The 72,089-nt window shown below is 34.4% G+C and overlaps 2 protein-coding genes and 1 pseudogene across 2 annotated transcripts; all 3 read right to left on the reverse strand.

Moving 5' to 3' along the window:
- Window positions 1-12,075: 12,075 nt before the first annotated feature.
- LOC149244280 (methylesterase 17-like) lies at window positions 12,076-14,038 on the reverse strand. The gene is made up of 4 exons (XM_089367958.1): window positions 13,625-14,038; window positions 13,378-13,518; window positions 12,901-13,026; window positions 12,076-12,673 (listed from the first exon to the last, which is right to left on the reverse strand). Exons 1-4 carry the CDS (start codon window positions 13,877-13,879, stop codon window positions 12,395-12,397), a joined length of 801 nt encoding a protein of 266 aa, XP_089224084.1. The 5' UTR covers window positions 13,880-14,038; the 3' UTR covers window positions 12,076-12,394.
- Window positions 14,039-26,595: 12,557 nt separating this feature from the next.
- Window positions 26,596-40,933, reverse strand: LOC149244281 (methylesterase 17-like; annotated as a pseudogene).
- An 18,870-nt stretch (window positions 40,934-59,803) lies between these two features.
- On the reverse strand, window positions 59,804-61,161 carry LOC149244282 (methylesterase 17-like). Its single transcript, XM_089367959.1, has 4 exons — window positions 61,031-61,161; window positions 60,784-60,924; window positions 60,313-60,438; window positions 59,804-60,160 (listed from the first exon to the last, which is right to left on the reverse strand). Exons 2-4 carry the CDS (start codon window positions 60,823-60,825, stop codon window positions 59,882-59,884), a joined length of 447 nt encoding a protein of 148 aa, XP_089224085.1. The 5' UTR covers window positions 60,826-60,924; window positions 61,031-61,161; the 3' UTR covers window positions 59,804-59,881.
- Between the last annotated feature and the right edge of the window lie 10,928 nt (window positions 61,162-72,089).

Below are 72,089 nucleotides of genomic sequence, written 5' to 3' on the forward strand. Positions count from 1 at the left end.
GAGGTCATCCTAGCACAGGGAGTACGGTAGATACAATGATGCATCCATTGATAGTACCACTATGGTCCCTATCCTCATTTCCCTGCCATTGATCAGATGAGGGGTACTTCCCATGAGTCCCAGATTGCATGTGTAGGATGCCTCGATAGGAGAACTAATCATTGTGTCCACAGGAGAACGAATCATCCTGTCCAGTGGATGCCATAGAGAACTAATCATCCTAGCCTACAGGAGAACTAATCATGTTGTTCCACAGTCGCCATGGAGAAGAAATCATCCTAGTCCATTGGAGAACTAATCATCCTGTTCCATAGTCACCACAGAGAATGAACCATCCTGGCCCACAGGAGAACTAATCATCTTTTTCCACAGTCGCCATGAGGTGTCACAGGGGAAGGTTTAACCTTCACCTTGTACATAGTGCACTGCCAAGGGATGGTGAGTTGCCTTGTTGTCACATGTCACTCCAAGAAGTACCCAGTGCCCCCCTGGAGCTCCCAGAGATTAATACATCATACTCGATCCTCACAAGAGGTTCTCTGAACGACACCAAGTCATTCTCGGAAATTCAGGAATTTGACTATTCCTAGGGGCTTTGTCAAAATGTCGGCGACCTGTTCATCTGTACCAATATGTTGGATCCTTACTGCTCCTCGCTGCACCATATCTCGAATATAGTGGTACTTGATATCAATATGCTTGGAGCGATCATGAAATGCAGGATTCTCTGATAAACAGATACCATTCTGGTTGTCACATAGAATCACAATGGTATCCAATGTAAATCCAAACAGCTCACTGAAGAGCTTTCACAACCAGACTACCTCACAAGAGGCCATGCTAGCAGCAATGTACTCTTCCTCGGCTGTGTTCAAATCCACCAACTTCTACTTCCTGCCCATAAAGGATATCGAGGTAGATCCCAAAGAGAAACAATGCCTGAAAGTGCTCTTTCGGTCCACCACGCTGCCTGCCCAATCAGCATCAGTATACCCAAGTAGTCTCACATCTCTGGCAATGTATCTCAACCCATGAGCGAGTGTGCCACGAAGATATCTCAACAGATTCTTGGCACCAATCCAATGTGAGTGGTGAGGCTCAACCATATGTTCAATCAATGTGTTGACTGCAAAGCATATATCCGGACGGGAGTTCACCAAGAACATTAATGCTCCGACGAGTTGATGATACTCAGTGGTATTTCAAAAAATAGGTCTGGAAGCACTACCACTTAACTTCTCGAAGTCAAGCTCCATCAGGTTAGTTAGGGGCTTGCAGTCCACCATGCTGAATCTCTCCAATATCTTCACCACATATTTTCCTTGAGATAGGAAAATCTCCCCTGGTTTTTTCCAGACTTCTAGTCCTAGGAAATAGTGCATAGGTCCTAGGTCTTTCAACTTGAACTCAGAAGCCAGCTCGCTCTTACATTCATGAATGAGAGGGTCTGCACCTATTAGACAGAGGTTGTCAACATATAGAGAGAGGCTTGTCATCTAAAACCTTAAAGTAAAGGTTAGGGTTGGCTTCACTCCTAGTGAATCCCAGCTTCATCAAGTAGCTATCAATCCTCTCATACCATGCTTGGGGTGAGAGGGCCTTCTTCAGCCTACACACATGAGATTCTTGATCATAAATCTCAAATCCTTCAAGTTGCTCCACATGGACCTCCTCTTTGATTGAACCATGTAAGAATGCAGTCTTGACATCTATCTGATGTAGGTTCCATCCTTGCAAAGAAGCAAGGGCTATGATCGAGCGAATGGTGGTATATCGGGCAACAGGTACAAATATCTCATCATAGTCTATACCCTCCTTCTGGGAGAAGCCACGAGCGACAAAACGAGCCTTATACTTTTCCGCACTTCCATCAACTGCATGCTTTATCTTGTAAAGCTATTTTGAAGTGACAACTACTTTGTCGTGGGGTCTGAGGACCACATCCCAGACATCATTTTTCATAATGGAATCATATTCCTTGGTTATAGCATCCTTCCATACTTGATGCTTGACGGCATCTGTGAATGAAGAAGGCTCATTTTGGATGATCGTGCTCATGATGGTCAGGTATCCCTGATACTTGTTCGGCTTCTTACTTTCACGGAAGGTTCCTCGGGGTGCAATGTGTCCTTTAGCATCATCAAGTGTCCCCCTAATCCATGAAGGCCTCTTCCTAGAGGACGAAGGCTCTTGTAGAGGAGGATCAATAGGATCCATAGGTTCTTCCACATCAGGCATCATCTCGTCTTCCTTTTCTTTCAATTCCCCGGTGTCAGCTTCTCTAGATCCCCTTAAAGTAGGAAGATTGTCTACCTTGCTAAGAGCCATATCTTCATCAAAGGTGAAATCATGACTAATATCGACTTCCCTTTGACCAGCTACATAGATTCTATAGCCCTTAGTATTTTCTATATAGCCCACAAAGATTCCTTTCTTTCTAGATGCACCCAATTTATTCCTTTTTTCTTTAGGCACATGAAAATATATAGGGCTTCCAAAAATTCTAAAATGAGATACGTCAAGTTTCTTACTGGTGAACATTTCTTCAGGAGTCTTGGAACCCAATGCTTGATGAGGGCATTAGTTTTTTACATATATGGTGGTATTTGCAGCTTCGGCCATAGAAACTTCGGAAGTCTTTGATCATGGAGCATAGCATGGACAACTTCCACAATTGTACGATTCTTCCTTTCCGCCACACCATTCTTCTACGGAGTATATGGTGTAGTAGTCTTCCTCTTAATGCCAGTCTCTTTGCAAAAGTCAATAAACTCATTGGATTCATATTTAGTCCCATTATCAATCCTTAAGATCTTGATCTTATTTTCTGTTTTATTCTCGATCAAGGCTTTGAAGTGCCGAAACCAGGAGAACACTTCATCCTTCTTTTTCAAGAAGTATATCCAAGTCTTTCAAGAATAATCATCTGTAAAAGTGAGGTAATATAAATATCCTCCCAAGAAGTTCACAGGCATCATACCAGATAGGTCTGAGTGAACCAACTGCAATATATCGGAGGTCTTGCTTTGGCTTGAGGGGAATGATCCCCTTTTGAGCTTTCCTTCGACACATCCTGGACATACACCTTCTTGCTCTAATCTGAACTCAAGCATCCTAGTCACCATTTTTCTTACATTGGGTAGAGCTTTATAATGAAGGTGAGCAAATCTTTGATGCCATAGTTTGGACTGAAGAGATGTGTCACAAGACATGACACTTAGCGGACTTCCTCTAACCTAATATAATGAATCAAATTTAAACCCAAGATTAAAAGCATCTTTAAAGTTCTTTTTCCATACACGTACCTTGCCATCGCTGAAGGCCACCTTGTAGCCTTTGTCTTCCATTGCCGAAATGGACACTAGGTTCTTTATGAGATCAAGTACATATAATACATCTTGTAAGTGGATGGTATTACCCTAATTCAATTGAAGAGTGACATTTCCTACGCCTTTCACGAGATATTTTGAATTATCTCTAAGAGCAATTTCCAGGTTGGTTTCCTTCTCTATCAAATTATAGAGAGCTTCTTTGTAACTAGTAAAGTGCCTTGAGGCACCACTATCAATAAGCCAATTTCCCAACGAGTCTGAGGGAGAAGTAATAGATAGATCTGCTCGTAGATAATATTCATCTTGCTTATTGTTAACAATGCTAGATTCATACCTGGAATTTCTTGCCTTCTTGAATGGTTGTCCTCTTCCTTGATCTCTGTTACTTGTTTTACCTCTGCCATTTGAACTGACACTCCTTTGATTGCTTTAAGAGGGATTTTGATCATCGTCCCGGTGTGAGTCCCTTTTATCAGGGCACTCCCTTGCATAGTTACCCGTTTTATTGCAATTGTAACATTGTCCTTTTCTTCCACCCTTTGGTCCAGCCTTTCCTTTGAATTTAACCCCGGAGTTGTTTCTTCTTTTATTGTGAGGAGAAAAGGCAGAGGGATGACCTTTAATTATGGGCATTTCTTGCTCTTCCATCTTTTTTTCTTTTTGAATGCATCAAATGCATTTGATGGAGGCTCAACAATCCCGCCTCTCACGTGGTCCAACACTTCCTACTCTTATAATGTTATATCGAGAGACATCTTCCATCCGTGATAGTCAGATTTCTCACAGAGTTTGTCTTCAGCAAGGAAGTGTATTGAGGACCCAATTATTTCTTTAAGATATCCTTTCCAACCTTCTCTTCGGTAATTGCTCTAGCTCTTGCTCTTGCTTGGGCTTTCTTTACCTCAGCTCTGATACCATGTTAAATTATGGTATGTTCTATGCTTAGAGTAGTGTACTTATTTTTCTTCTTATTAGCCACAGATTAGCAATCACATATACATTAAGTAAAGTGGAGATAGAACATTAAATGATCAACAAAAAACAAGCCAAGATAAGAGACACAAGATGTGGCAGTTAGCTAGGGACAAACCCCAATGCAGGGAAACCCTTTGATCAAATCTTTTGTTATCTTCAATAGTTCAGCAGAGAGAAATAATACAAAATCTGAATTCTGTATTTTATATTAGCAGGAGCAAACCCTAGATTAGCAAAGTTAAACTTGATCAAACTAGCTGAAATTGACCTCTAAAATTCTTGGTCAATTTCCGGTCAACTTTTCCTTGAACAGCCTGAACAAACATTCGTTGAACAACCCCAAAAGTACAGTCAATTTGTATATTTCTGAAGTCAACTACAGCGCTAAACTAGGGCAGTCAACACTGGTCAAACCAGAGGTCAGATCACCTTGATTTTTGTGCCAACACTTGTGGCCTGCCTAGGAGAGGCAACCACACCCAATCCGCACTTCTAGAAGGTCAATGCTAGTCAAAGAGATGACCTTCTACCCTAGCGTCCTTCTTTCTGTGTCTTCCTTGCCCTAGGACGTCTTCCTTTAAGCAACACATGTGTGTGAGAGAGAGAGAGGCTCCTTTTATGCGTAGGAGAGAGAGAGAGAGAAGATGAGTGAATTGAATTGTCAAAATGAGGAGAATGCTCATTGTATTTATATGCAAACATTGAGGTTGAATAGACGTGATTGTTGGGCTTCTGAGCCTACATAAGTTTGTTGGCCAACCTTGACAATTTGTCCATAATCAAAATAAATTAATATCTACATAAATACTTATCGGAACCAGATGATATTTAGATCAATCCTACACCTCGCGATGAGAGGAATCTAGGAAAAATATCAGAAGCCATAAATAATGTGATCCACATGGATTTTGGCCCTAGTTTCGAATTTTGGCCCTAGTTTCCAATTTTAGCACCATTCGAGGTAAATCTTCTTTTGATTGCATTTGGCTTTTTGTTGGTAGATTTAAGTGAATATAAGTAGCATATTCTTAAACTAACTCATTCTTGTAATCGAGTGTAGACTTCTCAACAAAATGTGCAGGACGATACCAGAAGAAGCGGTTGAGGAACCATGACTCTCTATTTCAGTACTCAAAGTCCACATGTGGATTGGCACTCAAACAATGCAATGGGCAAGGAATCACATGCTGCTAGATGGGGAGATTGAGCCAACCATGAGAAGAACACATCCGATCTCAAAATATTTGCTCTCCTTCCTTTAGATACAACATACACTAAGTTGGGGTTTGGTTACGAGGTTGTTCATCAATTCGAGCCAGCAGTTCAAACCAACTTGTTTTGAAGGAATAATATTGTTCAACTGTTATAAATTGCTATTTTTAAGTTTAAAGTCTAACTGCAATCAAATTCCTATTAAATGCACGGATGTAATTTGTCACGCAACATGTTGGACCTTTGAAATATTTACCGTGACTTAAGTTCTAATAGAAGTTTGTTATGACACTCTTGCTTTGAATTCCAGTTGAATGTGTTGAATGGGAAGCTGATGCTCATGTTTTAACTGTGATTGCAACCATTTCATTACTGTAAGTTTAAAATCCCCCAGGTGTGGCTGGGCCCACCCATCTAGGTTAGCTCTATATTTTTCATTGACAGTGTCACTGTGAAACTAGTGCAGTTAGTTTCCTTTTCCATTATCAGTCAGTTTAATTGTGTTGTTTTGTTTGATTGGTTAGTGCATACAGGTGTGTGAATGATTGCGAGGTGCTTGTTATTGACATAGTGGCAATTATATTTTGGCATGAACTTTGTGTGCCTTCCAAACCAGAGTTGTACCATTACCTTGACTTACTCTCATCTTAGACACATCATATGGTCGCTTGCTGAGTAGATGGAATTAGTACTTGTGGACAATGTTGGAATAAGTCTTTAAACTCTTTAACACAATCTTAATTGATTAAAGACAGGCTCGGTTTATTTGCCAAACCTACCTTTGTTTCTCTAGGAAGACCGACTCGAATCAATCCCTTGACTGAACTGTAGCACGAAGTAGGCAACCCAAAATAGCGAATGTTGCATTGATTGTTCAAGATGTTATAACATATTTGGTTGGAATGAATTGAATTAATGACCAAGGTAGGAAGTTGCATTATTTGCATAGATGATTGATTGGAATTCATTTCGTTTCATTTCATTCAACAAACTATCAGGTCAATGTGTTGTGGGTTGGTAACAAAACATTGCAGGAATGATTTGTGTGTGATTAGCTACTAAAGACCAATTCTTTAGTTTACCTCCCCTGTTCATGCAATTGCCAATTTCATTAGTCGACTGAAACGATTGCTCTGCCCTATTTTTGTGCAATAATTAGTCTCATTTGAATGATTGATCTTTTCTTGGTTCATAAGGTTCTAGTTATCCACTGTGTAGTTAAATCATTGCTTAAATTTGCAACAACATATTGGTTGTGAGTAAGGATATTCATAAGTCAGGATTGGTGTGATCCCATAAAATATTTAAGTACAGTTCCTTGAATTTGTGTGATTACATAGCTGGGTGTTAAGCAGAATCAACGTTAAGATTGCTTTCATTAATCAAATCCTGTAAGTAGTTGATTTGAAGATGGGACAATAAGTAAGTAAGTGATAGAGTAAGACAGAGTAAATCCTCCAAATTAGTACTTAACTCCTGAGTCTTGATAAGGGAACATTAAGTACAGAATGATTGTTTGATCAAAGTGCTGCTAGGATAGACTACTCATTTGCTTACAAGTTGGATGGTTATAAATTGCTTCAGGAATGAATTGTTATTTACAATCAAGAGTTTAATCAGTTGGGTAGTTATTAGTACAGGTTGTTTGATTATTTCGAGTAAGAACTGCTATTATCATAGGATGTTTGTTGAGGAATGATTGAGTGTTTTTTTACATAGAAATTCTAGTACCAGCACACAGAGAATTGAATAATACTGTTTGGTGTGGATAAAAGCTTGTTTTCGAGAGATACATAGTTTGAGTACAAATTTGAATACTGAAATTCGTAAAGGTTTTAGATTGAATTTTATTTTTGGGTTTTCTCTTGACAATTAGATGATTTGATTTACAAATAGTTATCATTCCATAAATTGTAAAAAAGGAAATCATCAAACTTTGACCTAGCCCTGAACAAAGAGAGCGCAAGGCAATTTGTGTTTACGAACCCCGGGTTGACAATTAATATTAAGGGATTTAATATGACCATTTAAATCTCTCAACAACCATTATTACTTTTAGTTTTTCAGTTTCCTTATTTGTAGCACAATTTACTATTTTTGGCAGTTTTTCTGGACCCAAAAAACTTCCAAAAATAGTAAATTGTGCTACAACTAAGGAAACTGAAAAACTGAAAGAAACAATGGTGGAGTTCCAAGTGGAATAGGCGGGTGGCCACCAATATCCACCTGGATCAACATGAATCCTAGTTGGCAATTAATGAAGGAAACTATGAACAATTAATTTACGAAACATCTAGATAGATTGTTGGACATACATGGTTTTTTTTATGTAGACTAGGTTGGAGATATGTATAATAGAATATCTACAAGTGGGTATGTATTTAACCTATTTGGAGGAGTTATCAATTGGATGAGCAAGAGATAGTCTACAGTGACACTTTCAACTACAAAATTTAAACACATGGAAATCACTCATGCAAGCAAAGAAGCAGTTTGGTTACAAAGGTTTCATTTCAATTATGGGGTTGGTACAACAATATAAAGTATAAATTATATAAGCCAATATGCATTTTTCTTGGAAAGGAACCGTACTTATCATTTGAGGACAAAGCATATTAATATTCAGTATCACTTTGTGAGGGATATGATTGAAGACAAGGTGTTATTGGTAAAGGTAGAAGCTTTGAAGAACGTTATAGATGCGTTAATAAAATTTGTGAGCATTGAAAATTCCTCTTGGTGTAGAGAAAAAATGGGCATTACTACCCTGAATTTTTTATTGTGTACTCATGATTCCCCCTTTATGCAAATAAAACAACGGGTGGGAGATCTTGGGTATGTGTTATATTCTCTCCACGACTTATATGCACCATGAAAAGGGGGGTTTTCATAACCCCCCTTGGTTAGGTGTATGTAATGGGGTGAGATACCCCTTACAAAAGTTTTAGGGCAACACCCCAAACAAATTTGTTTGGGAAAATTTTTTGCATCAAATTTTTTGTTGTTTTTGGCCCATGATTTTTCTAAAACCAATTTTGTGGTGCATGGTGGTTTTTCCCATGCTTTTATAGTTTTTGTTAAATGAATAGGGTTTAATTTGTGATTCATGTATGCCATGGGATATAAATTGTATTTTAATATTGTAAAAAAAATATAATGAAAAAGAAAGCTTGCTAATTTCTTCAGTTTTGGGTTTCCAAGATAAAATTTCTATGTAAATGTGTGTGTTTTACATTGTATGTTTTCTACTTTTTTTAAAGAATCTATTTGTAGCAATTAATATTGTAGGGTTAAAACTTATAAATAATAACTCAAGGGTATTCACTCTAAGATCAAGAAGTAGCGAGTAATATTAGGAGGAGTCATGCTAAGATCAAACAATAGAGGGAAATAACCATGGAAACATAACAAAGGCAACAAAAAAGAGGAAACAGTCTGTAATTCGATGAAAATCCTTGTCGTTAGTTGATGTTCCGTCATATCAAGCCCTGAGGTTCCATTGTATCGGGCCTCAGGTTATCAACTCTCAGCATATCATGGCCTTGGGCTTTGGCCCTCATCACATTGGGCTCATCTAATTTATTCTTACATACAATTGTTTGAAATCTAATATCTGCTAGATGATGCAAAATCTGATAATCAAAGCCATTAGTTAATGACCTGTCATATCAAGCATCGACAATCTGAGATATCACACCTTAGGGTGTCGAGCCTTGGCCTATCAACCATATCAGCCTTCACCCTATGGACTCTAGCACATATCAAGTTCATACTCTATCGGGTGTAGGTCATTTGGCTTGTCAGCCACATAAACCCTCAACCTATCGGTCACTTCTCAATGCTAAAACTCTATGAACCTCCAATAATCTAACAGCTAGTAAATGATATAGTATTCCAAGTGGCAGTAATGATGTATGGTACCAGGTGGTGCCAGATGGTGAAGAGTGTGACATTAAAACAACAGTGAATGACAAATTCTAGGTTTTTTGACATATTTGGAAGGTTGACTAGACTAATGGAAAGTGACATGTGGCAAGTCCTGATTGGCTCCAATAGATGATGTGGAAAGTACAATGGAAGGTGAGGTGGCATGGTGAGCCATATTAGATTGTAGGTTACCAAACTTCCTAAACTAGTTTATCTTTAGTCTATGGGTTCCATTGATATCCAATGAGGTTCAGCTCTAGGTCACAACCCCCAATCGTAAGGTGCTAAGCATCAACACCTAAGAGCTTCACGTGTCAGTACATTGCCATATCAACATTTGAAAATAAAGGAGTAAACTTGATCTATCAATATCTAATAGAGAATAGTTAGAGGTCATGGCGCCAAGTCATATGGAGGTAAAGGTGAAGCACCTAAGGTCTGTGGGCCTTGGCATATTGGAAAATTAAGAAAATAATTGAACTTAAGTCTCTTGATATCCCGAGAAACTTAAGTCATTAGTTAGGAAACATTGATCTCAATCTAGAGGGGTATCAACTTATTTCCGTATTGGGGAATTGGGGAAAGAACTGCAAGCTAAGTATTCTGATGTTTGATATGCTTAAGTAGTGGTCATAGCACATGATCACAAAAATAAAGAACGAACCCTAATAGGTAGTGGCATATCACCATAATATATATGAGGTCCTCGTATGTAAATCTATGACCATGTACATGAGTGAATGTAAAGGCGCAAAGACTATAACATTGGACAAAGAGGAAGATACATTCAATAGAGTAGAAGAGCAAGATTTTTTGTGTGAAAGGAAATTCTTCATTGTGCTGGCAAGCTGTGTAGGATAAGACTCAGTCAAAGCGTAATACCATGGGTAATAATGTGGGTTGATACCCATAGTAAAGCTAGGACTCATGGAAGAATTCATGTTGTATAAATACATGATTATACAATTGGTGAAGTTGTTGATATGGTGTAGATGTAAAGGAAGTGTAATCAAGATATCAAGACATTGTAAAAGGACAATGAGCAAGGAGTATGAGTACAATGAAATCTATGTGAGTGTGTAAAATAAATAGTAAGATTGAGAGATACAACAAATACATTTGCTAAGTGACAACAAAAACTAGTGTGAGTATAGAGGGGGCAAAGAAAGAGCAGAGCAGGGAGCATATTAGTTTGCAACAAACATAATTCAAATCAAAGATCAAGAGGGGATTGGTGTTCCCTATAGTTGGGTGCGTACAACATTTGGGGATTGGTGTCTCCTATAGGTTGGAGGTTGTAAATTTGAAAGGCGATAGGTGTCTTCTGTAAGTGGGTGCTTGAAAATCTTGTAAGTGTAGGTTGGTGCCTACAATCATCATCTAATGAAGATATTTTTTATGGTTTTCTCCCTTTTTGGTTTCCACATTAAATATATCATGTTACATGTGTTCAATTGATTATGTGTGGCTTATCTTTTTTTTCTTATTTTACAATAGTGAAAAATCATAAGTATAGAAATAGAGTTATGAAATAGTATGAAAAATTATAAATATTGGTTCACGACCTCCCTGTACCCTCCTTGATTATTTAACAAAACCATATATCTATATCTATATATATATATATATATATATATATATATATATATATATAGGCCATGGAAATTATTTGCAAAACTTTTTCATTCTTCTTCCCCTCTTTCATTCTTTCTTTCTTTTTAAAATGGGGTTTAGACATTTATTTATAGGAGTGAATATGGCATTTCAATTCATGAGAGTATTAGTCTATGTTAAATAATAATCATTTATTGTAAGAATATATGTCTAAGTTATCATTAGTACAATAATACACATAGTAGATGATATATCATATCTTTAGTAAAGAATATAACTTATCATTATTACATGTTAAACATTACAAAAACTAACTATGATTATCATTGCATTATTATTATTTATTATATAATAGTCACTATATCATAAACCTAATTGTAATATACTTTAGATATATCGCAATAATAAATATTTCAATACATGAATAATCAACAAACTACCTAGCCCCAAAAGTTAGTTCAATTTGTTAAGTTCCTCTTTAAGCACATTGCTAATGAAAAGGAGGTCACATAACTAATTAATATTTAAGTATTTATAATTAAATATTAATAAAAATATTAAATCGAATTTATAAAAAAAGGTAAATAATTAGTCAATATTTTTAAATTTTTAAATTAAATATTATTAAAACAAAAAGTTAAATTTTTTTTATGTATAACACTTTTGACATGCTAATAAACTTTGTAAATAAAATTTGAAAAATATAAATATAAATAAAATTTTATTATAATTTAAAATTCTTAATAAAATCTTATTTAGTTTTATTGAGTATATCAAATCATCAATTAACATTTAAATCCCAAATTATTTAATATAGCGATGTGTATCATCACATTTTAACAATAAAACCAAAATCTAATTAAAAAACGCACTAAAATGAATGAAATTAAATGTTAAAATCAACATATATATGCTCAGAGAAGAAAAAAAACCTAACAATTTCCCAGTGCAATCTGACAACAATAATTCATAATCATCACTATGCGTAGAAACCATGGAAGTATAAGCTGCAGTGGAATGTAAACAAGCTTGACCAACTTGTGTAGAAAGAGACACACACAAATTGAGTCTCAGGCAAGGGAATGACATCAGAGCATTTATCAAATATAGCTTCTACTTTTGTTCAAAGCATTTATCAAATATAGCTTCTACTTTTGTTCATATCCTTTTGCGTTCAATATAAAACAAATTTTCTAAGTCTAAGTCTAAATTTGCTGGTGGAATAACGAGTTGAAGTGATCGATGGGATCAATAGGAATATGTACATCTGAAGCAGATGGTATATATATTTAGTATATCACCAAAGATGAACTACAACCATTGTTGGAGCATCTTTAACCTGCAAACAGCTGGGCAATTTGAAGCAGGTGTCCATGGAGCTCCAGAGGGGAAGAAAAGAAAGGGCTGTGGTCGGTATCCATGCTAAGGACCTTATCCGGAGGCCACATCTTGATCAGCGCTTCCTGTTTATCCAACTGTAAAACTCTGTCCTGCAAGGTCTTTATATAAACTCTTGGAACCTTCATAAATTCTTCTGAGGTTGCAGTAAAACTGGCTGTCTGGATTGCCAGCAATGGTGTTGGTCTTATCAGCAGTGAGGCCAGAGCAGCATCCTGTAATTTGAATATACCCACATCAACATTTAATGAAAAAAATAGTTATTGGGTTTTAAGTGGCCTCTATAAATACATATCCAGTTGGGTTTTGGTGGAAATCACAGGGTACTGATTGAAAACTGCATAAATTCAGATGGGTTATCCTTTTCTATAAAACCCACATGCCTTAAGTGCTACTAAAATCAGGGAGTTGTTTTCTTGTGCTATCCTGATAGATTTTATACCTCAGGTGGGCTGAGTTGATATAGAATTTCTTGTTCCAATTCTCTATGCACCATTGCGCTTGTTGGTGGGTGTTCTGATCCAAGGCCATGGTAAAATTCATATTCGTTTAATAGGCCTGGAGTTCCCTGCACAGATTGAATTAAAAAAAATTCATTTCCCTACCTAAACAAAGAAATACACACATATATATATATATATAACTGTTCATAAGTATATGAAACATGTTTGGATATCGTTTACCATTCAATTCAGTTTGCACAGAGAAAAAGCTACATATATAGTATTAAAAATGTTTCATATCTCTACATATATATAAATGTTTTGTATGCTTAGACCCACTCTCATACTTCTATAAAATATAAAGCGAAACCTGCAGACAAAAAAAAGAAGCCAAGGTGGGTCTTTAAAATCGTCCCTGAAGCTCAGATCGGAACATTAAATAACAGTAATTGCTTTGGATTCATAAGGTCAACAACCTGCTGGACATCTTGGTCTGTACAAAACCCATGAGACAGCATGGTGGCTGCAACATAAACTGCAACAGCAATCTTATGGCCAAACACATGGATTGCATGTGTCAAACTCAGTCCTCCAGCACTGTGGCCAACCAGCACAACCTACATCAATCAACAACAGATAAATATACCTAATAACTTCACAATTTACATGGTAACTGAATAAGCTTCTCTGTGATGGGCAATTGAATCTATGGTTATTGCAAACCTTCTGAGAGAGAGATATTTCTGACAGTATGTTCATCAGAGGCCTATCATAATCCTCAAAGGAAGTGATTGAATTAGGATCCACAGTGTTCAGGCCTGATCCTGTGAGATCCATGGCGGTGACCTTATGCCCAGAGTTTTGCAGAAGATGGATGAGTTTGTACCAGCACCAAGCTCCATGGCCTGCACCATGTATCAGCACAAAATGGAACTTTCCATGTTGATGGTTATGGCCGCCATTTTCCATTGCAGCCATCAAGCGTCTCCTCCTCTCTTTGATAGTGATGCAGTATAATGAGGCTTTTTGTAGATAGCCATGGAAGCAGAAGGAATGTATGATGGGTTCTGATTGTAAACACTGTTGCTAGATTGCTGGGTCATATTCCTAGCCCAGCAAAAGTGGTGTGTTATTATGGAGTCAAAGGTTGAAATATGGCTTGGGTGAGGTCTAAAGTAAGTTGGATCATTTTTTGATTGCAAGAGGTTTGAACTAATTTGATTGATTGATTAGTTGAAATTTACCAGTCAAAACCCAGCCATAACAATACCTCAAGATATATGTATATGCTTAATTTAGGAATATACCACAACACTAATTCCATGATAATGAGTTCATGGGCTCCTCACTGTAAAGATTTGTACCAGTTTTGTAACTTAAAACTGGACTTAATTTAATAGAAAAAAAATATTAAAATCGTTGGAGTATTGAGGGAGGACATGGAAGATAAACATAAAAGATAGTTGACTCTAGTTATCTTTTGGATTTTAATTGGCTATTTGATTCAAATCTTGATTTCTTGCAGTTAAAATGGTTTTTTAACTGCATATTTGGATTCAGCACCCTGAAAAACCCCTGGGACGCTTTCATTGTGCAGAAACTAGCTATCAAACTTGCGATTCCAATAATTCCTGCGGGATTTCGACAGGAAAAATCCCCAGGAAAGACTTTCAAAAAGTCGCGTTATAGACAACTGCAAATAATAATAATAAATAAATCCTTTTTCCATGCATTTTAAAACCAAATAATAATAATAAATAAATCCTTTTTCCATGGCATTTTAAGTCAATGGCGGACTCCAAGAATATTTGGGAACCTGAGAGACATAAGTCGGATTCCCCAATCAACTTAAACTCACTGCTTTTTCCATCGAATTAAAACCATCCAATGACCAGATCGTAGTGGTGGATAGATTCCCCTTCTGATGAGACCAACCAATAGGGAGGTATTCAAGTTTCATTGAATCAGTATGAGTATAAATGGTTAGTTTCGCTTGACCTTTGATGGGATGTGTTGCAAATAAGCCTTCCATGAATGACAGTGATGGCCATGGTCAGAAAGAGTTGCGTGTTGGTATGTTGCAATTTATGAATTTCCTATCTTGACTTTCTAAGTTCAATATAGCGTTGAATCAAATAGCACGATTGAGTAGTAATGGCTTATTTTGGTATGTGGAAGCGCTCAAGGCTTCTTTGATTATAGAAAGATAGACGGGATGGCTGTCATTTTTTAAAACATTCAGCATTGTATTGTTTTTTAAAGAGTGAATAGGTTATTTTTGGGCTTTTTATAATTAGTTTATGAGTTAGTCAGGTATAATTTTTTGTATTGGAATTAAATTTTGCTTTTACAGTAAACTTTATTTGAAAAGATGTAATTTTTAAAATTATGAAATTTATTATAATTTAAAAATAAGTTAATTTATATGAGTAAAATGGTTTTTGTTGTTTCAAATAATTAATATTTTTATATTTTAAAGAGATTAATTTTTCATTAATTACAAATAGTTTTAGATCAAATTTTAATATTAAAGCTGCTTTTAACTTGAATAATATTTCTTGTAATCATGGCTAAAGTTACTTTTACTGAAATTATATACTTTTTAATTATATATAAATTTAATTTTATAAGTAAAAGAAAATATATACATTATTATACATAATTTTTAATTTCTATTGTATTTTTAATTCTTTTATTTTATTATTGAATTGAATTTTTTAAGTAAAATAATATGGTAAATAATGTCTAATAAAAAAACTAAATTCAATAAGAACATCAACAAAAAAATTATCATTAACTTTTGTTTGGACTACATCCAAACCACAATTGAAAATCCAAACTCACTTTCTTATGGGATGCTTTTTTCTTTTGGATTACATCCAAATCACAATCACTAGTGAGTCAATCCAACACGCTATATTATGGGATTTTTTTGGTTTTTTCATTACTATGGTGTTCTAGCTTTTTTTTTCAAGATGGAGAGGATTTTACAAATCTTGAATATTAAGTATTCTTTTAATAGAGGATGCAAATGTCATTTATACTAAATTATGTAATTTGTATGGGCTTCCAAATAGGGATTTATAAGGGATGAAATACAAAATCAAAAGGTCACTAAATGTAAAATTAGGATTCATGAGAGGTGAAACAAAAATCAAAAGGCTTTCTTATCTAACTAATGTTGTTACATGAGGAGTAATTAGTGCTTCCACATCCCATCAACATAATACACAATTGCATGTGACTTAGTTGGTAAGAATCGTTGCGGATTGTCATGTGTAGTGTCCTTTATGTGTCAAGAAAGGTGTTAAACCATTTAATGTACAAGTGTTGGTTTTTGACAACCAAAATTATTAAGTGATCTTAAAATGATACATTATCTTAGAAGCAAGAGTGTCTCAACATTTATAGCTTCTCTATTTATTACCATCTTAATTAATGAAAATTCAAAATATGTTGTGCCAATGAATTTTACCTTGGTGGTAGTGTTTTCCAGTAGTAGTCATATAATTTGTTTCAATTAATATATCACTTGAAGTCTATAGTTGTACCATGTTTTGGTCACTAATATTGTGCTTTTAAGAGTTTCAAGAGCTTATTATATTTAAGGAAAAAAGGATCCCCTTGAGCCACTTGTTATTATTTATCTCTCAACCGGCACATTACTAAGTCTTTGACGCATGCTTTATCTTGAAGAACTATTTCTTTATTTTCTCGTATCCTTACACTTATATGTATGGTGAGATCTATATTTAATTTATATATTATTTAGACAACCATTAATATATTTATACAACTCACTTATATATATATATATATATATATATATATATATATATATATATAATTATAATTTATTAAACATGTATCTATTAAATGTTTAATTACTAAATGTGCATAATGAAAGTTAAGAAAAAAAAAAACAACAAATTTATATAATGGTAATAATGTGAAAATGCACATGTTGTCAAGATATGATAACCCAAATATATAATCATATTTAAAAATAAATCAATACGTCTAACACGTATTTATAGAGAATAGTTGTATATAGTTCAAGATTACATGATATTGTATTCCCAACTCATATTATGCTATGTTTATTTAGATCATTGTAAATATGAAATTTGTGAATATTTCACAAAGTCTATTATTAAACTAACCCACTAAGTCCATGAAATACGTATCGTCTCCCAAGGTCTCATTCTTGTCATGAAATCATTACATGTATTAAATGATCAATCATATATATCAAACAATTCTCTCCTAATAGCTATATATTTGACTTGCATAAATAACATATACTCCATATAACTAACATTAATAACATGTATATCACATCATCCAAAAGAATATTCATAAATAGTAAATACATATTAATATAATAAAATTTAGTGCAACAACTAAATCATACATCTACTACATTATGTCTTATTCCTTGAAATTGTAACTAGGTTTGGTCTTCATAATGTATATCTATCATTGTTGTATTTATTATAATTTGTCAAGCATGTTCTTTATGTTAGAGTCAAAAAGAAAATCATTTTTTCCATGTGTGATTTGGACTTTTATAAGAAAAAGAAAATTGCTTTTTATGTGTCTTTTGTTCAAATCTCAACTGCCAAGTTGGCCCTCCAGATGACAAATTGGCTTAGCCTTTAGAAGCACCCTTTGGGATGAGGAAACTACTATACATTGGAACCATTACTCCGTCATTTGAAAAGCAATTCACACTTCATTTGTGGAAATAAATTTGGGTGTGTGACATGTGAATCTGAAGCACAATCTGAGGCACATTCTATGTGATTAAGCGAGCTACCTTAAGCACTATTCTTTTGTGATAAAGCGATTTTTCCTGAGGCACACCTTTCTGTGATCGAGTTTCTTGAGGCACACCTTTCTATTTTCAAACAAGTTTTCAATGGCAACATACTTTTGTGTTATCTGAATTATCTATAGCACCATAATTTTGTGGAATTCAAGCTACCAATGACAATATTTCTATGGAATTCGAGCTACCAGTGACACTGCATCTCTGTGAAATTTAAGTTACCTATGATGCTACATCTATGTGGCAAACTTATAGACAAACATATGGCATCTTGTGGACAAACTTCATGTGGACAGTTTGATGTGGGAGCATAGGACTCAGAGCGGAAAATCTCCCAAATTATTCCAAAAAATCCAAAAAAAATCTACAAGCAAGGGAGTGGGGTCCTTTAGCCTGCAATTTCCATGTTTTTTTTAGTTAAAATTAGGATAAAGTAGGGAAATAAAACATGCTATTTATGCTAAGCTGTAGTAAAGCTTTTCAAGCTTTAAATTAATCTGTAAAGCATGTTTTTCTTTGTATTGGATAAGGACGAGAGGGCCTATCCTTAATTATAAATAAAATGGCAGCGAAGCTCTCATCAGACAGAGAGGAGAGGGACGAACGCCATAGTATTATCTTGGAAAATTTGTTCTCTCAGTGTCTCTCATTATTGACTTTGCCGCATGCATGAATAGACTGTTGTATAGTGCGATGGTGTTGAATGGTTCCATTTCCATACGCTACAAATGATGTTTATTAATCATTGACTTTATTTCCCTTTCGTTTTATTGTTTATATAGTCTTGGAATTCAATTGCGCATATACTCTGGTTATAGCAAGAATTCTTGCGACTTTTCCATTAAGTAACTGTAGCCGCCCTGAGACTTTATAACTAAAAGTTTCAACCATATCAGTCCGAGATTATATCAGCGTAGGGAGGTCCTTTGAAAGATTAGCTGCGTGCTCAGCGTACAAAGCCTTTCGGGAGTCATAGCGTAACAAGACGAGTTCTGAATTTAGGAGGCGAAAAGACATAAATTGTAATAGATACATGTCGCTGAATCCGTCAGTTCGGGGGTATAAAAGTTGTCAATTAAATGGACTAGCGAATAACGGAACTAGCGATATATTAGAAGGCCACATATAATTGTATCGGGTCCGTTGATGAAAGTCTTTGTTTGAACAGTCGCCGGCTTGCATATATCGGCCAAACCAACGTAAGGGCAGAGATATATATAACGATAGTGAGTTATATATGTATATTCAAGCTTTGCATGCTGGTAAGACTCCACTTACACTTATTGCGATGCGATCTCGCATCGGCCCAAAAAACGAAGGGAACCATAATGGTTATATGTAGTTATGTGAGCGTAATGAGTTTGGGCGTGTGGATTACTTGCCAATACGAGGCTGAGGTGTAACCACAATATAACGTGGCATATGTGTATTGTGTTGTATTTTTGAGAGTTCACTGAAACGCCATTGTTTGTTAATGAGCCTTTGTTAATGGAGCCGATAAAGTTTTTTAAATGAAACACCAGTTTAATGACTGATGCGGCCAGAGGAGAAGATAGGGAAGTCAATCGAGATATTGAAGAGCTTACTGGCAGATTGGGAAGGTTGACTCTAACGCCTGCAACCCCGCCATCATTAGTGGTATCAGAGCCATCAACTGACATTGAATTGAATCTCAGGAGCAGAAGAAGGATGGCTTTCAGAGTTGGAAGAGGACGAGGACGTGGTGGAAGAGGACGACCTGCTGCAAATGCTGAACTAATGGCAACCGTAGAAGAGCTGCGAGCTAGAGTGGATGCATTAACTTCACATAGAAATATAGATGATGGAGACGTTAGTGAGCCTGAAATTGAAGCTGCTGAAGAAGAGGAAGCTGTACATGTTACTCCTGAGATGAGATTCTTTCAGTGAGTGTTAAAATCCACAGCCAGGCCATGGAACCAATTAGTATCAGTATACCAAGGAGGATTGAATCCAGAAGAATTGATCGACTCGATTAACAACATGGAGAAATTCTTCGATTACGAAGAAACAAAAGATGAGAAGAAAGTAAAGTTTGCGGTCACCAAGTTAAAAGGCCATGCAGCACTCTGGTGGGATGGTGTGCAGGCAGAAAGGAAGAGACTTGGTAAGCAGGCAATCAAGAACCGGAGCCGAATGGTAGCAAAGTTAAGAGGTAAGTTCTTGCCAAGTAATTATCAGCAAACATTATTTAGAAAAATGCAAAATCTTAGACAGAGAGCTTTAACAGTAAAAGAGTATACAGAAGAGTTTTATAAAGTGAGCATAAGAGCAGGAGAAACCCAAGACACAGATGAGAAGGTGGCTAGATATATGAATGGCCTCAGGATGGACATTTAGGATGAGATAAGTTTGTTGTCTCCTAAAATAGTAGAGGAAGCTTATCAGATAGCGCTGAAAGCTGAGGAAAAACTCATGAGGAAGCAGTCTGCCAGAGGGAGAGAGACTTTCAAAGGAAAAGGAAGTCAAGGTGGTAGAGGAGGATCTACAGCACCTAAAGAAGGAGCTAGCAGTAGCTCAACCCAGCATGCACCCACAGGAGGTGATGCAAGAGGCAGAGGGAGCTTTTCTAGAGGAAGAGGAGGTAGAGAAATAAGATGTTACAGATGTAACAAGCTGGGACATAGAGCTTTTGAGTGCCCAGAGAATGCAGACATAAAGCAGAGGAATGCAATTGTTGCTCCAACTGAGGGAGAGATGCCAGTGGCAGTGGTAGTAGAAGAAGAAAATTCACCAGAAAGAGGGGAATCTCTGGTTATTAATAAAGTCTCACTTAAGCCGGTGAAGGAGGTGGCTGCTGAACCGCCACAGAGGAAAACTTTATTCAGGACAGTGTGCAAAGTCCAAGGGAAATGTTGTCAGATGATCGTTGATAGTGGCAGCACTGATAATTTGGTCTCTACAGAGGTAGTGGAGAAATTGAAGCTGAAGACAATGAAGCATCCAACACCTTATAAGGTGTCATGGTTACAAAAGGGACATCAACTGTTGGTAAGTGAACAGTGTGAAGTGGAATTTCAAGTGGGCAAGTACAAAGATAAAATTGTTTGTGATATCATGCCTATGGATGTGTGTCACATATTTCTTAGAAGACCTTGGCAATATGACAAGGGGACCATACATGATGGGAAGAGAAACACCTACAAGTTTGGAAAGGATGGTATCAATCATACATTGTTGCCTCTGCAAGAAGAAGATGAGCCGGGACAGAAGACTAATTCAAAAACCCTGTTACTTGGAAAAAAGGAATACCTTGAGCAGATGATAAGTATACCGTTGAGTCGTGAAGAGGAGATCATAGATGATTTCTTGAGTTATTGGATAAATCCAGACCAGCTGGATAATGTAGCTGATACTTTTGATGTGGTTACAGGGGCTGAGGAGGATGTGCAATCTTGTGAAGTTGCTACAGCACAAGAGGAAGTTCTTATGGATGCATAAGAAGTAGATCAGTCTGTAGCACGAATAAATGAAGCAACGATTGAGGCTGTTGAACTCTATGATTTTCAAATTGACAGTTTGTGTGTGAATGCAGGGACTATAAGTGATGATGAAATGCTGCAACAATGCCTTAGAGAAATTGCATTGTTGGAATACTTGTTGGAGAATCCAAAGTATGACAGGGAGATTGCAAATGAAAGAGTTCAGTACAGTGGACAAGAGCAAGAAGGCATCATTAGAGCAGATGGTGTGGAAGAAAGACTAATGGACAGTCTTATGAATGTTGCTAAGAATTCGAATCAACATGCTGATATGCTGACAGGGAAGAAGGAGAAAACAGAGCAACCATTTGAATTATTGCCAAATGAAGATAAGGCACATCAGCCTTATGTTTTTTATTTTAACAAATGTTTTGTGAGTGCAGGTGATGAAGAAGACAATCCATCACTTGGAATTGTCTCGAGGGAAGAAGAACTGTGGCAGAATGAAAATAAGACAGTCATGTCTCATATGCAGAAACTTGTTTCTATGGGTGGTAATAGAGAGTTGGCTTGCATAAATAGCAAAGAGAGAGCTGGGGGACAGAATATTGGAGCTGCTATAATGTTAGAAGATGAGGCTACAATGTTTGAAGAACTTGATTTGATTGAAAAAAAAAATCAAGATGATGTTGGACAATTACTAAAGATTGTCAAAGAAGGTGGTGAGCCAAAAAATGTTGCAGAGAATCGGGAAGTTTGGGAGGAAGCAGCATCAATGGCAGCAACATCTATAATGACAGCTAGAGCAGTTATGGTGACAGTTCAGACAACATTGACAGCAGCAGAAGAGGCACTGAAGCCTTATGGTTTTTATTTTAAAAATTGTTCTGTGAATGCAGGTATTGTTGCTGGTGCTGAGGAACATTTGACTAAGTTGAGCAGAAAAGAAGTTCTCTATTCCAGAAGACAAGAGGGTGTGGATGATCGGGTGGCTATCAGAACAAAGACTAGCATAGAGGCAAGAAGTCAGCAGGTAGCAAGAAATCAACAGCTGGGAGATTTATTGGACCAAGAGATTGAAAACATTAGAAAACTAATGATGACAGTATCCCAGAAGAGGTCAACAGCAGTAAAACAAAGGAGAAGCAGCAAAAGAAAGATAGCAGAAGATTATGAAGGCTTAGTCAGTGCGGTGATGCAGCATAAAGTGTGGAGACCTGGAGAAGAACAACAAACAGAAGCAGTGACAAGTGGAAAATGGCAGCATAAGATATGGGATACAGGGAAACATAGATCTGAACACATGATCAGGAGATCATGAATTTTTTCTACCTTGGGAGTCTGATGCGGGAGCATAGGACTCAAAGGGTAAAATCTCCCAAATTATTCCAAAAAATCCAAAAAAAATCTACAGGCAAGGGAGTGGGGTCCTTTAGCTTGCAATTTCCATGTTTTTTTTTAGTTAAAATTAGGATAAAGTAGGGAAATAAAACATGCTATTTATGCTAAGCTGTAGTAAAGCTTTTCAAGCTTTAAATTAATCTGTAAAGCATGTTTTTCTTTGTATTGGATAAGGACGAGAGGGCCTATCCTTAATTATAAATAAAATGGCAGCGAAGCTCTCATCAAACAGTGAGGAGAGGGACGAACGCCATAATATTATCTTGGAAAATTTGTTCTCTCAGTGTCTCTCATTATTCACTTTGTCGCATGCATGAATAGACTGTTGTATAGTGCGATGGTGTTGAATGGTTCCATTTCCATACGCTACAAATGGTGTTTTTTAATCATTGACTTTATTTCCCTTCCGTTTTATTGTTTATATAGTCTTGGAATTCAATTGCGCATATACTCTGGTTATAGCAAGAATTCTTGCGACTTTTCCATTAAGTAACTGTAGCCGCCCTGAGACTTTATAACTAAAAGTTTCAACCATATCGGTCCGAGATTATATCAGCGTAGGGAGGTCCTTTGAAAGATTAGCTGCGTGCTCAGCGTACAAAGCCTTTCGGGAGTCATAGCGTAACAAGACGAGTTCTGAATTTAGGAGGCGAAAAGAAATAAATTGTAATAGATACATGTCGCTGAATCTGTCAGTTCGGGGTATAAAAGTTGTCAATTAAATGGACTAGCGAATAACGGAACTAGCGATATATTAGAAGGCCACATATAATTGTATCGGGTCCGTTGATGAAAGCCTTTGTTTGAACAGTCGCCGGCTTGCATATATCGTCCAAACCAACGTAAGGGCAGAGATGTATATAACGATAGTGAGTTATATATGTATATTCAAGCTTTGCATGCTGGTAAGACTCCACTTACACTTATTGCAATGTGATCTCGCATCGGCCCAAAAAGCGAAGGGAACCATAATGGTTATATGTAATTATGTGAGCGTAATGAGTTTGGGCGTGTGGATTACTTGCCAATACGAGGCTGAGGTGTAACCACAATATAACGTGGCATATGTGTATTGTGTTGTATTTTTGAGAGTTCACTGAAACACCATTGTTTGTTAATGAGCCTTTGTTAATGGAGCCGATAAAGTTTTTTAAATGAAACACCAGTTTAATGGCTGATGCGGCTAGAGGAGAAGATAGGGAAGTCAATCGAGATATTGAAGAGCTTACTGGCAGATTGGGAAGGTTGACTCTAACGCCTGCAACCTGCCATCACAGTTGTTGCTTGGTGGAGGGTTGACTTGGCTCTTGTGTAATTCATGTATAATTTGGATTTCTCTATTGTTGACAAAAATTCTATAAAGAAAAGATTGTTGTGTTTTCTCCTTGTAGTTTTTCTTTGACCTATGACCTAATTTATGGCATCTTTTATCTTTTATGTAGTGTGACCTTTACTTTCTTTATATTTTTGAATGTGTAATTACTTATAACCTAACTAAATAAAACAAATACTAAATAAAAAAATATATATGAATAATAATAACATGAAACATTTTAATTTAAATTTAAATTATATATATATATATATATATAATTTATTTTTAAAGATCAGTATTTAAAAAAAAATAATTAAATAAATTTAAATATAAACAAATCCATATAAATATATATAATAGTTTTTTAATTAAAAATTAAATTAGGAAGGCATTGCTATAATTTCTCAATTAAAATCAAATTTCAAAACTAATTTTATGTAATAGCTAAACTTACTTAGACTTGCACAGGCCAGGCCATGAGTAATAAAATCAAAACTAACGACAAGTACTACAGTAAACTAATAAAAAGGAAGAATAACAACATAAGGAAATCTCAAGACACTATTAACAGGCGTTAGTCACGGTTACATATTGCATACACGTGAATCATATAATTTAACAAGTGGCATCAACTCAGTTAAACGAAAGCGACTTAATTTAAAAATAACAAATTAAAACTCTAAAATAAGTCAACTTATCATTATTACTCATTAAACATTTAAAAAATTAAAGATTATTAAAAATTAGTGATTATTATTTATTATATAATAATCACTATATCATAAACCTAATTGTGATATACTCTCGATATATGGCATTTATACAGATACCAATACATGAATAATTAATATATTATCTATTTTCAATGGGTAGTTTAATTGGTTGTTTAAGCATTTTGCCGATGGAAGGTTACTTTGTTCGAAGTGATCATGTTTGCCATATACAGATACCAATACATGAATAATTAATATATTATCTATTTTCAATGGGTAGTTTAATTGGTTGTTTAAGCATTTTGCCGATGGAAGGTTACTTTGTTCGAAGTGATCATGTTTGTGTCGAGATAGCTTTCATAGTAATAGCCATCATTAATAACCACATAAAAAGATACTACCTCAAACAAGTCAATACATCCAACTATATTAGTGATGAATCATTAATATCCAATTAATCTATATAAACAAGTCAATACATCTAACTATATCAGTGATGAACCATTAATATCCAATTAACCTATATAAACAAGTCAATACATCCAACTATATTAGTGATGAACCATTAATATCCAATTAACCTATATGGCAGGAGAATGAGTATTAAGGACCTAGTAATAATGAAAATTATAAAATTATTTATTCAAAATCATTTCAAATTCACATTTTTCTTGTTTTAATTTTTTAAAATTGAGTTTGTTTATTTTTACATGGACAAATTAACAATGGTAATACAATTTTTATAATTATATTTTTCAGTGTCATTTAATTTTAACAAGGCTTTCATTTATGAAAATTCATTATATTATTGTAAAAGTTCAATTAGAATGAAGAGGACAATAATCATTCTTCCTAACCACCTAAAATAAAGTCAATAAATATCTATTCTAATTATATTGTATAAATATACTAAACTTTTACATTTTAGATTATCTTTCAAATATCTATAGGCATAAACTTACCACTACATCTATTCTTAAATAGCTTTTACACTTTGTTATTAACTTTGTCATATTATTTCTTTATCAATAATAACTTAATTATTTTAAATAAATATGATTATATTATTTTTATCATGTTATTTTTATCTGTCAAAATGAATAGCATCAAGGAAAAGAAATCATAATTCGATCTTTTGTTTACAAAGATATTTATTAATATTATTATTATTATTATAAAAAATAAAACATAATATATATCCAATGTTTTCATCTTAATTTCAACATTTTTCACACTACTCACCCTTTTAACTTTATGTATATTGAAAACTCATAAAATAACTAATTAATATTTAAATATTTTTAATTAAATATTAATAAAAAATTAAATTAAATTTATAAAAAAATATAATTAATTAATACTTTAAAATTTTTAAATTAAATATTATTAAAAAATTAAATTAAATAATTTTTATAGATAGAATATTTAAATAAAATTCTTTTAAAAAAATATAAATATAAATAAAATTTTCTCATAATAATACAATTTCATTCTATTTTTATTGATTATATCAAAAACATCAATTAACATTTAAATTCTAAATCATTGAATATGGCTATGTGTATCATCACATTTTTAACAATCAAACCACAATGTAATCTAAAACTCGCTGAATTAAATGAAATTAAACATTAAAATCAACATATCTCTGCTCGGAGAACGAAAAAAACCCTATCATCTACCCATTGCAATCTCAGAACAATAATTCATAATCATAACTATGCCTCCAAACCATCAAAGTATAAGCTTCCGTGGAACGTAAACAAGCTTGACCAACTTGTGTAGAAACAAACACACACAAATGGAGTCTCAGCGAATAGAATGACATCAAAGCATTTATCAAATATCAAACAAAGCTTCTAAGACTAAATTTGCAGGTCCATTAACGAGTTGAACTAATCAATGGGATCAATAGGAATATGTACATTTGAACCAGATGCTATATATATTTAGTATAACACCAAAGATGAACCACAAAAATTGTTGGAACATTTTCAACCTGCAAATAGCTGGGCAGTTTGAATCAGGTGTCCATGGAGCTCCAGAGGGGATGAAAAGAAAGGGCTATGGTCAGTATCCATGCTAAAAACCTTATCAGGAAGCCACATCTTGATCATGGTTTCCTGTTTATCCAACTGTAAAACTTTGTCTTGCAAGGTTTTTATATAAACTCTTGGAACCTTCATAAATTCTTCTGAGGTTGCAGTGAAATTCATTGTTTGGACACTAGGGCTTCATTGTGGGAGCAATATCATAGCAGGTAGGTTCATATTAGGGGATATATAATGAGGGGAAAATGACATAATATATTGGGGGATATATCGGGGTAAACGGTTTTTATATTGATAGGTATAAAAAATGGAGCTCAAAGTTAATGAAAAAATATAAAGGGGTATAAAAAATGTTAATAAAAAAATGGATACCTACAATATGTAGTGAAAGTAGGTGTTTTTTAAATTCGAGAGCTGTATTGGGTTTATATTGGTATGGGGTTAAATAATGTAATTTTTAGAGGTATTTTCCAATATGTACTCAAATTAAGGGTATTGTTTAATATTCCATGATCGCATGTGATATGTCAGAGGTTCATTGAGTGAAGCCCCCATGTGTTTGGATTGCCAGCAATGACATTGGTCTTATCATCCGTGAGGCCAGAGCAGCATCCTGTAATTTGAATATACCCATATCAACATTTAATGAAATAAATAGTTATTGGGTTTTAAATGGCCTCTATAAATACATATCTAGTTGGGTTTTGGTGGAAATCACAGGGTAATGATTGAAAACTGCAGAATTGAGATGGGTTATCCATTTTCAAAAAATCAAGAGGCCTTAATTACCAGTGAAATGAGAGAGTTATTTTGTTTTGCTATTCTAATAGATTTATACCTCAGGTGGGGTAAGATGATATATAATTTCTTGTTGCAATTCTCTATGCACCGTTGCGCTTGTTGGTGGGTGTTCTCATCCAAGGCCATGGTAGAATTCATATTCCTTTATAAGGTCTCGAGTTCCCTCTATAGATTGAATTGAAAAAATTTCGTTTCTCGTATCTTAACAAAGAAATACACAAACACATATAAAACTGGGTGTAAACATATGAAACATGTTTGGAGTTTTTTATCATTGAATTCAGTTTGCACAAAGAAAAAACTGCATAAATGTTTCGTATGCTTAGACCTAGTTTCATACAAAACCGAGGTGGATCTTTAAAATCATCTCTGAAGCTCACATCACAACATTAGATAATAGTAATTGCTTTGGATAAATAAGGTCAACAACCTGCTGGACATCTTGGTCTGTACAAAACCCATGAGACAACATGGTGGCAGCAACAAAAACTACAACAACGATCTTATGGCCAAACTCATGGATTGCATGTGTCAAGCTCAGTCCTCCAGCACTATGGCCAACTAGCACAACCTACATCAATCAAACAATAGATAAATATACCAAATAACTTCACAATTTACATGGAACCTGAACTAGCTTCTGTCATGGGAAATTGAATCCATGGTGATTGCAAACTTTTGAGGCTAATGCTTAGACTGAGCTATGTAATTGCTGACAAATTAGCCAACAAATTTTGTGTTCTGAGTTATCAGAATTAGGACAGTAAATTAATAGATGTAGTCAAGAAAATTATTAGGGAAAGTAGATTTGATGCAGGAGCATCTGACTAAAAAGGTGACAGCTGGAAATGGCTTTTAATTTCTCCTTGAGAGGAAGAAAAACATTACGAATTTTGTTTTATTTTTGTTTTACTTAAATTAAGGCTGATACAACCATTTTCCTTTGAAAAATAAGCAAGCAAGTAAAATAGGATTAGTTAAGAGTATGTTTAAAGAAATTGTTAGATAACTGTAAGGTAACTGAAGGAAGTTTCTCAATTGTAAGAGACTGTTGGTAAGGCATCAAAGTAAAACTAGATCCCCACCATGAGGGGGCTGCCATCTAGAGAGAATAACGAATACAAGAATTGAAATCACAATTTATTTTCTTCAGTATATGTGAAAATCTAAAATCTCTGTCATTAAGAAAGAAAGTCAATTTCTTTTTTTCTTGTGTGTCGATGTTTTAGATATTGTTTTAAAGCAAAATATTGAAGTATTGCATTAAGAGGCCAAATGACATTGACAAAAACCTTGTGACAGAAGGCATTTTAGACTAAGAACCAGACAGGGTAAACCCAACAAATATATCACATTCTTTCTCAAAAACCCAGGTACATTTACATTCAGTATTCAAGCACACCTGTGCATTTGTTACATTTCAAAATTTAACAGTTCAATACACATTTATGAAACCAAAATAGTAGAGGGTTTTAAAACCCACAAGCACTGAAAACAATGCTTTGCAGGCCAAGAAAAGTCCAACACCGAGGGTGTGTAACCCACGAAACCATACAAAACATACTATGAAAACGAAACCCCAAGGGTTTATGCTTGACTAAGGATAACACAAGAAAAAACAACAAGACAATCACGGAGGGATCCTACCCTGTTTTCCCAATCCAAAAAGACTCCCGAGAATGAGGTTGTGGAGCAGCATTCTCCAAGCACGACATGCACATCACCACAAAAACAAGATGGGTAGTCAAAAACCAGATAGGCAAATAAAATAAGGTGACATAGAGCAGATAAAAGAAGGGAAGAGCAGGTGTTTACCTGGAAAAAGCCTGTCTCCGAGTCAGACGACGAGAGCTGAGTCTCTAGCGAGAGGGTTTCTCTCAGGAAGAATGCCATTGGTAATTTTACCTACTCACCAAGGGGCCAGAGGTTAGAATCAGAAAAACGAGATGAACGAATGAAACCAAAACAAAAAATTTACCTGAAGTAGCGTTTGCTGAGCTTCCCATAGAAGTAGAAAGGGAAGGACCTGTGGTTACACAGAGCAATATCAACACTAGAATCAACATCGAAAACCAACACGAGCAGAATGAAAATGAAGCATAAGCCAAGAAACAAAGAATAAATGAAACAACTTGTAGATTGAAAGTCAACTTGAAACCTCCATGGACCAGCAAACAAACCACCACAAGAAACAAGCGAAGGCACAACGCACACACAGAGCCGAACCAGACCAACAATGGATGCAAGAATGGAGGTTGACTCTTAGTTTCCCTTGGAAGATGTGAATTGGATACATTTGCGAAACCAAGGCCAGTACAAAGGGGCAGGCTGAAACAATTAAAGTGAATTAAAACCTCACACCTAAAACCCTATCTATTTTATTCGGAAGATCTACGAAGTTAAACGGTCATTGATACATGTCCTTCCTCGATATTGCCACCAATTTTTGCTATCATAGCAAGTTAGTTCCTTTTTCGTAGTAAATATGGAGGTAGGTAGAAGAGGTCGAAGTAGAGCCATCAGAAGGTAGAGGATGAAGGGATATGAGAAGAGCTTAGGACCTTAACTTCACGTTTGGCAGCAATGGAAGCAGGAAGGCGTACATATCTCGAAGTTGGGGATGACAGTGAGGAAAACAATGCAGCCACGATGGATGGGTCAAATGAAGAGGGACTAGAGATTAAACTGTTGAGATCAGTTTTGCTAGCTAGTAGCAAGCCAAGACCGGAGCTTTCTAATTATGATGACGATTTTTCCACAGAGGCATTGTTGAGCTGGATAAGTGAACTCAATAAATATTTTGAATATGAAGAAATCAGCGAAGAAAAGAAGACCAGGTTTGTTATCACCAAATTGAAAGGACGTGCAACACTATGGTGGGACAGTGTTTAGGTAGAAAGGAGAAGATTGAACAAACCATTGATTAAAAAATGGGACAGGATGGTTTCTAAGATGAAGAGCAAATTTCTTCCTAAAAATTACCAAATTGCCCTTTATAGACTAGTACAGAACCTAAGACAAAGAACGATGATCGTAAAGGAATATACTGAGGAATATTATAAAGTAAACCTAAGAGCTGACTATGTTGAAGATACCCCTGAGAAAATAGCAAGGTTTGTAAATGGTCTACAGATGGAGATCCTAGCCGAAATTAGTATTCTTTCCCCTAAGACCATAGAGGAAGCCTATCAGAGTGCTTTGAAGGTGGAGGAAAAGATTTCTAGGAAACAAAATGACGAAAGAGGAAGTGGTTCTTGCAGAGGTAGGGGATAGTCCTTTGGCAGAGGTAGAACTGCCAACAATAATGAAGAGGGCAGTAGTCTGAAAACTTCAGGACAGAATGAAAGGGAAGGTAACACTAGAGTAGGAAGGTCATACCAACGAGGAAGAGGTAATGGCAGAGGTCGAGGAAATTTCTATTAGTGTTACAAGTGTCATAAGTGGGGAAACAAGTTCTTTGAATGTCCTAAAAATGAACAAAGTGGAGAGAGGGGAGCATATGTTGCTCAGCCTGATGAAGCAGAGGCACCGCCACAGGAGGTGGAAAATATGCCCGAAACTAGGGAAGCCATGGTGTTGAACAAGGTGTTATTGAAACCAGCTAAGGATGTAGCTGAACAGACACAAAGGAAAACATTGTTCCAGACTATGTGGAAGTCACATGGGAAATGCTACAAATTAATAATAAACAGTGGAAGTACTGATAATCGGACAGCTACTGAAATGGTGGGGAAATTGGGTTTGAAGAAGTTGAAACACCCAAGTCCATATAGGGTGTCCTCGTTATAGAAAGGACACCAATTACTGGTCGACGAGCAGTGCGACGTAGAGTTTCATATTGGCAAGTACAAGGACAAGGTGACTTGCGATATCATGCCGATGGACGTGTGCCATATTTTTTTGGGTAGACCATGGCAGTATGATAGGAAGGTCATCCATGATGGGGAAACAAATTGTTACAAGTTTTTTAGAGATGGGATAAAGCATATGCTAGTGCCCATGAAGGAAGAGGATGCTACAGAAACCAGTGGAACAAAAGCATTACTATTAGGTGGAAAAGAGTTTTTGCGACAAATTGAGGATAATAAGCTAAAATATGTAGTTGTGTGAAGGCCAAAACTAGTATTGATACATACTGAAATTACTAGCTTGCCTATAGAGATATAGGACATGCTGCAGGAGTTTAGTGATATTGTGGTAGATGACCTTCCAGACAAATTACCACCAAAGCGGAGCACTAGTCACCATATTGATTTCATTCCAGGAGCTAGTTTGCCAAACAAAGCTACTTACCAGATGAGTTTGAAGGACAATGAGGAAATCAGGAAGCAGGTGCAAGAGTTGTTGGATAAAGGACTGATTTGGGAAAGCCTAAGCCCTTGTGCCGTTCCGACTATTTTAGCTCCCAAGAAAGGAGGTGAGTTGCGGATGTGCATTGATTCTCAGGAAATTAACAAGATCACTATGAGGTACAAGTTTCCTTTACCTCAGATGGATGATATGATGGATTTTTTGAGTGGAGAAGCATACTTTTCAAAGATAGACTTGCAAAGCAGCTACCACCAAATCAGGATTTGAGAGGGTGATGAGTGGAAGACAACTTTCAAGACTAATGAAGGCTTATATGAATGGTTGATTATGCCATTTGGATGAGCAATGCCCCCAGCAAGTTCATGCATTTGATGAACAAGATGCTGAAAGAGTTCATTGGTAAATTTGTGATTGTATATCTGGATGATATACTTATATTTAGAAAAATGAAGGAAGAGCATTTTCGACATGTGAGGTATGTATTGGAAAAATTGTAGCAAAATAGATTACTGATAAATTCGAAGAAATGTTCTTTTTTCAAGAAAGAATTAATTTATTTGGGATTTGTGATTTCTGAGAATGAACTAAAAATGGATCCAGAAAAGGTTGCAGCCATAGTTAGTTGGTCGTCTCCCAAGAGTTTGTTTGAGGTACGGAGGTTTCATGGGTTGGTGAGTTTTTATCCCAAATTTATTAAAAATTTTAGTGGAATTTGTGCACCCATGGTGGACACCATTAAGAAGGAAGTTCATCCTTTTCATTGGACAGAACTAGCTGAGAAGAGTTTTCAGCTGCTCAAAAGGAAGATCACTGAAAAACCAATTTTAAGATTTCCAGACTTTAACAAACTTTTTCAAGTTCGCTGTGATGCCAGTGGGACAACCATTGGTGTAGTACTCAACCAAGAAGACAAGCCAGTAGACTACTTCAGTGAGAAATTAAATGAAAGTAGGTAGAAGTACACGTCGCATGACAAAGAATTTTATGCAGTGGTCCAAGCACTAAAGCATTGGAGACATTATCTACTCGCCTATGAAGTTGTCTTATTTTCATACAATTCTACATTACAATATATTATGTAACAGCATAAGCTGAACCATAAACATGCAAAATGGGTGGAATACTTGTAGAGTTTTACATTTGTGTTGAAACACATTAGCGGACAAGCCAACAAAGTGGCAAATGCATTAAACAGGAGGAATTTGATCCTACAAGAAAGTACGATACAAGTATTAGGATTCTAACATCTTAAGGACTTGTATGAAACAAATGAAGATTTTAATGAAGCCTGTGAAGCTTGTCAAAATCCACTGTTGAGGGATAACAGTTCATTGCTGAACTATATTGTGCAAGAAGGGTGGTTGTTCAAAGTAGGGCAGTTGTGTATCTCAGAATGTTCTATGAGAGAGAACTTAATCCAGGAAAAGCATAATGGAGGTTTAACTAGGCATTTTGGCATAGACAAGACTTTGGATCAATTGTGCCACTTTTACTATTGGCCAAAGATGCGAAGAGATGTAGAGAGGTTTGTGACTAGATGCAAAGTGTGTCAACTTGCAAAGGGACACAGCTAGAACATAGGGTTGTATATGTCCTTGCCTATCTCAAACAGACCATGGGATTCAGTCAGTTTAGACTTTGTCTTAGGTCTATCGAAGACATAGTAGGGATTCGATTCCATCATGGTGGTGGTGGATTGTTTCACCAAAATGGCACATTTCATTCCTTGTAGGAAAACCAGTGATGCCACACATGTAGCACACTTGTTTTTTACAGAGATAGTGAGATTACATGGCTTGCCGAAGTCTATTATTTCAGACCGAGACGTAAAGTTTACAGGTCATTTTTTACAAACCTTATGGAAAACGTTAGACACCAAACTGAACTTCAGCTCAGCTTATCACCCGTAGACCGATGGGAAAACCGAAGTGGTGACCTGAAATCTCGGAAATCTATTAAGGAGTCTGGTTGGTGAAAATTCTCGATAGTGGGATCATGTACTTGCATAAGAGGAATTTTCTTATAATGATTTTCCCAACAGAAGCACGGGCAGTAGTGCTTTCGAGATCCTATACGGAATGCACCCACGTGGAGTACATGTGTTGCGGGATTTGGGTCAGTTGGAGAGCAGAAGTGCTGATGGTGAAGATTTCGAAAAGGGAATCAGTGATCTTCATGAAATGGTAAAATTAAAATTACGAGACAACAACCAAAGATACAAACAGAAAGCAGATTTGAAAAGGCAGGAGGTACAATTCAATGTAGGGGACCTAATACTATCACACCTATGCAAGGAGAGGTTTCCTAAAGGCGAATACAACAAGTTAAAATTAAAGAAATTGGGCCTTGCAAGATTCTTCGAAAGTTTTTTGTGAACGCTTACGAGTTGTAGTTACCTACAGGTATAGGAATCTCACCCATTTTTAATGTGGCAGATCTATACCCATACATTGCTGCTCATGAAGAAGACAATTCGGAAAGACGAACACAAAACACCCAGAATGAGAACGACTCGTGGATTAAACAGATGTGCCTAGCAGAGCCTTTAGAGATCGAACGGATCCTAGACACCTATGTGGCCAGACAGACTCGAAGAAAAGAATATTTAATGTACTTAGTCAAGTCGAAGGGCCATCCTATTGAAGATAGTTCTTGGTTAGATGCTGGCCATATTCAAAGTGTTGGGTACTCTATTGAAGAGCTCATGGACAGGAGCCATGAGTTTAATTTACCCCGGGAGCTTGATGTAGGAGCATCCGACTAAAAAGGAGATAGCTAGAAATAATTTTTATTTTTTGCTGGAAAGGAAGAAAAACATTACGATTTTTTATTTATTTTTGTTTTACTTAAATTAAGGCTAATACAGCCATTGTCCATTGAAAATTATGCAAGCAAGTAAAATAGAATTAGTTAAGAATATTTTTAAAGAAATTTTTAGATAACTGTAAGGTAATTGAAGGACAGTTTCTCAACTATATGAGAGTACTAGTAAGGCATAAAAGAAAAACCAAATCCCCATTGTGAGGGGGTTGCGATCTAGAGAGAATAACGAATACAAGAATTGAAATTACAATCTATTTTTTTTATTATATGTTAAAGAAAATGAATCTAAAATCTTTGTCATTAAGAAAGAAAGACAATTTCTTTTTTTCCTGTGCGGTGGTGTTTCAGATATTGTCTTAAATCAAAATAGTGAAGTATTGCATTAAGAGTCTGAATGACATCGACAAAACCTTGTAACTGAAGGCATTTTACACCAGGAACCAGACAAGGCAAAGCCAACAAAGATATCACATTCTTTCTAAAGAACCCAGGTACATTTACATTCAGTATTCAATCACACCTGTGCATTTGTTACATTTCAAAATTTAACAGTTTAATATACATTTATGAAACCAAAATTGTAGAGGGTTTCAAAACCCACAAGCACAAAAAAAAAACACTTTTTGGGCCAAGACCAGTCTAACAGCGAGGGTGTGAAACCCATGAAACCATACAAAACATACTGAGAAAATGAAACCCCAAGGGTTTATGCCTGACTAAGGATAAAGCAAGAAAAAACAACAAGACAATCACGGATGGATCCTACCCTGTTTTCCCAAACCGTAAAAACTCCCGAGAACGAGGCCATGGAGCAGCATTCTCCAAGCACGACCTGCATATCACCACAAAAACAAGATGGGTAGTCAAAAACTAGATAGGCAGAGAAAACAAGGTGACAGAGAGCAGATAAAAGAAGGGAAGACCAGGGGTTTACCTAGAAAAAGCATGTCTCCGAGTCAGAGTACGAGAACCAAGTCTCTAGTCAGAGGGTTTCTCTCATCAAAAATGCCATTTGTAAGTTTACATGCTCACAAAGGGGCCAAAGGGTTAGAATCACAAAAACGAGATGAAGGAATGAAACCCGAACAAAAAAAATACCTGAAGTAGTGTTTGTTGAGCCACCCATAGAAGTAGCAAGGGAAGAACCTGTGGTTACACAGAGCCATATCCACACTAGAACCAACATCGAAAACCACCACGAGCAGAATAAAAATGAAGCATGAGCCAGGAAACAAAGGATAAATGAAACATCTTGCAGATTAAAAGTCGACCTGAAGCCTCTGTGGACCAGCAAACAAACCACCACAAGAAACAAGCGAAGGCACAACGCACACACATAACCGAACCAGACCAGCAAAAGATGAATTTGATACATTTGAGAAACCAAGGCCAGTGCAAAGGGGCAGGTCGAAACAATTAAAGTGCATTAAAGCCTCACACCTAAAACCCTGTCTTTTTTATTCAAAAGATCTACAAAGTTAAATGGTCATTGATACGTGTCCTTCCTCGATTTTGCCACCAAGATTAGCGAGATAATGGATAATCAAATTAGAAATATGTGGGATATATAATAATGTATTCATTACTGTGATGCAGATATGAGATTCCAATAGAGTCCAGCTCATGGATTGAGAATCAAACTTCTCTCTTTTCTTTGCATTTGTTTTGTTTATGTTTTCATAAGTATGCTCTTGATAGATTTGACATGGTATCAAAGCTAGGTTAAGAGAGATTATTTATATGTAAAGTGTGTGTTGTTGGGAGGAGGTTTCAAAAGTTTGTGAAAGCCATTAGCAAGAGTTTTCATAATTTTGTGAAACTTGTGCAGATTCAAGTTATTGGTGGGAGTGCTCAGCAGTTAGTAGCAATGTCCAACAACATGAATATTTCTCAGCTACAAATACCAATGTTTAAAGGTGAGAACTTTGGTTTTTGGAGCATTAAGATGAAAATATTGTTTCTCTCACAAGATTTTTGGGATTTCATAGAGAATGGATATACAGAACTAAATTCTCAAACACTTGCCTGCTGGACTCAAGACCAAAGAACCAGGTAAAGAAAAATATTAAGAAAGCTTCAAAGGCTCTCTTCCTAATCCAACAAGCAGTGCATGATTCTATTTTTCCAATACTAGTTGGAGTAACAAAATCAAAGGAGGAATGGGATGTTATGAAGCAAGCATATCAAGGAAGTGATAAGGTAAAAATTGTTAAGTTGCAGTCATTAAGAAGAGAATTTGAAACCTTGTGCATGAAAAACTCTGAATCTATTCAAGATTTTCTCACTAGAATTATGGGTATAGTGAATGAAATTAGGTCTTATGGAGAAGATTTAAAATATCAAAAAATTGTTGAGAAGATTTTAAGATGTTTTCCTACAAAATTTGATGGGGTTGTTGTTGCTATTGAGGAGTCTAAGGATCTAACTCAGTTGTCTATGAATGAGTTAATGGGGTCTCTTCAATCTCATGAGCAAAGAATCAATAGATCTTCTGAAAAATCTATTGAGAAAGCCTTTCAAGCAAGAGGAAATATTTTCAAAGACAAAAGTGGTTCCTCTCATGAGGAAAGCCATATCACTTTTGGAAGAGGAAGAGGAAGAGGACAAAAATATAGAGGTGGCAGAGGTAGAGGAAGATTTTTTTTTCTGCAGAAAAAAAAGGAAGAGGTAATGATGACAGTAATGGAGATAAAAGATTTAATAAATCCCAAGTTCAATGTTTTAATTGTAAAATATTTGGCTATTATGAAAGAAATTGTTGGAAAAATAAAAAACAAAAGGTTAATTTTTCTGAAGAAAAAGAAGAGGTTGGCACTATATTCTTGGCTTCTGATTCAACTAATTATGTTTCCAAAGAGGTGTGGCTTATGGATAGTGGTTGTAACAATCACATGACAGGAAAAAAAGATGGCTTTGTAGAGATAGATGAATCTACAAAATCTGATGTACTATTGTGAGATGACAAGCGAGTTGAAGCTAAAGGTAAGTGAACAATTGTTGTGAAGACAAAACAAGGAAAACCAAAGCACATTAATGATGTTCTATATGTTCCTGGTCTACAACATAATTTGTTGAGTGTGGGACAGCTCCTTGAAAAGGGATATTTAATTATTTTCAACGAAAAACAATGCATAATCTATCATAGAAATGACCACAGTAAAATTATTACTAAGATTAATATGTTGCAAAATAGAATTTTTTCTTTCAATCTCCCTTGTGAAGAAAGTACAACATTAAATGTTGCTTATGATGATAGTTCCTCGCTATGGCACATAAGGTATGGACATTTGAATATGAAAGGCTTGAAATTGTTATATAACAAGCAAATGGTCAAAGGGTTACCACTTATTGGTTCTACTGGTAAAGTCTATGAAGGGTGTGTTCTTGGTAAGCAACATAGAGATTCATTTCCAATAGGAAAATCATGGAGAGCAAGTAAACCATCGGAAATAGTGCATGCATATACATGTGGTCCTATGCAAATCTTGTCTCTAAACAAAAATAAGTATTTCATTATTTTTGTGGATGATTTTAGTAGAATAACATTGGTATATTTCATTTCAGAAAAATCTGATGCATTTGTCATATTTCTACAATTTAAAGCTCTTGTGCAAATTCAAAGTGGTCATTGTCTAAAAACATTAAGCACAGATAAAGGGGGAGAGTTCACTTCTAATATGTTTGATTCTTATTGTAAAATGAATGGCATTCAAAGGTAATTGACAACTAGTTATACTCCCCAACATAATGGCATTGTTGAACGTAAGAACATAACAATTGTTGAAATGGCTAGGAGCATGATGAAAGGTAAAATCCCTCCAAGCCTTTTTTGGGTAGAAGCTATAGCTACATCTATTTATTTTCATAATAGATGCCCAACAAGAAGTGTGCAAAATATTACCCCTTATGAAGCATGGTGTGGAAGAAAACCCAATAATTCTCATTTAAGAGTCGTTGGTTGCATTACCTATGCTTATGTTCCTACTGAAAAGAGAAGAAAGCTTGATGATAAAAGTGTGAAATGCATTTTTATTGGATATTGTGAGGAAACCAAAGGTTATAGATTGTACCATCCAGAAATTGAAAAATTAATGATTAGTTGTGATGTGTTATTTGATGAGAAAGAAGAATGGCAGTGGAATCATGATGTGCATAAACAAACTCCAAGTATTTTTGTACAAGAAGATGAATCTCTTGTCCCTGCAAATCCATCCAGTAATAAAAAAATACTTCAGAGGACACATCCACTCCATCATGTTTTGTTACTTCAAGTCCTGTTTCAAGTCCAAGTCCTTGAAAAAAGGCAAAATCTTTAAATGAAATTTATAGTTATACTAATTTTGCTTTGATTTCTCATATTGAAGCATAGCCAAGATGTTTTGAAGATGCAGTGAAAGAGTTAGTTTGGTGAAAAGAAATGGATGAAGAGATGGCAACAATTAAAAAGAATGAAACATGGCAGCTCGTGGATCCTCCTACTGAAAAAGAAGTCATTGAGGTGAAATAGTTGTATAAAACCAAGTATAGAGTTGATGGATCAATACAAAGGCACAAAGAAAGGTTAGTAGCAAAGGGATATGCTCAACAACCAGGTATTGGCTACAATGAAACATATGCTCCCGTTGCAAGATTTTATACAATCATAACTATTTTGGCATTGGCATCACAATATAAATGGTTAGTTTATCAATTTGATGTTAAATCGGCCTTTCTAAATGGTGAGTTGAAAGAAGATGTATATGTTCACCAACCCCAAGGATATGAAGAAGCAGGAAATGAACACAAAGTCTACAAACTGAAAAAGGCTATTTATGGGCTTAAACAAGCTCCAATAGCATAGTATAGTAGAATTGACACTTTTTTTGAAAAAGGGGTTTAATAGGAGTGAAAATGAACACTTATTATATATCAAGTCAAATGGTAATGACATAATGATTGTGTGTTTATATGTAGATGACTTGATATACATATCTTCAAGTGATTTGTTAGTGGAAGAGTTCAGGGAGGCTATGATGACTGAATTTGAAATAACTGATTTGGGTTTGCTCCATTATTTTCTTGGCATAGAAGTGACATAGATGGATGATGGAATTTTCATTTCACAAGAAAAATATGTTTCAAATCTTCTTAGAAAAATTGAAAATGGGAAATTGAAAACCCATGAGCAGACCCATGAATACAAATGAAAGTTTTTCTATATAAGATGGAGCTGAAAAGGTAGATGCTCAATTCTATAGGATTCTCGTAGGAAGCCTTTTGTATCTTACTACCACTAGGCCTGAAATTATGCCTAGTAGGCTTGATTTACATATTCATGCAAAGTCCAAGTAAGATTCATTTTGGAGCAGCAAAAAGAATTTTGAGGTATGTTTGTGGAACAAGAAATTATGGAATTTGCTATACTTCATCAAATAATTTTGGGTTGGTTGGTTATACAGATAGTGACTGGGTTGGATCTTTTGATGATAGAAAAAGCACTTCAGGTTATGTATTCAGCCTTGGATCAGGTGCAGTATTATGGTGTTCAAAGAAGCAACCAACTATTTCATTGTCTTCTGCAGAGGCATAGTATATTGCAACGACAAAAACAACATGTGAAGAAATTTGGTTGAATAAAGTATTGTTAGATCTAAAACAAGAACCAAAATATGCCACAACTATTTACTGTGATAACTTGTTTACCATTGCCATAACTAAAAATCTAGTGTTTCATAATTGCACCAAACGCATTGATATCAAATATCATTTCATAAGGGACTATGTGGCAAAAGGAGAAATTGAAATAAAGTTTTGTACAATAAATGAACAACTTGTAGATATATTTACCAAAGCACTACCTAAAGGGAAGTTAGAATACATGAGGGATATGCTTGGAATCACCTCATTAAGCATTAGGGGGGAGTGTTGAGGATAATGCTTAAACTGAACAAATTATATTAGTCAGATAATCGATAATCAAATTAGAAATATATGGGCTATATAATAATGTATTCATTGCTCCTATGCAGATATGAGATTCCAATGAGGGCTCAGCTCGTGGATTGAGAATCAGACTTCTCTTATTTTTGTTCATTAGTTTTGTTTATGTTTTCATATGTATGCTATGAGAGAGAGATATTTCTGGGAGTATGTTCATTAGAGGCCTGTCATAATCCTCAAAGGAAGTGACTAAATTAGGATCCACTATGTTCAAGCTTGATCCTGTGAGATCCATGGCAGTGACCTTATGCCCAGAGTTTTGTAGAAGATGGATGAGTTTGTACCAGCACCAAGCTCCATGGCCTGCACCATGTATCAACACAAAATGGAAATTTCCATGTTGATGGTTATGGTGATCATTTTCCATTGCATCCATCAAACATCTCCTCCTCTCCTTGATAGTGATGCAGTAGAATGAGGCTTTTTGTAGATAGTCATGGAAGGAGAAGGAATGTATGATGGGTTCTAATTGTAATCATTGTTGCTAGATTGCTGGGTCATATTCCTAGCCCAGCAAAAGTGGTGTGTTATTATGGAGTCAAAGGTTGAAATATGGCTTGGGTAAAGTCTAAAGTTAGATCATTTTTTTTGTTGTAAAAGGTTTCAACTAATTTGATTAATTAATTAGTTAAAAGTTATCAGTCAAAACCCATTCATAACAATACCTCAATATATATGTATATGTTTAATTTAAGAAAATACTGCAACACTAATTCCATGATAATGAGTTCATGGGCTCCTCATTGTAAAGATTTGTACCCTTTTGTAACTTAAAACTCGACTTACTTTAATAGAAAAAGTATTAAATCGTTGGAGTATTGAGGGAGGAGATTGGAGATAAACATAAAAGATAGTTGACTTTGGTTATGTTTTGGATTTTCATAGGTCGTCTTTGTTCTATTTCAAAAGTTTTATTTTATGAATATCCCTTAAATTTTCTCTAATTTATTCCTCAAAAATTAGATTAAGTAGATGGGAAGATGCCATAATGGTCGAAAGGGTAATGATTTTTCCACGTACTTTGCAATTTCTGCAGGTTTTCCTTATGTGGATAGAGATGAATAGTTGTATGGCAATTCTTCCCTAGAATAATGACCATTAAGGACCTTGCTGCCCAACTCCAAGATTCACCACTCAAAGAGGAATAAGATATTTTGTATAAATATATATATATATATATATATATATATATATATATATATATATATATATATATATATATAAACACAAGAAGCATCGAACCTCACTGCACGTCAATGCATTATTATAAGAAGTGGCAAAGACTTTATTGGGTACTTCACGCATATTGTGCATTCCCAATCGATCTAATATTTGTAAAAATTTATTACTGAAAATTTGTTGATTTCTTTTTCAGTCTTGTGGGGTAGGTATTAGCATGGGTGTCAGAGAAAAATCACACTTTGAATTAAATGAAGGAGTTGCAGCTCACAGGTGTACGACACCTAGGAGACTGCAGTCAAACAAAGAGGAGACTCTCACTCTCGTTCACTCTACATTACATCAAATGAATATTACAATATTAAATACATCACTGAAAAATAGGTAGTTGTAAACAACCTCCTAAACTCTAGGAACTAATCCTAAACTAAGGAGATACATTACAACCATATAACCATTTCTCCATTATTTTTAACTCCCCCCCTTAATGGAGAAAGGGTTATTTTGCACTCCTAACATCCTTCTAAATAACTCAAAATTTACTCGCTGTAGAGGCTTAGTAAAAATATCAGCTAAATTATCAGAAGTGTTACAATACTCCACACATATTTCTTTTGACTGTATCTTTTCTCGAACAAAATGAAACTGAGTGTCAATATGTTTAGTATTTTTATGGAAAACTGGATTGTATGCAAGCTTTATTGTGCTCTGGTTGTCAGTTTTGATGTTGGTTGCTTCTTTCTCACTTTCGCCTACATCGCTAAGTAATCTCCTCAACCAGATGGCTTCGCATGTTGCTGCACACAACGCCTGGTACTCAGCTTCACATGATGATAATGCTACAGTACTTTTCTTTTTGCTACTCCACGAGATAACCCCGGATCCAATACTAAATGCATAACCTGTGATGGATCTACGATCATCCAGGTCACCTGCCCAATCAGAATTTGAATAACCTGCTAAAGTAACATCAGAAATGTCAGTGTATAAAATACCATAATTACAAGTACCACTAAGGTACCTCAACACACATTTTGTTGCAATCCACTGACTTTCAAGTGGTATGGACATAAACTGGCTCAACACACTAACATAATATGCCAGATCAGGTCTAGCTGTCGTGAGATATATCAAACTTCCCAGCAGATGTCTATAGAAAGTGGCATCCACATTTTTTGTGCCATCATCACTGCTTAACTTGAGATTCTGCTGCAATGGTGTTGCTGTTGTTTTACACTGTTCCATTCTGAATCTTTCCAACAGGGTTCTGGGATACTTTCCTAGAGTTAGAAAAGTTTGACCAGAATCTTTCCACACCTCCAAACCTAGGCAATAATGAAGATCTCCAAGGTCTTTCATTTCAAATACCTGTGACATTTGCTGCTTGATTTCTTTGATCAAATTATTTGCATTTCCTGTTATAATCATGTCATCCACATACAAAGAAATCAAAATGATTTGCCTCTGTTTATTTATCTTGGTATATAGGTTTGGGTCGTTGAGGCTGCTATGAAAACCATGCTGTATAAAAAATGAATCAATTTTCTCATACCATGACCTGGGTGCTTGTTTAAAACCATAAAGTGCCTTATGCAATTTACACGTACTCCTACCAGTATAGAAATGTAACTAATGATACATCCCTAAAAAAAAATTTGAGGCTATCTCTATCCTAAGCTCTGATACCAAGATAAAAATCACACTTTGAATTAAATGAAGGAGTTGCAGCTCACAGGTGTGTACGGCACCTGGGAGACTGCACTCAAACAAAGAGGAGACTCTCACTCTCGTTCACTCTACATTACATCAAATGAATATTACAATATTAAATACATCACTGAAAAATAGGTAGTTGCAAACAACCTCCTAAACTCTAGGAACTAATCCTAAACTAAGGAGATACGTTACAACCATATAACCATTTCTCCATTATTTCTAACTGTGTCCTATGGACGTACTCAGAGGAGTTGTCGAGCAATACCTGGTTCATTTAGGAGTTGTCCAGCAATACCAGGTTGGTTCATATGCATATAACACTGCATGAACGCTGTAAAGCTTCTGCTATAAATAAATTTAATTGTTGTTTAACCCTTTTGATTGATAAAGTTATGTTTGATGGACAAAGATGTCCAGGATTTTGAGGCACTGCGTTAAATTTATTTATAGGATTTTGATGCAGTGCTATATTTAATGATGTCAAGCTTCTGCTATAATTTTTAATTTCTATTCTATATTTAGCTCTTTTATTTTATTATCGAATTGAATTTTTAATATAAAATAATATGGTAAATAATTTCTAATAAGAAAACTTAATTCAATATGAATATCAACAAAAAAATATTATTAACTGTTGTTTGGACTACATCCAAACCACAATTGAAAATCCAAATGCACTTTATTATGGGATGTTTTTTTTTTGGATTACATCCAAATCGCAATCATAAGTGAATCAATCCAACATGCTATATTATGGGAATTTTTCTGTTTTTTTCATTACTATGGTGTTTGAGTTTTTTTTCAAGATGCAGAGGATTTCATGAATTTACAAATCTTGAATATTAATTTATTTTTTTTATATATAGAGGATGCAAATGTCATTTATACTAAATTATGTATGTTGTATGGGCTTCCAGATAAGGATTTATGAGAGATGAAATACAAAATCAAAAGGTCACTAAATGTAAAATTAGGATTCATGAGAGGTGAAACAAAAATCAAAAGCCTTTCTTATCTAACTAATGTTATTACGTGAGTAATTAGTGCTTCCACATCCCATTAACATAATATACAATTGCATGTGACTTAGTTGGTAAGAATTGTTGCCTACCAATAGTGATTGGGTTGGGGCATGTTATGCAAATATTTTTGTCATGTGTAGTGTCCTTTATGTGTCAAGAAAGATGTTAAACCATTTAATGTACAAGAGTTGGTTTTTGACAACCAAAATTATTAAGTGATATTCAAATGATACATTATCTTAGAAGCAAGAGTGTCTCAACATTTATAGCTTCTCTATTTATTACTTTTCATTGTCTCAACAAAAGGTCACTTCTAAATTTTCTACAAAGTGAAGAACAAGGTTGATTGACCATCTTAATTAATGAAAATTCAAAATATGTTGTGCCAATGAATTTTACCTTGGTGGTAGTGTTTTCTAGTAGTGGTCATATAATTTGTTTCAATTAATATATCACTTGAAGTCTATAGTTGTACCATGTTTTGTTCACTCATATTGTGCTTTTAAGAGTTTCAAGAGCCTATCATATTTAAAGAAAAAACAATCCCGCTTGAGACACTTGTTATTTTTTATCTTTCAACAAGCACATTACTAAGTCTTTGAGACATGCTTTATCTTCAAGAAATATTTCTTTATTTCCTCATATCCTTACACTTATATGTATGGTCGGAACTATATTTAATTTATATATTATTTAGACAACCATTTATATATGTATCTATTAAATGTTTAATTACTAAATGTGCATAATGAAAGTTAAGAAAAAAACAACAAATTTATATCATGGTAATAATGTGAAAATGCACATGTTGTCAAGATATGATAACCCAAATATATAATAATATTTAAAAATAAATCAATACCTCTAACGCTTATTTATAGAGAATAGTTGTATATAGTTCAAGATTACATGATATTGTATTCCCAACTCATATTATGGTATGTTTATTTAAATCATTGTAAATATGAAATTTGTGAATATTTCACAAAGTATACTATTAAACTAACCCATTAAGTCCATGAAATACATATCCTCTCTCAAGATCTCATTCTTGTCATGAAATCATTACATGTATTAAATGATCAATCATATATAGCACACCATTCTCTCAATATATATATATATATATAGATATAGATATATATATATATATATATAACTTGCATAAATAACATATACTCCATATAACTAACATTAATAACATGTATATCACATTATTCAAAAATAATATTCATAAATGGTAAATACATATTAATATAATCAAATTTAGTGCAACAACTAGTTCATACATCTACTACATTATGTCTTATTCCTTGAAATTGTAACTAGGTTTGGTCTTCATAATGTATATCTATCTTTGACCTATGACCTAATTTATGGCGTCTTTTATCTTTTATGTACTGTAATTTTACTTTCTTTATATTTTTGGATGTATAACTACTTATAACATAACTAAATAAAATAAATACTAAATAAAAAAATATATATATCAATAACAATAACATGAAAAGTTTTAATTTTAATTTTAATTATCTATATATATATATATATATATAATTTATTTTTAAAGATCAATATTTTTAAAAAATAACTAAATAAATATAAATATAAAGAAACCCATATAAATATATCTAATAGTTTTTTGATTAAAAATTAAATTAGGAGAGCATTGCTATAATTTCTCAATTAAAATCGAATTTCAAAACTAATGTTATGTAATACTAAACCTACTTAGACTTGCAAGTGACTAGGGCAATTATCTGGCAACATGAAATATCAGGATTTTTTAGACGATCAAATGGGCATTAATAGAGAGTGGAAATTACACGGGAAAGTGTGGACATAAATCAGTTATACCACATCAAACACGCACGCTACACCGCACAGACATATATACAAATTCTCCACACACAAAACTAATGCCTCCCAATGAAAAAAAAATCCTGAAAGCAGCAACACTAAAAAACCTATGGTTAGATCAAAAATAGAGTGAAAACTACAAAGCCCTTAAATTTACAAAAATTCACCAAAACTATCATTTGTGTGGCACTTCTGAGCTCTGCTCACTCTAACTTGATGGTGTAAGGCTGAAGGGGATTGAGTTAGTGAGCTTGGGGACCAAATTGAAGTATTTATAGCCAAGCTTCCATTAAGCCTCTATTGGCTATGTATCAAGTGTTCCACAGAACATGGGAGAGAACTGCAGAAGAAGTAATGGACCACTCCAGGAGCTTCCAACAAGAAATTAATTAGCTGCAGTTGGTTTCTGTAATTGAAGGAAATAACTGTAGTTGGTTTCCAAATTATTGGTGGCTATTGGAAGCCATAAAGTGAGTTTAACATTCTCCCGCTTGGTCCATACTTCCAATCTAATGTCACACCTTAAAACTCATTGATAATCTGTATTAAGTAATAGATACATGAATCATGGTGATAAGTCCTCTAATGACGAGTATTATCTTCCATGTATTACTATGTATTTATTTCTATTATAATTTATGTGGCAGTAGTTTCTTAATGAATAAACCTTATGTTTATTCTTGGTCCTACATAGAAGAATTCTCTCAAATCAAATTAAGGTGCACATAAATATGAGAAAAACATCACAATAATTAAGAATTTCATTAAAATAACATTGTCCATACAATGAGAAACTACATAATGGAACCAAGTCCCATATTCATTGCATGATCCTTGAATTTAAATGGTGGCATGCCCTTAGTCAAAGGATCAATGATCATCAACTCAGTGCTGACGTGCTCAATGACAACTTTCTTTTCTTTAACACGTTCCCTTATAGCTAAATACTTAATTTTGATCTGTTTATTTCCACTCCCACTTTTGTTGTTTTTAGCCATAAAAGTAGCAGCTGAATTCTCGCAATACATTCTCAATGGCTTAGAGATAGAATCCATAATTCTAAGCCCAAAAATGAAATTCTTAAGCCATACACCATTTAAAGTAGCCTCAAAATAGGAGACGAACTCGACTTCCATAGTGGAAGTGGCAATCAAGGTCTGCTTGGAACTCCTCCATGATACAGCTCCACCGGCCATCATAAAAATGTATCATGATGTTGATTTGCATGAATCAAAACATCCAGCAAAGTCAGAATCTGAGTAGCCAATTACTTCCAAATTGTACATCCATCTATACATAAGAATGTACTTTTTGGTTCCTTGAAGGTACCTCATTACTTTATTTGCAGCTTTCCAGTGGTCTAAACCTGGGTCACTCTGATATCGTCCCAACATTCCCACAACAAATGCAATCTCAGGTCTTGTGCAGACCTGAGCATACATTAGACTTCCGATAGCAGAAGCATATGGAATGTTATTCATTTTTTCCCTTTCAAAGTCATTCTTCGAGCATTGGTTCAAATTGAACACATCACCCTTCACAATGGGAGCTACACTTGGTGAGAAATCCTTCATCCGAAATCTCTATAAAATTTTATTAATATAGGTTTCCTGAGACAGACCCAAGATGCCTCAAAATCTATCTCTATGGATCTTAATGCTAATGACATAAGATGCCTCACCCATATCCTTCATATCGAAATTTTTAGAGAGGAATTGTTTCACCTCATGCAGCAAACCCTTATCATTAGTTGCTAGCAAAATGTCATCCACATATAAAAAAAGAAAACATATTTTACTCCCACTGACTTTCAGGTATATACATTGATCCATAATGTTTTCTACAAAACCGAATGAAGAAATTACATTATGGAATTTCAAATACCATTGGCAGGATGCTTATTCTAGACCATATAATGATTTCTTAAGCTTGCAAACCAATTGCTCACCGTCACTAGAGGGGAATCCTTCAGGTTGTTTCATGTAAACCTCCTCCTTTAGATCTCCATTGAGAAAAGTCATTTTCGCATCCATTTGTTGCAACTCCAAGTCAAAATGGGCTACTAATTCCATAATAATGTGCAAGGAACCTTAGATACAGGAGAGAAAGTCTCAATGTAATTGATTTCTTCTTTCGGAGTGAATCCCTTAGCAACAAGTCTAGCCTTGTATCTCTCAATATTGCCCAATTAGTCTTTCTTTGTCTTAAAGACCCATTTACATCCAATGGCGTTTGCACCATTAGGCAACTCAACAAGATCGCAGACTTCGTTACTCTTTATAGAATTCATCTCTTCCTTCATGGCATCGTATCATAATTCTGATTCTTTGCAACTCATGGCTTGTGAAAAAGACTCAGGATCATTTTCAACTCCAATGTTGTAGTCAGATTCTTGCAGGTACACAACATAATCATCAGGAATTGCTGATCTTTTTGGTCTAGTAGATCTTCTTAATGTTGTACCATCATATTCCTCAGAATTATGTGGTTCAACTCATTTTTCAAAAGTTCTTGGCAACTCTTGAACTACCTAATCTACTGGAATGTCGTTAGCAACTTATGGAACTTCAACAATTGGTTGTTCAACACTAGTTTGTACTTGAGGGGTGCTACGAACAATAATCAGTCTATCACTTGAGGTGGAAGGTTGAGATTTTGAATGATTCTTCTTAGAAACTATGTTCCTCGTTTGATCGCTCCCACTGATCAAGTCATTTTCAAGAAACTTTGCATTTCTTGATTCCACAATCCTAGTGTTGTGAGATCGACAATAAAATTTGTAACCTTTTAGACCTTTCAGAATATCTAATGAAATACCCACTAATGGTCCTTGGTCCAGCTTCTTCGCTTGTGAATTATATATTCTCACTTCATATCGGCATCCCAAACGCACATATGTTGCAAACTCGGTTTCCAACCTTTCCATAATTCAAATGGAATTTTAGGAATAACCTTGGTTGGAACTCGGTTGAATTTATACACTGCCATCTTAAGTGCTTCAGTCCATAAATATTTAGGAAGATTAGAGTTACTAACCATACTCCGAACCATTTCCAATAATGTTCAATTTCTTCTTTCTGCTACACCATCTTGGTTGGGTGAACTAGGCATGGTGTATTAGGCAACAATCCCATGCTCTTGAAGAAATTTTGCAAATGGCCCAGGTGCTTGTCCATCTTTTGTGTATCTACCATAATATTCTCCACCTCTATCTCATCTCACGATCTTAATTTGCTTGCTGCATTGTTTCTTTACTTCAACCTTAAAGATCTTAAAGGCATCTAATGCTTTGTTCTTTTTGTGAAGCATGTAGAGATACATATATCGTGAGTAATCATCTATAAAAGAGATGAAGTATCTCTGACCATGTGATTCCATGTCTGGACTACATATATTAGTACGTATGATCTCAAATATGTCTGAACTCCTATTGGCACCTTTCTTTGACTTGTTGGTCTGCTTTCTCTTTATGCAGTCCACACAAGTCTCAAAATCAGTAAAATCCAGAGTATTAAGTATCCCTTCATTTGCTAATCTTTTAATTCTTTCTATGGAGATATGACCTAATCTCCGGTGCCATAATTTAGAGGAATCTTCATTAATAACACATATTTTAGTGCCAGTGTGAACATGCATTGAATCATAAGTGACATTGTTTTGCAAATTAATGTAGTAAAGACCATTAGACAAAATACCATTTCCAACACAATTAGATTTATAAAATAAACTGAACGATGCTTCTGAAAAGTTAAAGGAATATCCAAAAGGTACAAGCCTTGAAATTGAAATCAAGTTTCTAGAAAAAGTTGGAACATAAAAGGCCTTTTCTAATTCTAAAACAAAGCCACTACTTAAAGTTAAATAGCATGTTCCTATAGCTTCCACATGTGAGCCCATCTTGTTTCCTGATAAGATACTTTTGTCACTTCCCACTGGCTTCCTTAGGTTTTGAAAACCCTACAAGGAATTCGAAATGTGAAATGTTGATCTAGAATCAATCCACCAGGTGTTAATATTGACATTAACCATATTAGATTCATAACAAACAAACGAGATTGGATTACCTTTGTCCGCAAGGCATTTCTAAAATTTGGCACATTCCTTCTTCATGTGTCCCTTCTTTTTACAGAAGAAACACTTGGAATCCTTCTTGATATAGGCTTGGGGAGGTACTTCACCTTTCCCTTTATGATTGGCTTAAGATTTTCCATTTCCTCGCATTGCCAGCATTGCACTTTCTCCTAGTTCCATCACCAGTCTATCTTCCTCTTGAACACACATGGTCATGAGTTCATTAATTGACCATTTGTCCTTATGTGTGTTGTATGAGATTTTGAAGGGTCCGTATTGGTGCAGAAGGGTGTTCATAATGTAGTGCACCACGAAAGACTCCGGTATTTCAACCTCGAGTTTCTTCAATTGAGCCACAGTGTCCCTCATTTGCATGATGTGCTCGCATACACCTTTCACACTCGTGAGCCTTAGGGATGAGAACTTCATGATTACGGTGGTTTCTAGTGCCTTGTTTGAAGTGACGAATTGATCATCAATGGCTTTCAGCAAGTCTTAGACCTCTTCATGATGATCAACGGAACCACGAATACCAGCTGCAATTTTAGTCTTAATGAACATCAAGCTCAGGTGATTGGATCGTTCCCATTGTTCATAAAGCGTGATGTCTGTTGCAGTGCTAGTATTAGTGAGTGTTGGTGGTTCATCTTTCCTAATAACATAGTCTATATCCATCCACCCCAAATAAGGAGAACTCTAACCTTCCAGACCTTATAGTTGTCTCCCTTAATTTCAGGGATATCACAATGAATTTCAGAGAAATTTGCAGGTTGTACAACTGCATAAAATTAAAGATCACATGCTTATGTTAAATTTGAGGCCTAAATAAAATTTCATGTGTAACCAATGTAAATCATGCTTAAAATTCAATCCAATGACATAAAAATTGTTTGTGGACTAAAATTTTCAATTCAAACAGATTCAATTATTCTTTATGATAGAATTTATCAAATTGTTCACTTAATATATAATTCTAAAGGGTATATTATGATTATAATTTGATATAAATTCTATCTTAGATTTGAACTTTATGATAAAACTATTAATTCATAATTCCTCTGGGTAAGTTATGAATAATTTGATATTTTATCCTAATTAATTATATAAATATAATAAAAATTCTTGCGGGATAAAATTTATTATATTTAGTATAATTAATTACAATGAATGTCTAAATATTCTTTATGTGATCCTAATCAATCATAATATCTAATATTATTTAATTAGATATGTTGTGGCTATTCTCTAATCAATTAAAATTATATGGATCACTAGACATTATTTTTTCTTATGCATAAAAATTAGCTTGAAATAAACTATAATACTCATGCATAACATTCGATGATGGGTCTTGTATACTCATCCAAAATAACATGTTTTAATTTAGAACGGAAATAATCAATTCATGCAAATCAAATATGAATAAATTTTGCACAACAATTATCCAAATTGCATATAATTAAATCAAATAAATATTATAAGCATAAAAATTGAGAAAAAATGAGACATATTTCCAAATAAATGCCTTAATTTAGAAAATTCTCAAAATATGACATTTAGCCAAAAAGAGCATGTCTATAAACACCAAGGCAGAGATAAAGATTGCTCTGATACCAAATGAAAGCTGCTGGAAGCATAATAACGATTCTATAATGTAGAATAAACATGTAAAAAAATCAAAAAACTTGAATACCCAAGAAATCATACCTCCGGCAATTGATGCTACTCACACTACGATGTATTTCATACACAATTGCCTAGATATGTTACACCAGCTCAACAACACTCTATGCTTTGCCGAGATTTGAAACCAACACCCTTCGAAATCTTTGCTTTGCCTGTAATGCGTGTCATGGAAATTGACGATGGAAGAGAAGATGGAAATCACATAACGAATATCTGCAAGCCCAACAAAATAGTGGCATGGTATTGCCCTCAGAGAGACTAACTATTACCGCAATGTTAAAGCCAAATGGAACGGATGAAGTCTCACATGTGACTAGGGAAATTATCAAGCAACATGCAATATCAGGATTTTTCAGACAATCGAATGGGAATCAATAGAGAGTGGAAATTACATGGGAAAGTGTCGGATCAAAAATAGAGTGAAAACTACAAAGCCCTTAAATTTACAAAAATTCACGAAAACTATCATCCGTGTGGCACTTCCAAGCTCTACTCACATGAATGGGATTGAGTTAGTGAGCTTGAGGACCAAATAGAAATATTTATAGCCAAGCTTCCATCAAGCTTCTGTTGGCTATGTGTCAAGTGTTCCACACAACATGGTAGAGAATTTCAGAAGAAGTAATGGACCACACCAAGAGCTTCCAACAAGAAATTAATTCGATGTAGTTGGTTTCCAAATTATCAGCGGCTGTTGGAAGCCGTAAAGGGAGCTTAACATTCTCCCACTTTGTCCATACTTCCAATCTAATGTCTGATCTTAAAACTCATTGATAATCTGTATTAAGTAATAGCTACATGAATCATGGCGATAAGTCCTCTAATTACGAGTATTATCTTCGATGTATTACTATGTATTTATTTCTATTATAATTTATGTGGCAACAATTTCTTAATGAATAAACCTTATGTTTATTCTTGGTCCTACACAAATGAATTCTCTCAAATCAAATTAAGGTGCACATAAATATGAGAAAAACATCACAATAATTAAGAATTTCATTAAAATAACATTGTCCATACAATGAGAAAACTACATAATGGAACCAAGTCCCATATTCATTATATGATCCTTGAATTTAAACGGTAGCATGCCCTTAGTCAAAGGATCAACGATCATCAACTATGTGCTATGACCACTTTCTTTTCTTTAACACGTTCCCTTATAGCTAAATACTTAATGTCGATGTGTTTATTTTGACTCCCACTTTTGTTGTTTTTAGCCATAAAAACAACAGCTAAATTATCGTAATACATTATCAATGGCTTAGAGATAGAATCCATAATTCTAAGCCTAGAAATGAAATTCTTAAGCCATACACCATGTAAAGTAGCCTCAAAATAGGATACGAACTCGGCTTCCATAGTGGAAGTGGAAATCAAGGTCTGCTTGGCACTCCTCCATGATACACCTCCACCGGCCATCATAAAAATGTATCCTGATGTTGATTTGCGTGAATCAACACATCCATCAATGTCAGAATCCGAGTAGCCAATTACTTCCAAATTGTCCGCCCATCTATACATAAGCATGTAGCTTTTGGTTCCTTAAAGATACCTCATTACTTTCTTTGCAGCTCTCGAGTGGTCTAAACCTGGATCACTCTGATATCATCCCAACATTCCCACAACAAATGCAATGTCAAGTCTTATGCAGACCTGAGCATACATTAGGCTTCTGACAACAAAAGCATATGGAATGTTCTTCATTTTTTCCCTTTGAAAGTCGTCCTTTGGGCATTGGTTCAAATTGAGCCTATCACCCTTCACAATGGGAGCTACACTTGGTGAACAATCCTTCATCCAAAATCTCTCTAAAATTTTATTAATATAGGTTTCCTGAGACAAACCCAAGATGCCTCGAAATCTGTCCCTATGGATCTTAATGCCACTGACATAAGATGCCTCACCCATATCCTTCATATCGAAATTTTTAGAGAGGAATTTTTTCACCTCATGCATCAAACCCTTATTATTGGTTGCTAGCAAGATTTCATCCACATATAAAACAAGAAAACAAATTTTACTCCCACTGACTTTCAGGTATATACATTGATCCATAATGTTTTCTACAAAACCGAATGAAGAAATTACATTATGGAATTTCAAATACCATTGGCGGGATGCTTGTTTTAAACCGTATAATGATTTCTTGAGCTTGAAAACCAATTGCTCACCATCACTAGAGGGGAATCCTTTAGGTTGTTTCATGTAAACCTCCTCCTCTAGATCTCCATTGAGAAAATTCTTTTTCACATCCATTTGTTGCAACTCCAAGTCAAAATGGGTTACTAATGCCATAATAATGTGCAAGGAATCTTTCTTAGATATAGAAGAGAAAGTCTATGTGTAATCGATTCCTTCTTTCTGAGTGAATCCCTTAGCAGCAAGTCTGGCCTTGTATCTCTCAATATTGCCGAATGAATCTTTCTTTGTCTTAAAGACCCATTTACATCCAATGGCTTTTGCACCATTAGGCAACTCAAAAAGATTCCAAACTTCGTTACTCTTTATAGAATTCATCTCTTCCTTCATGGCATCATAATAGCTTCTACAGTAATATTTATCATTCATAACCACATTAAAAAATACTACCTCAAACAAGTCAATACATCCAACTATATTAGTGATGAACCATTTAATATCCAATTAACCTATATGGCAAGAGAATGAGTATTAAGGACCTACTAACTTGATGTTATGTTCTATGTTTTTCTTATATCAATTTATAATAATGAAAATTATAAAATTATTTATTCAAAATCATTTCAAAATCACAATTTTCTTGCTTTAATTTTTTAAAATTGAGATTGTTTATTTTTACATGGACAAATTAACAATGATAATACAATTTTTACAATTATATTTTTCAATGTCATTTAATTTCAACAAAGTTTTCATATATGAAAGTTCATTATATTATTGTAGAAGTTGAGTTAGAATGAAGAAGATAACAATCATTCTTCCTAACCACCTAAAATAATGTCAATAGACATCTATTCTAATTATATTGTATAAATACACTAAACTTTTACATTTTAAATTATCTTTTAAATATCTATACGCACAATCTTACTAATACATCTATTCATAAATAGCTTTTACACTTTGTTATTAACTTTGTCATTAACTTTGTCATGTTATTTTTTATTTCTAACAACTTAATAATTTTAAATAAATATTATTTTATTATTTTTATCATGTTATTTTTCGGTGTCAAAATGAATAGCATCACGGAAGAAAAGTCATAGTTCGATCTTTAGTTTACAAAGATATTTATTATTATTATTATAAAAAATAAAGCATAATATATATCCAATGTTTTAGTCTTAATTTCAACATTTTTCACACTACTCACAGCTTTAACTTTATGTATATTAAATAGTTTTTAATTAAATATTAATAAAATAATTAAATTAAATTTATAAAAAATTATAATTAATTAATATTTTTAAATTATTAAATTAGATATTATACATTTATATATATATAAAATAAAATTTTATATTTATATGTAAAATTCTTTTAAAACAATATAGATATAAATAAAATTTTATCATCTTTAAAATTAATACAATTTCATTCCATTTTTATCGATTATATCAAAAACATCAATTAATATTTAAATTCTAAATCATTGAATATGGCTCTGTATATCATCAAATTTTAACCATAAAAACGATCCAAATAATAATAACAAAATCTAATCTAAAACTTACTCAAATAAATGAAATTAAATGTTAAAATCAACTTATCTCTTCTCATAGAATGGAAAAAAAACTGGATGGGTCAGATTCTAAAATATTCCCTCAGATTCTGAAATATTGGGAAAATCTACAATAGACTTAAAAATGGCCTAAAAAAACCTTAACACCTTCCCTATTCAATCTCAGAAATATTAATGCATAATCATAACTATGCCTACAAACCATCGAAGTATAATCTTCCCTGGAACGTAAACAAGCTTGACCAACTTGTGTAGAAAGAGACACACAAATGGAGTCTCCGGCAATGGAATGACATCAAAGCATTTATCAAATATAACTTCTACTTTTGGTCAGGTCCTATCCTTTTGGGTTCAATATAAAACAAAGCTTTTGAGTCTAAGACTAAGTTTGCAGGTCCATTAACGAGTTGAAATGATCAATGGGATCAATAGAAATATGTACATCTGAACAAAAGATGAATATTTAATAGAAAAAAAATATTAAAATCGCTGGAGTATTGAGGGAGGAGATGGAAGATAAACATAAAAGATAGTTGACTCTGGTTATCTTTTGGATTTTAGAAGGCCGTCTTTCTTCTCTCTCAAAATTCTATTTCACAGGTTTTATTTTATGGATATACCTTAAATTTCCTCTAATTTATTCCTCATGGTTATAATGGTGGCAAGGGTAATGATTTTTCCATGTATTCTGCAATTTCAGCAGGTTTTCCTTATGTGATAGAGATGAATAGCTGTGGGGCAATTCTTCCCATGAATTTAAACGTGCACAGGACCTTGCTGCCCGACTCCAAGATTGACCACTCAAAGTGGAATAAGATATTTTGTATAAATAAATATATATATATATATATATAAACACAAGAAGCATCGAACCTCACTGCACGTCACTGCATTATTATATGAAGTGGCAAAGACTTTATTGGGTACTTCCCGCATATTGTGCATTCCCAATCGATCCAATATTTGTAAAAATTTATTACTGAAAATTTGTTGATTTCTTTTTCTCTGTACGAAGGCTTGTGGGGTAGGTATTAGCATGGGTGTCCTATGGACGTACTCAGAGGAGTTGTCCAGCAATACCAGGTTGGTTCATATGCTAAGTGATGTATGCCATGTCAGGAGGCTGCACTGCATGAACTCTGTAAAGCTTCTGCTGTAAATAAATTTAATTGTTGTTTAACTGTTTTGATTGATAAAGTTATGTTTGATGGACAAATATGTCCAGGATTTGGATAATTCATATTAAGATATTTTGTAAATATTTTCTTTTCCTTAAAACATAATTCCTATTAAGATGTCTTGTAAATAAATTTATCTTTTTTCATAATAAATGAAAACTAAATAATAATGATGGGTATATTTTTTTCCATCTAATTTTAAAATTGATTTAAAAATCAAATAATTATTATAAATAAATTGTTTTTCCATCCAATATTAAAATTAATCTAAAACCAAATAATAATAATAATAAATCATTTTTCCATCCTATTAAAACCCAGTACAAAACCATCCAAAGACAAAGACCAAAACCCGTCCAAAACCACCGGTACAAAACCATCCAAAGACAAAGACCAGATCGCAGTGGTGGATAGATTCCCCTTGTGATGAGACCAACCGAAGGGAGGTATTCAAGTTTCATTGAATCAGTCTGAGTATAAATGACTAGCAATCGATGGGATGTGTTGGAAATAAGCCTTTCATGTCCAGATAAGATTCCATGAATGACATGAGTGATGGCCATGGTCAGAAAGAGTTGCGTGTTGCTATGTATGAATTTCCTATCTTGACTTTCTAAGTTGAATATAGCGTTGATCACAAAAATAAAGAACCAACCCTAATAGCTAGTGGGATATCACCATAATATATAGGAGGTCATAATATATAGGAGGTCCTCGTACGTAAATCTATGACCGTGTACATGAGTGAATGTAAAGGTGCAAAGACTATAACATTGGACAAAGAGGAAGATACATTCAATAGAGTAGAAGAGAAAGATTTTTTTGTGTGAAAAGAAATTCTTCATTGTGTTGGCAAGCTGTGTAGGATAAGACTTAGTCAAAGCATAATACCATGGGTAAATAATGTGGGTTGATACCTATACTAAAGCTAGGATTTATGGAAGAATTCATGTTGTATAAATACATGGTTATACAATTGGTGAAGTTGTTGATATGGTGTAGATGTAAAAGAAGTGTAATCGAGATATCAAGACATTGTAGAAGGAGAATGAGCAAGGAGTATGAGTACAATGAAATCTAGGTGAGTGTGTAAAATAAATAATAAGATTGAGAGATACAACAAATACATTTGCTAAGTGACAACAAAAACTAGTGTGAGTATAGAGGGGGCAAAGAAAGAGGAGCAAAGAGCATATTAGTTTGCAACAACCATAATTCAAATCAAAGATCAAGAGGGGATTGGTGTTCCCTATAGTTGGGTGCATACAACATTTAGGGATTGGTGTCTCCTATAGGTTGGAGGTTGTAAATTTGAAAGGCTATAGGTGTCTTCTGTAAGTGGGTGCTTGAAAATCTTGTAAGTGTAGGTTGGTGCCTACAATCTTCATCTAATGAAGAGATTTTTTATGGTTTTCTCCCTTTTTGGTTTTCACATAAATATATCATGTTACATGTGTTCAATTGATTATGTGTGGCTTATCTTTTTTTTCTTATTTTACAATAGTGAAAAATCATAAGTATAGAAATAGAGGTATGAAATAGTATGAAAAATTATAAATATTGGTTCACCACCACCCTGTACCCTCCTTGAATATTTAACAAAACCATATATATATATATATATATATATATATATGCCATAGAAATTATTTGCAAAACTTTTTCATTCTTCTTTTCCTTTTTCATTCTTTCTTTCTTTTTAAAATGGGGTTTAGATCATTTATTTATAGGAGTGAATATGGAATTTCAATTCATGAGAGTATTACTCTATGTTAAATAATAATCATTTATTGTAAGAATATATGTCTAAGTTATCATTAATACAATAATACACCTAGTAGATGATATATCATATCTTTAGTAAAGAATATAACTTATCATTATTACATGTTAAACATTACAAAAACTAATTATGATTATCATTGCATTATTATTATTTATTATATAATAGTCACTATATCATAAACCTAATTGTAATATACTTTAGATATATCGCAATAATAAATATTTTAATACATGAATAATCAACAAACTACCTAGCCCCAAAAGTTAGTTCAATTTGTTGAGTTCCTGTTTAAGCACCTTGCTAATGAAAAGGAGGTCACATAACTAATTAATATTTATGTATTTATAATTAAGTATTAATAAAAATATTAAATTGAATTTATAAAAAAAAAAAAAAAAAATTAATTTATATTTTTAAATTTTTAAATTAAATATTATTAAAACAAAAAGTTAAATATTTTTATGTATAAAACTTTTGACATGTTAATAAACTTTGTAAATAAAATTTGAAAAATATAAATATAAATAAAATTTTATTATAACTTAAAATTCCTAATAAAATCTTATTTATTTTTATTGAGTATATCAAATCATCAATTAACATTTAAATCCCAAATTATTTAATATAGCGATGTGTATCATCACATTTTAACAATAAAGCCAAAAGGTAATTAAAAAACGCACTAAAATGAATGAAATTAAATGTTAAAATCAACATATATATGCTCGGAGAAGGAAAAAAAAACCTAGCAATTTCCCAGTGCAATCTGACAACAATAATTCATAATCATCACTATGCGTAGAAACCATGGAAGTATAAGCTGCAGTGGAATGTAAACAAGCTTGACCAACTTGTGTAGAAAGAGACACACACAAATTGAGTCTCAGCCAAGGGAATGACATCAACGCATTTATCAAATATAGCTTCTACTTAATATAAAACAAATTTTCTAAGTCTAAGTCTAAATTTGCTGGTGCAATAACGAGATGAAATGATCGATGGGATCAATAGGAATATGTACATCTGAAGCAGATGGTATATATATTTAGTATATCACTAAAGATGAACTACAACCATTGTTGGAGCATCTTTAACCTGCAAACAGCTGGGCAATTTGAAGCAGGTGTCCATGGAGCTCCAGAGGGGAAGAAAAGAAAGGGCTGTGGTCGGTATCCATGCTAAGGACCTTATCCGGAGGCCACATCTTGATCATCGCTTCCTGTTTATCCAACTGTAAAACTCTGTCCTGCAAGGTTTTTATATAAACTCTTGGAACCTTCATAAATTCTTCTGAGGTTGCAGTAAAACTGGCTGTCTGGATTGCCAGCAATGGTGTTGGTCTTATCAGCAGTGAGGCCAGAGAAGCATCCTGTAATTTGAATATACCCACATCAACATTTAATGAAAAAAATAGTTATTGGGTTTTAAGTGGCCTCTATAAATACATATCGAGTTGGGTTTTGGTGGAAATCACAGGGTAATGGGAGTTGTTTTCTTGTGCTATCCTGATAGATTTTATACCTCAGGTGGGCTGAGTTGATATAGAATTTCTTGTTCCAATTCTCTATGCACCATTGCGCTTGTTGGTGGGTGTTCTGATCCAAGGCCATGGTAAAATTCATATTCGTTTAATAGGCCTGGAGTTCCCTGCACAGATTGAATTAAAAAAAATTCATTTCCCTACCTAAACAAAGAAATACACACATATATATAAAACTGGGTGTAAGTATATGAAACATGTTTGGATATCGTTTACCATTCAATTCAGTTTGCACAGAGAAAAAGCTACATATATAGTATTAAAAATGTTTCATATCTCTACATATATATAAATGTTTTGTATGCTTAGACCCACTCTCATACTTCTACAAAATATAAAGCGAAACCTGCAGACAAAAAAAAGAAGCCAAGGTGGGTCTTTAAAATCGTCCCTGAAGCTCAGATCGGAACATTAAATAACAGTAATTGCTTTGGATTCATAAGGTCAACAACCTGCTGGACATCTTGGTCTGTACAAAACCCATGAGACAGCATGGTGGCTGCAACATAAACTGCAACAGCAATCTTATGGCCAAACACATGGATTGCATGTGTCAAGCTCAGTCCTCCAGCACTGTGGCCAACCAGCACAACCTACATCAATCAACAACAGATAAATATACCTAATAACTTCACAATTTACATGGTAACTGAATAAGCTTCTCTGTGATGGGCAATTGAATCTATGGTTATTGCAAACCTTCTGAGAGAGAGAGATATTTCTGACAGTATGTTCATCAGAGGCCTATCATAATCCTCAAAGGAAGTGATTGAATTAGGATCCACAGTGTTCAGGCCTGATCCTGTGAGATCCATGGCGGTGACCTTATGCCCAGAGTTTTGCAGAAGATGGATGAGTTTGTACCAGCACCAAGCTCCATGGCCTGCACCATGTATCAGCACAAAATGGAACTTTCCATGTTGATGGTCATGGCCGCCATTTTCCATTGCAGCCATCAAGCGTCTCCTCCTCTCTTTGATAGTGATGCAGTATAATGAGGCTTTTTGTAGATATTCATGGAAGCAGAAGGAATGTATGATGGGTTCTGATTGTAGACACTGTTGCTAGATTGCTGGGTCATATTCCTAGCCCAGCAAAAGTGGTGTGTTATTATGGAGTCAAAGGTTGAAATATGGCTTGGGTGAGGTCTAAAGCAAGTTGGATCATTTTTTGATTGCAAGAGGTTTGAACTAATTTGATTGATTGATTAGTTGAAATTTACCAGTCAAAACCCAGCCATAACAATACCTCAAGATATATGTATATGCTTAATTTAGGAATATACCACAACACTAATTCCATGATAATGAGTTCAGGGGCTCCTCACTGTAAAGATTTGTACCAGTTTTGTAACTTAAAACTGGACTTAATTTAATAGAAAAAAAAATATTAAAATCGTTGGAGTATTGAGGGGGGAGATGGAAGATAAACATAAAAGATAGTTGACTCTGGTTATCTTTTGGATTTTAATTGGCCGTCCTTCTTCTATCTCCAAATTCTATTTCATTATTTTATGGATATACCTTAAATTTTCTCTAATTTATGCCTCGTCGTTATAATGGTGGGAAGGGTAATGATTTTTCCATGGATTCTGCAATTTCTGCAGGTTTTCCTTATGTGGATAGAGATGAATAGTTGAAGGGCAATTCTTCCCAAAAAAAATGACCATTAATTTAAACGTGCACAGGACCTTGCAGCCTGACTCCAAGATTCACCACTGAAAGCGGAATAAGATTTTTTGAAGCATCGAACGTCACTCCACGTCACTGCATTATTATAAGAAGTGGCAAGGACTTTATTGGGCACTTCCCGCATATTGTGCATTCCCAATGGATCCAATATTTGTAAAAATTTATTACTGAAAATTTCTTTTTCTCTGTACCAAGGCTTGTGGGGTAGGTATTAGCATGGGTGTCCTATGGACGTACTCAGAGTAGTTGTCCAGCAATACCTTTGGTTCATTAGCTAAGTGTCCTATGGAGGTACTCGGAGGAGTTAGTCCAGCAATACCAGGTTGGTTCATTAGCTAAGTGATGAATGCCATGTCAGGAGGCTGCACTGCATGAACTCTGTAAAGAAACAATTAGCTAAGTGATGAATGCCATGTCAAGAGGCTGCAATGCATGAACTCTGTAAAGAAACAGTCAGATGAGATGTAGTAAAGATTTCAACAAAAGATAGATAGCTTTTGCTGTAAATTAAATTTAATTGTTGTTTAACTGTTTTGATTGATAAAGGTGTTTGATGGACAAAGATGTCCAGGATTTGGATAATTTGGATTAAGATATCTTGTAAATAATTCTTTTTCCTTGAATACCTAATTCCCTTGAATACCTAATTCCCATTCAGATATTTTGTAAATTATAGTAATTTGAAAACTAGATAATAGTGATGGATATATCTATTTTCTGTCCCGCATTAAAATTGATTTGAAAATTAAATAATTACTATAAATAAATTGTTTTTCTATTCAACATTAAAACTAATCTAAAACCCAATAATAATAATAAATAAATCCTTTTTCCATGACATCTTTAAGTCAATTAAATTTTTCCATTGAAAAACCCAATAATAATAATAAATAAATCCTTTTTCCATGACATCTTTAAGTCAATTAAATTTTTCCATGACATCTTTAAGTCAATGGCGGACTCCAGGAATATTTGGGAATCTGAGAGACATAAGTCGGATTCCCCAATCAACTTAAACTCACTGCTTTTTCCATCGAATTAAAACCATCCAAAGACCAGATCGTAGTGGTGGATAGATTCCCCTTCTGATGAGACCAACCAATAGGGAGGTATTCAAGTTTCATTGAATCAGTCTGAGTATAAATGCAAATAAGCCTTTCATGTCCAGATAAGATTCCATGAATGACACTGATGGCCATGGTCAGCCTTTCATGTCCAGATAAGATTCCATGAATGACAGTGATTGCCATGGTCAGAAAGAGTTGCGCGTTGGTATGTTGCAATTTATGAATTTCCTATCTTGACTTTCTAAGTTCAATATAGCGTTGAATCAAATAGCACGATTGAGTAGTAATGGCTTATTTTGGTATGTGGAAGCGCTCAAGGCTTCTTTGATTATAGAAATATAGACAGGATGGCTGTCATTTTTTAAAACATTCAGCATTATTTTGTTTTTTAAAGAGTGAATAGGTTATTTTTGGGCTTTTTATAATTAGTTTATGAGTTAGTTATTCACTCCGGTATAATTTTTTGTATTTGAAATAAATTTTGCTTTAAACTATAATACTTATTTGAAAAGATGTAATTTTTAAAATTTTAAAATTTATTATAATTTAATAATAAGTTAATTTATATGAGTAAAATGGTTTTTGTTGTTTCAAATAATTAATATTTTTATATTTTAAAGAGATTAATTTTTCATTAATTACAAATAGTTTTAGATTAAATTTTAATATTAAAACTGGTTTTAACTTGAATAATATTTCTTGTAATCATGACTAAAGTTACTTTTATTGAAATTATATACTTTTTAATTATATATAAATTTAATTTTATAAGTAAAAGAAAATATATACATTATTATATATAATTTTTAATTTCTATTGTATTTTTAATTTTTTTATTTTATTATTGAATTGAATTTTTTAAGTAAAATAATATGGTAAATAATGTCTAATAAAAAAACTAAATTCAATAAGAACATCAACAAAAAAATTATCATTAACTTTTGTTTGGACTACATCCAAAGCACAATTGAAAATGCAAATTCACTTTATTATGGGATGTTTTTTTTCTTTTGGATTACATCCAAATCACAATCACTAGTGAGTCAATCCAACACGCTACATTATGGGATTTTTTTTGGTTTTTTCATTACTATGGTGTTCGAGCTTTTTTTTTTTCAAGATGGAGAGGATTTCATGACTTTACAAATCTTGAATATTAAGTATTCTTTTAATAGAGGATGCAAATGTCATTTATACTAAATTATGTAATTTGTATGGGCTTCCAAATAGGGATTTATAAGGGATGAAATACAAAATCAAAAGGTCACTAAATGTAAAATTAGGATTCATGAGAGGTGAAACAAAAATCAAAAGGCTTTCTTATCTAACTAATGTTGTTACATGAGGATTAATTAGTGCTTCCACATCCCATCAACATATTACACAATTGCATGTGACTTAGTTGGTAAGAATCGTTGCCCATTGTCATGTGTAGTGTCCTTTATGTGTCAAGAAAGGTGTTAAACCATTTAATGTACAAGTGTTGGTTTTTGACAACCAAAATTATTAAGTGATCTTAAAATGATACATTATCTTAGAAGCAAGAGTGTCTCAAAATTTATAGCTTTTATATTTATTACCATCTTAATTAATGAAATTTCAAAATATGTTGTGCCAATGAATTTTACCTTGGTGGTAGTGTTTTCCAGTAGTAGTCATATAATTTGTTTCAATTAATATATCACTTGAAGTCTATAGTTGTACCATGATTTGTTCACTAATATTGTGCTTTTAAGAGTTTCAAGAGCTTATTATATTTAAAGAAAAAAGGATCCCCTTGAGCCACTTGTTATTATTTATCTCTCAACCGGCACATTACTAAGTCTTTGAGGCATGCTTTATCTTGAAGAACTATTTATTTATTTTCTCGTGTCCTTACACTTATATGTATGGTGAGATCTATATTTAATTTATATATTATTTAGACAACCATTAATATATTTATACAACTCACTTATATATATATATATATATATATATATATATATATATATATATATATATATATATATATATATATATATATATATATATATACATAAATAATTTATTAAACATGTATTTATTAAATGTTTGATTACTAAATGTGCATAATGAAAGTTAAGAAAAAAAAACAACAAATTTATATAATGGTAATAATGTGAAAATGCACATGTTGTCAAGATATGATAACCCAAATATATAATAATATTTAAAAATAAATCAATATGTCTAACACTTATTTATAGAGAATAGTTGTATATAGTTCAAGATTACATGATATTGTATTCCCAACTCATATTATGGTATGTTTATTTAGATCATTGTGAATATGAAATTTGTGAATATTTCACAAAGTCTATTATTAAACTAGCCCACTAAGTCCATGAAATAAGTATCCTCTCCCAAGATCTCATTCTTGTCATGAAATCATTACATGTATTAAATGATCAATCATATATATCAAACAATTCTCTCCTAATAACTATATATTTGACTTGCTTAAATAACATATACTCCATATAACTAACATTAATAACACGTATATCACATCATTCAAAAGGAATATTCATAAATAGTAAATACATATTAATATAATCAAATTTAGTGCAACAACTAAATCATACATCTACTACATTATGTCTTATTCCATGAACTTGTAACTAGGTTTGGTCTTCATAATGTATATCTATCATTGTTGTATTTATTATAATTTGTCAAGCATGTTCTTTATGTTAGAGTCAAAAAGAAAATCATTTGTGCCATGTCTCATTTGGACTTTTATAAGAAAAAGAAAATTGTTTTTTATGTGTCTTTTGTTCAAATCTCAACTGCCAAGTTGGCCCTCGAGATGACAAATTGGCTCAGCCTTTAGAAGCACCTTTTCGGATGAGGAAACAACTATACATTGGAACCATTACCCCATCATTTGAAAAGAAATTCACACTTCATTTGTAGAAATAAATTTGGGTGTGTGACATGTGAATGTGAAGCACAATCTAAGGCACATTCTATGTGATTAAGCGAGCTACCTTAAGCACTATTCTTTTGTGATAAAGCGATTTTTCCTGAGGCACACCTTTCTGTGATCGAGTTTCTTGAGGCACACCTTTCTATTTTCAAACAAGTTTTCAGTGGCAACATACTTTTGTGCTATGCGAATTATCTATTGCACCATACTTGTGTGGAATTCGAGCTACCAATGACAATATTTATGTGGAATTCGAGCTACCAATGACACTACATCTATGTGAAATTTAAGTTATCAATGATGCTACATCTATGTGGAAAACTTATAGACAAACATATGGCATCTTGCGGACAAACTTCATGTGGACAGTTGTTGCTAGGTGGAGGGTTGACTTGGCTCTTGGGTAATTCATGTATAATTTGGATTTCTCTATTTTTGACAAAAATTCTATAAAGAAAAGATTGTTGGGTTTTCTCCTTGTAGTTTTTCTTTGACCTATGACCTAATTTATGGCATCTTTTATCTTTTATGTACTGTGACCTTTACTTTCTTTATATTTTTGAATGTATAATTACTTATAACCTAACTAAATAAAATAAATACTAAAGAAAAAAATATATATGAATAACAATAACATGAAACATATATATATATATATAATTTATTTTTAATGATCAATATATTAAAAAAATAATTAAATAAATTTAAATATAAAGAAACCCATATAAATATATATAATAGTCTTTTAATTAAAAATCAAATTAGGAAGGCATTACTATAATTTCTCAATTAAAATCAAATTTCAAAACTAATTTTATGTAATAGGTAAACCTACTTAGACTTGCACAAGCCATGAGTAATCAAATCAAAAATTAACGACAAGTACTACAGTAAACTAATAAAAAGGAAGAATAACAACATACGGAAATCCCGAGACAGTATTACAGGCGTTAGTCAGGGTTACATATTGCATACACGTGAATCATATAATTTAACAAGGGGCATCAACTCAGTGTTAAACGCAAGCGACTTAATTTAAAAATAACAAATTATAACTCTAAAGTCTAAGTCAACTTATCATTATTACTCATTAAACATTTAAAAAATTAAAGATTATTATTATTTGTTATACAATAGTCACTATATCATAAACCTAATTGTAATATACTCTGGATATATGGCATTTATACCAATATCAATACATGAATAATTAATATATTATCTATTTTGAATGGGTAGTTTAATTGGTCGTTTAAGCATTTTGCTGATGGAAGGTTACTCTGTTCTAAGTGATCATGTATGTGTCGACATAGCTTTCATAATAATAGCCATCATTAATAACCACATAAAAAAATACTACCTCAAACAAGTCAATACATCCAACTATATCAGTGATGAACCATTAATATCCAATTAACCTATATAAACAAGTCAATATATCCAACTATATCAGTGATGAACCATTAATATCCAATATTAACCTATATGGCAGGAGAATGAGTATTAAGGACCTACTAATAATGAAAATTATAAAATTATTTATTCAAAATCATTTCAAATTCACATTTTTCTTGTTTTAATTTTTTAAAATTGAGTTTGTTTATTTTTACATGGACAAATTAACAATGGTAATACAATTTTTATAATTATATTTTTCAGCGTCATTTAATTTTAACAAGGCTTTCATCTATGAAAGTTCATTATATTATTATAAAAGTTCAATTAGAATGAAGAAGATAATAGTCATTCTTCCTAACCACCTAAAATAAAGTCAATAAATATCGATTCTAATTATATTGTATAAATATACTAAACTTTTACATTTTAGATTATCTTTTAAATATCTATAGGCATAAACTTACCACTACATCTATTCTTAAATAGCTTTTACACTTTGTTATTAACTTTGTCATATTATTTCTTTTTATCAATAATAACTTAATTATTCTAAATAAATATGATTATATTATTTTTATCATGTTATTTTTATCTGTCAACATGAATAGCATCTAACAAAAAGAAATCATAGTTCGATCTTTTGTTTACAAAGATATTTATTATTATTATTATAATAAAAAAAAACATAATATATATCCAATGTTTTCATCTTAATTTCAACATTTTTCACACTACTCACCCTTTTAACTTTATGTATATTGAAAACTCATAAAATAACTAATTTTTTTTTTTTCCGAAGAAAAAGCGAACTTTTTATTAAGAAAAATAAAAAGTTACATTGCAAATGCTGAGCATTCCCTTACTGCAGAGTAAGAAGCCACATGGGCACGAGTGCTTTCGCACCCCACGCAACGTTAGAAGACTAACGTGCACAAAGAATAAGAAAAGAGAAAAGAGGGGAGAGAGAAAGAAAGGGCAAAAAACATTCCGGCAGGAAGAAAAACTCACGCATCAAGTTTTTCTCCCCTTCTTCTTTTCAACCTTGCGCCACTCACCTTGAGTGGGCTCGATCGAAGCAATGACTAGCTGAGTTTCTGCATTCTGTAGGCCTGTTTCTTTGTCTGAGTCTGATGTATCTGAGTGGTGTTGCCGTTTGTTGCCTCCCATGCTTTGGTCCATGCTTGTCATCACTGTCTGATTTAGGTGGATCGTTGTGTTCTTATTTGCTAATGTGGTGAATTTCCCGGCGCCTGAGGACAAATGTTCCTGATTGTTTGCCGTAGGGGTGGCAACCGCGGCATTCTCCCCGATAGGATCATCATATTGTTCAGGTGGGGGGATGAGCTCCTCCTCCTCCTCTATTTCTTCTTCTGGATTCACTGTGCTTTGCCAACCTCTTGGTTTGTGTACTTGTTTCTTGTTCCTTCTGTTTTCTCTTTTGTTTTGCGGGCAGTTATCACGTAAATGCCCTGTTTGTTGACAACCTCGACATCTGAAGGCAGTGTTTTCATAATCAAGGGACTGTTTGCACTGAGAGTTGTTATGGATTAGAGTTATATTGTTAGGAAGCCCTTGACTAAGATCAACCTCCACGCAGATTCTGGCGAAAGTATGAATGCATCTTTCAATTCTGTCCACGTCTTGCTTGATATATGAGCCTATGGCATTCCCTATCGCTACAAAGACATCAGGAAACCAGAAATGTAAAGGAAGGTTGTGGAGCCTGACCCAAACCGGCATTTTGGAAACCACCATAGAAGAGGGGTCAAAACCCGGGAACCAGGGGGTCATGAAGAGACCAGCATTGCCCCAGAACCATGGCCCCTCATGGAGGGAAAAATCTTTTTCCTTAATCGAGTCGAACTTTACAATAAAGAAACCCTTGGAGCACAAATGGATGTCACAATTTGGGGTCCATGTGGAGAAGATCCATTGTCTTAAAGCATCTGTTTTAGGCCAAAACCCATTGAATCTGCATATGATAGCCAATGAAGAAAGATCAGAATGAAATTTTTTTACCTCAGGCATGTCGATTTGCAGAACAGGATTCTGTAATCTTTGCTCCACAATGTAGGGACCAGGAAGATCTGGTGTTGGTGGTGGTTTGTTTCTGATTCCCCCCTTCCCTTTGACCGCATCTTTAAAAGAGCCAATGCCTTTAGGGCCTGGGCCAGAGCTTCCCCCTCTCAGCCTTGTGCTAAGAATGATAGTTGAGTCTCGGCCAATGCCATAGTGCTGAACTGTATACTTATCCTGCAGGATTTTACCTGCATGTATCAAGCTTAGCAGGTTTGTTGAAATGCCTGTGTCTGCTTGTATTTCATCCTTTAAATTTTTTATCAATATTCCTGTCCAGATTTTCTTGCAAATGGATTTTCCTGACAGGGATCTGATGAAGATTGGGACTCTGCTCGAACTATGAATAGTGCCTTCGATCTATTGCCTGGGGTCACTCTGAGCTCCGAAATAGACTAAATCGCGTGGATCTGCGCCAAACCTGCAAAGATTGGGCCCGTGTGTTGTCAAAGGGAGCGGATCTGCATCCTGCAGTCCCTCCCTACCGATTCTCCACGCAATCTCTGTTAAACAACGCCCAGCCTCAAGACTCCACACGCCAGGCGGGTCTCTTTGTTCAGGGTTGCCGATTGAAACCTCAATCTTTCGCAGGAGGAAACCCTCCTCGAATCTCCACGCAGCAGAGGGAAACTCCGTTAACGCCTTCACCCCGTCTCACTGCAGACTGTTTTCAAGGCCACGTGGATCTGAGAGGATTTGGACCATTCGTCTCCATGAGATCGACCCTTTCTCTGCACGAGCTTGCAGAAGTGACCACCTCCCAACAACAGTTGCCGTTTCCTCAGTCCCTGGTTCGCCTTCGGCCCTTGAGGCAAGCTTTGGATCCGATGCGACGACAAGCATGTAGGAATTTACAGGGTAAGTTCCACAGAAAGAATACCAAAAGGACACCACTCACAACCAGATCTCAAATCAATACACCAGTATTTTTGACGTGGTTAAAACCCTCAGAGTGCAAGGAGGGAAACAGTCCACGGCCTGTCCCAACGTGGGTACTACAGGCAATTTATTAATCAAAGAATGAAAATTTACATAAGCTTCTCTCATGCACGGATTACCCGAACAATGACCCTCCATGCGCTTTAAATAGAACTCATGGACCAATCGGGTGTCAAGCCACGGATCAAGTGTCGGTAATACCGAGGTGAGAGTGAACCGTCGGATCACTACATATCGTGACCGTCGGATTGTAAGTTACAAAATGTACAACGGTAAAGAAACACACTTTACCTAACTCTAACCTAACTCTATACTAGACCAAGTTGAACTTAACTATATCCTATGTGTCGGAATATCCTAACATCCCCCCTTAAGAACAACTTGGGATAGGATTGAAGGATTTACAAATATGACACAATAGGAGAAGGAAGGAGGCACTAGAGCCTATCCCCCCTTAGTGACAACTTCCTGAACTCCAAGCATATATCGAAGTTTAGTGAACTTCGCCTCTGTGAGAGCCTTTGTGAAGATGTCTGCAACCTGATCATCTGTTGGACAATATTGCACTTCAAGAACATGGTCATGAATGAGCTTTCTGATGAAGTGCATGTGTAGTTCAATGTGTTTGCTGCGCTGATGCTGGACTGGATCTTTGCATAGCTGAATGGCACTTTGATTATCACACCAAAGTGTGGTTGGATGCTGCTGCTCAAAGCCAAACTCTGATAGGATCTGACGAAGCCACAAGGCTTCCTTACTAGCTTCCACGGCACCACGATACTCTGCTTCTGCTGACGAAAGAGAAATGGCAGCCTGTTTCTTACAAGCCCATGTAATAGGTCCTGAACCAAGAGTGAAGACATAACCGGCAGTAGACTTCCGATCATCAGGTCACCAGCCCAATCAGAATCAGTGAAACCAACTAACAGAGGAGCTGCTTTGGCACTGTAATGAATCCCAAACTGTACTGTACCTCGAACATAACGAAGTATTCTTTTAGCTGCTTTCCAATGACTTTCACGGGGGTTTTGCATAAAACGAGCAACAAGGCCAACAGCAAAGGAAAGATCAGGACGAGTATGGGTTAAATACAAGAGTTTTCCGACAAGTTGACGGTATAAGGTAGCATCAACTTCAGGAGAAGTACAAGAGACTGAAAGTTTGACTCCAGACTGAAAGGGAGAAGGGGCTGGCTTACAGTCTTCCATGTGAAAATGACGAAGAATATCACAAGCATACTTGGACTGGGAAAGGAAAATACCCTCTTGGGATTGCAAGACTTGAAGACCGAGAAAATAGTGTAAGTGTCCTAAGTCTGTCATTTCAAATTTCTTTTTAAGGCTGGACTTCACATGGTTTATAAGGTTGGGATCACTACCAGTAAGAATAAGATCATCAACATAAAGAACAAGGATGATAAGAGAGTTGCCCACTTTCTTGGTGTAGACAGTATTGTCAGAATGACACCTAGAAAAGCCAGATTCTAAAAGAAAGCTATCCATTTTGGCATACCAAGCCCGAGGAGCTTGCTTGAGGCCATAAAGGGATTTCTTAAGTCGACAAACAAGGCTGGAGTCTGTTTGTATGAAGCCAATGGGTTGTTCCATATAGATTTCTTCCTGCAAGTCCCCATGCAA

The sequence above is a fragment of the Pinus tabuliformis genome, chromosome 8 (assembly GCF_031772625.1).
Source record: "Pinus tabuliformis cultivar Carrire ecotype Pingquan chromosome 8, CPIR1, whole genome shotgun sequence".
In the NCBI taxonomy this organism is placed as follows: domain Eukaryota; kingdom Viridiplantae; phylum Streptophyta; class Pinopsida; order Pinales; family Pinaceae; genus Pinus; species Pinus tabuliformis.

Excerpts from the sequence above, each read along its gene's own strand:
- LOC149244280 (XM_089367958.1), bottom strand. The coding sequence starts at position 13,879 with ATGGCTGCAATGGAAAATGGCGGCCATAACCATCAACATGGAAAGTTC. Across the intron at positions 13,027-13,377 it reads CAGACCAAGATGTCCAGCAG|GGAACTCCAGGCCTATTAAA; the intron begins GTTGTTGACCTT and ends CAATCTGTGCAG. Across the intron at positions 12,674-12,900 it reads ATCAACTCAGCCCACCTGAG|GATGCTGCTCTGGCCTCACT; the intron begins GTATAAAATCTA and ends TTCAAATTACAG.
- LOC149244282 (XM_089367959.1), bottom strand. The coding sequence starts at position 60,825 with ATGCTGTCTCATGGGTTTTGTACAGACCAAGATGTCCAGCAG. Across the intron at positions 60,439-60,783 it reads CAGACCAAGATGTCCAGCAG|GGAACTCCAGGCCTATTAAA; the intron begins GTTGTTGACCTT and ends CAATCTGTGCAG. Across the intron at positions 60,161-60,312 it reads ATCAACTCAGCCCACCTGAG|GATGCTTCTCTGGCCTCACT; the intron begins GTATAAAATCTA and ends TTCAAATTACAG.